The sequence below is a fragment of the Barbus barbus genome (assembly GCF_936440315.1).
Source record: "Barbus barbus genome assembly, chromosome: 13".
Lineage (NCBI taxonomy): Eukaryota > Metazoa > Chordata > Actinopteri > Cypriniformes > Cyprinidae > Barbus > Barbus barbus.
This window is the reverse complement of record NC_136741.1, coordinates 22,271,598-22,341,884: the sequence shown is the minus strand read 5'-3', so window position 1 is coordinate 22,341,884 and position 70,287 is coordinate 22,271,598. Positions and strand designations below refer to the sequence as shown.

The 70,287-nt window shown below is 36.1% G+C and overlaps 7 protein-coding genes across 11 annotated transcripts in view; 4 read left to right on the top strand and 3 right to left on the bottom strand.

Moving 5' to 3' along the window:
- LOC306878920 (protein OS-9-like) overlaps positions 1 to 9,574 on the top strand; it is a 16,044-nt gene extending 6,470 nt beyond the window's left edge. The window contains exons 7-15 of one of the 2 annotated variants that reach the window (XM_079431525.1): positions 3,009 to 3,170; positions 3,565 to 3,674; positions 3,801 to 3,843; positions 3,973 to 4,064; positions 4,314 to 4,550; positions 4,637 to 4,871; positions 5,773 to 5,985; positions 6,630 to 6,739; positions 7,819 to 9,574. In XM_079431525.1, the coding sequence (XP_079287651.1) occupies positions 3,009 to 3,170; positions 3,565 to 3,674; positions 3,801 to 3,843; positions 3,973 to 4,064; positions 4,314 to 4,550; positions 4,637 to 4,871; positions 5,773 to 5,985; positions 6,630 to 6,739; positions 7,819 to 7,956 (1,340 nt within the window). In that variant the 3' untranslated portion in view covers positions 7,957 to 9,574. The remainder of the gene's footprint in view (positions 1 to 3,008; positions 3,171 to 3,564; positions 3,675 to 3,800; positions 3,844 to 3,972; positions 4,065 to 4,313; positions 4,551 to 4,636; positions 4,872 to 5,772; positions 5,986 to 6,629; positions 6,740 to 7,818) is intronic. The other variant, XM_079431526.1, reaches the window with a different exon arrangement.
- Positions 9,575 to 18,943: 9,369 nt separating this feature from the next.
- LOC306879505 (glycoprotein-N-acetylgalactosamine 3-beta-galactosyltransferase 1-B) lies at positions 18,944 to 24,455 on the top strand. The gene is made up of 4 exons (XM_079432498.1): positions 18,944 to 19,444; positions 20,085 to 20,342; positions 22,066 to 22,730; positions 24,085 to 24,455. Exons 2-4 carry the CDS (start codon positions 20,123 to 20,125, stop codon positions 24,340 to 24,342), a joined length of 1,143 nt encoding a protein of 380 aa, XP_079288624.1. The 5' UTR covers positions 18,944 to 19,444; positions 20,085 to 20,122; the 3' UTR covers positions 24,343 to 24,455.
- A 1,859-nt stretch (positions 24,456 to 26,314) lies between these two features.
- tac3b (tachykinin precursor 3b) lies at positions 26,315 to 29,772 on the bottom strand. Its single transcript, XM_079432499.1, has 7 exons — positions 29,665 to 29,772; positions 29,467 to 29,579; positions 28,576 to 28,669; positions 28,332 to 28,364; positions 28,187 to 28,240; positions 27,834 to 27,894; positions 26,315 to 27,683 (listed from the first exon to the last, which is right to left on the bottom strand). Exons 2-7 carry the CDS (start codon positions 29,563 to 29,565, stop codon positions 27,665 to 27,667), a joined length of 360 nt encoding a protein of 119 aa, XP_079288625.1. The 5' UTR covers positions 29,566 to 29,579; positions 29,665 to 29,772; the 3' UTR covers positions 26,315 to 27,664.
- Positions 29,773 to 34,306: 4,534 nt separating this feature from the next.
- On the top strand, positions 34,307 to 38,078 carry apof (apolipoprotein F). Of its 2 annotated transcripts, none has more exons than XM_079431497.1 (2): positions 34,307 to 34,540; positions 35,553 to 38,078. In XM_079431497.1, exon 2 carries the CDS (start codon positions 35,575 to 35,577, stop codon positions 36,781 to 36,783), a length of 1,209 nt encoding a protein of 402 aa, XP_079287623.1. In that variant the 5' UTR covers positions 34,307 to 34,540; positions 35,553 to 35,574; the 3' UTR covers positions 36,784 to 38,078. The 2 variants fall into 2 exon arrangements, with proteins under 2 accessions (XP_079287623.1, XP_079287624.1); XM_079431498.1 differs by having other exon boundaries at positions 34,429 to 34,540; positions 35,559 to 38,078.
- Positions 37,890 to 49,447, top strand: stat2 (signal transducer and activator of transcription 2). Of its 2 annotated transcripts, none has more exons than XM_079431495.1 (24): positions 37,890 to 38,078; positions 39,681 to 39,812; positions 39,957 to 40,104; positions 40,449 to 40,544; positions 40,628 to 40,720; positions 40,807 to 40,885; positions 40,980 to 41,056; positions 41,173 to 41,324; positions 41,409 to 41,567; positions 41,667 to 41,756; positions 43,329 to 43,388; positions 43,585 to 43,605; positions 43,700 to 43,793; positions 44,061 to 44,108; positions 45,176 to 45,259; positions 45,363 to 45,461; positions 45,576 to 45,711; positions 45,818 to 45,870; positions 45,960 to 46,054; positions 46,143 to 46,282; positions 46,384 to 46,572; positions 46,890 to 46,944; positions 47,645 to 47,703; positions 48,820 to 49,447. In XM_079431495.1, exons 2-24 carry the CDS (start codon positions 39,682 to 39,684, stop codon positions 49,206 to 49,208), a joined length of 2,547 nt encoding a protein of 848 aa, XP_079287621.1. In that variant the 5' UTR covers positions 37,890 to 38,078; position 39,681; the 3' UTR covers positions 49,209 to 49,447. The 2 variants fall into 2 exon arrangements, with proteins under 2 accessions (XP_079287621.1, XP_079287622.1); XM_079431496.1 differs by having other exon boundaries at positions 37,933 to 38,078; positions 40,628 to 40,730.
- A 1,960-nt stretch (positions 49,448 to 51,407) lies between these two features.
- LOC306879638 (G-protein coupled receptor 84-like) lies at positions 51,408 to 55,397 on the bottom strand. The gene is made up of 2 exons (XM_079432766.1): positions 55,193 to 55,397; positions 51,408 to 53,541 (listed from the first exon to the last, which is right to left on the bottom strand). Exons 1-2 carry the CDS (start codon positions 55,213 to 55,215, stop codon positions 52,326 to 52,328), a joined length of 1,239 nt encoding a protein of 412 aa, XP_079288892.1. The 5' UTR covers positions 55,216 to 55,397; the 3' UTR covers positions 51,408 to 52,325.
- Positions 55,398 to 59,793: 4,396 nt separating this feature from the next.
- Positions 59,794 to 68,408, bottom strand: LOC306879636 (trypsin-like). Of its 2 annotated transcripts, XM_079432764.1 has the most exons (8): positions 68,265 to 68,408; positions 67,128 to 67,148; positions 66,870 to 67,038; positions 66,338 to 66,606; positions 66,099 to 66,244; positions 65,321 to 65,534; positions 65,116 to 65,229; positions 60,402 to 61,178 (listed from the first exon to the last, which is right to left on the bottom strand). In XM_079432764.1, the coding sequence occupies exons 5-8, from the start codon at positions 66,207 to 66,209 to the stop codon at positions 61,174 to 61,176; spliced, it is 444 nt and encodes a 147-aa protein (XP_079288890.1). In that variant the 5' UTR covers positions 66,210 to 66,244; positions 66,338 to 66,606; positions 66,870 to 67,038; positions 67,128 to 67,148; positions 68,265 to 68,408; the 3' UTR covers positions 60,402 to 61,173. The 2 variants fall into 2 exon arrangements, with proteins under 2 accessions (XP_079288889.1, XP_079288890.1); XM_079432763.1 differs by lacking the exon at positions 67,128 to 67,148 and having other exon boundaries at positions 59,794 to 61,178; positions 68,082 to 68,294.
- Positions 68,409 to 70,287: the final 1,879 nt, after the last annotated feature.

The window sequence follows — 70,287 nt, the reverse complement described above, 5'->3', positions numbered from 1 at the left end:
TATTTAAAAATGTTATATAAAAATGTTATTTATTGGAAAAATAACAAACAAACAACTAAATAGCATTTATTCACATAATAACAAAAAGGGCCTCCTATGTCTTTTATAACAGCTTGCATTCTTGCTGGTATTATTTATGTACTTTTTGACTGTAATTCTGTATCTGAAAAAGAAAAAAACCCACACTATAAAGCGCTTTACTTTTTTTTTCTGCTTTTCTTTCTTAGATAACAGTAATAATTATAGCATTAGAAATGGCCTACTGTTACTAAAGAGCTTATGCATATTGAAGGACTAACCAATAGAGAAAGCTAAAAAAAATGATTTTGGTAATCACCAGTATAGAGCAGCAGTGGCACAAACCTTATATAATTTGTTTAAAATCTTACATAAATTTGTTTGAATACATTTGCTAAGCACTGTATATAGGCTAGTGAATATAGCCTAGTTTAGTCGTCTTCACTGTCATTTCTTTATCCTTTAAAAGGCGCCTATGAAGCGTCTAATATTTATATTCAGACAATTACACGCAGTTATCCCTATTACAGTCCCTACTCATAAAATACGTGCACTACATGTTGACGTTTAAAGCTTAATTTAATGTACTACAACAACAGATATTTCAGCACAATGAATGTTTTTGCGCTGAGTATTAATTGTCTCCCTCTGTGTTCCATCTGAGATGAGTGCATGCGTCAACGCTCATTCAGTAAAAAAATGAAAGATTAACACAGACTGTCAGGACAGGCCTTTACGCAAAAATTGGAATGCTTGCGTGATTATGTGACCTTTACAGATAAGGATATGACCGTAAACTCAAAGTTTTTGCGCTGAGGACGCACATACATCTATTAAGCCGCATGACAGGGCAAGCCATTACGCGAATGCATTATGTTAGCTTAAATCTTAAAATAAAGAATTCTCATGTTTTGGGCAGCTGGGATTCTCCCGCAGCATCTGATTCGGTTTGCTCCACTATTTTTAGATGCATTTTGTCCATAGAAATGCATTATTCAGTGCTGTAATTTGACATGGCCGGCTGAAGTTGGATGTGGGCAAACCCGACTAATCGATAATGAGAATCGTTGTCGATGATTTTCATCATCGATAATAATCGATTTTATCGATCAGTTGTTGCAGCCCTAGACTGGTTACACAATCCTTCCTTGTTGTGCTGCGTAACTTTTTTCAAAACACACTATGTATATCTACTATATATAGGTAGGCTCTCTCTCTCTCCTCATTGTGCCAATTTGCTTAGACTCTAGATTCAGATTTAAAAGACCTTCAGAAGATTAATCAGAGTTTAGAAGACGTTTGATTTTTGACCATTGGGGCTGTCAATCTATTAAAATTGTTTACCTATTTAATTACATGATGTGTTGATTAATTCATCTAATTAATCACATATTAATCACACATCTAATTTGGCTGAGAAATTACCAACAAAATATCATTTAAAGCCATTATTGTGTTACACGAGAAAAGCATGAAATAGATATTACAAAAAGAAGCTTTAGCAAGAAATGTTTCTCTTTTTTTTATTTTATTTTCATTTTTTATTTCTGGGTGAACTGTCCCTTTAATTATTTTTTTATTGATATGGATTTTTTATTTTCACATTTTTATTAATGTGTAAATATTAAATTATTTTTTAATGAAATTATACTCTAGCTAAGAAACTAAAACTGCCAGTAGGTGGCAGTAAATGTCATGGAGTCATTTGTTCATTCATTAAATTCATTCAAATGGCTGATTCATTCAGGATTTAAGTAAATGGCTCTCTTTGGCTGCATCCGAAAACTTATGCAGCTTACTTGCTGCTTCGATGCCTTATGAGGCATTGACTTTGCAGGCAGCATTTTTGCACGAAGGCACCTCATGAAACTGATTCTGGGCAGCCTTCTGAGGCAGCGTAACGGTTTAATGATCTATAACAAAATATAACGAGTTTTAGTGATAACTAAACAAATGTTTAATTACCATAATACTGATTTCTCGCTAGAAATAACATCAAAAGTGCAAAAAGTTAGTCAGAAATATACATTTACACCCAAACTGACCACCGAACACAACTTTCAGTATCCATCTTTATACTTTTAGCTCAACCATCACACAATGGAACGCACAGGATTGTGGGATACCAAAGGCAGCGAAGGATACATCTATGTTGCCTTCAATAATCGATCAGATGAAGGTATCTTATGAGACAGGAAGTGAAGCTAACTTGGAATGCGTCCTCCGAAGGCAGTATTTTTCAGTTTTCAGATACAGCCTTTAAGAATGGGCCATGGAATCATTAGTTCACCTGATTCGTTCAAAACACGGATTCATTCAGAAATGATGCTTGGAGAAGCACAAAGGTTCTGCTGTGGCTTTAAAAAGATAATATTTGCTTTGGCAAAACTGAGCAAAAACAGACAATATTGTGTCTAAAATATAACACAATATTAAGTTCTTATGATCTTTTATCTTATCACGTTATTTTTTCCAGAACTAATTGTAACAGTTCATAGAATGGGAAGGAGGAGGCGGGAACAGGCAAACATTTAAACAAGTTTAATAATAAAAAGAAAACAAACACAAAAGTAAAGCGGCAGCCCCTCACAGACGACTGCCGCACACACAATAAAGTCCAGGCGTGGTCCTCTCTCGTCTTGCACTGTCGTCGCTCCTTTTATCCTTCCGGAGCTCCTCCGTGGTACTCGAGACCGGTGAGTGGTGCAGGTGTCCCTCATTATCATTAACTCCACCGGCCTCGCTCCGTTCCCACGGCTCTCTGCCCTGCCCCACTCCTCACACTAATTAATTAGATTGAAAGCTCTATCATTACACTATTCATGGAAAATGTCCCCACTGCGCAAGTGATGTTCTTTTAGATGAGCTCTCCAGAGATGCAGTCAGCCTACATTTAATCTCATTCTGTTCTCTAATTGATGCATTATTTTTAGCTCATTGACATTTCTCTTTCTTTCTATCTCTCTCTCTCCTTCTTTCTCTGTACTCAGCTGACACTAAACGTAAAGTGGAGCAGATCTCAGAGGAGCTCAAGAACCTGGATGAAATTCTGTCCAAGGATGACAAGAACAAAGGATTGCAGAACGACAAATCAGATGAGAACCCCGCAGTCCGTTCAGATGACCCTCCACTTTCAGAGTTAGAAACAAAAGGTTAGTATGCAGTGATTTGATTTGTTTATCCAACCACAATCTCTCTGAATCCCTAGCCTAAATCATGCAGTTACAAATTAATACATTGGGTGGCGCTGTGTAAATGTGACATTGGGGTGGTGAGAAGTGATGTCATGCTCTTTCAGGTCTTGTTTGTACTAAAATTATTACAATGTTTATTTGCAGATCCTCAATTTTAATCAAACATAGTTAATGTGAATACTTGTTTGTGCATATTTATATATGTAATATTAACATTACTGTTCATTTATATTACACACATTTGTATTTTCTCCAGGTTAGTCTTTTTTTGTCTTGGTTTTTCTTTATTTTTTTTAGATTTGCAGCTTTCAAACAGTATGGCATTTGTGTGTGCATGATTGTGTGTTAACAGAGGGTGAAGTAGCTGAGGTGGGCTCAGTGAGTGAAGAGCCTGAGGACAAGGACTTCTGGGACGGAGTTACCAAACCAGCAAGCACAGAGTCGAGCACACCTGACTCAGAGGTATAGCATCATTTAAACCACATCTTCAGTCTGTGATATAAACCATATTTCTATTGCCTTTACGCTTGTTTAATGAATCTTTTGAGGGGGCACTGATCATAACCATGGTTTACAACTGTTTTACAGAACCCTCAGGAGCCTCAGGACAGCCAATTACATGAAAATGACAGTAAGACAATTAATCAAAGTTTAAATAAACCTTAAGTCTATTTACGATTATAGCATCAATCAAGTTGTCCTAAATTAAAGCAGTGCACTTTGTTCATTTTTTCGTGTTCATCTTTCTTTTTCTCTTTAGTATTTGGAGAGGAAAAATTTAATTTTAAAATCATCACAGATCCTGCAGACCTCATGAAATTTGTACAACATCTCAGAGAGAGCAACCAGAAAGTAAGTATTTTGAGTCTGTGCACAGGCTTTGACTGAAGCTGATTTGTCAGCAACATCTTGTTGTCTGGAGAATATTGGCAAAAAACTTGGCAAAAATTACAAAATCACCTATGGTCATTGCATAATGTCTTGCAGCTTTTCAGAATATCCTGCCATAAAGTGTTTCGAAGACACCGTGTCAAGTAAAAAGCCTCTCACCCATTGAAAACATGTATCGATTGACCATTAATTTATGTGTTCTATGTTCAGAACAGGAAAGCCGAGCTGGAAAAAGAGAGCCAGCAGTCATCTCCGAAGGAGGAGGAGGACAAAAGAGAGGAGAGGGCAGCAGGAAGGGAGGTGGAGGAAGAGGTAGAGGAAGGGGATGAGGATGAAAGATTGCTGCAGGAGTTTGAGGATGAGATGGCAGATCTGTCCGTTCCCTCCTCCAAGATAGAAGAGATAAAAGAAGAGATGCAGAAAGAGTTCGACAACATCATAGAGGAAGTATGAGTTATTACTGTTACAGCCTGCTCATGTAAAAATCAGCCAGAAGACTTGGCAGTGAATATAGTCTGTGTTTTATCTCCCAGGCTCAGCAGGAGTTAGAGAACGAAGGTCTTAAGGGCGAGTTTGATCGCACTCAGGCTACGCAAACTCTAGAGAACACACTAGGGAAACTTCTGGACCGTCTTGAAGACAAGACCGGACATGAGAGTGAACCAGAAACAGAAAAAAATACAGACATGCATAAAAACACTCACTCACAGCATAAGACAGAGGGAGGCCCCTCTCCTGGCAGCCCAAACCTGGTTCCCAAAACACCAGGTAAATATACAGAATGGATGCTGAGTGAACAGGTGCATGAATGAACAGATGGCAGAATGAATGGCTCATTAAATTGCTTGTAACTTCCGTCTTTGCACCCCAGGCATTCACAGAACCTGCTTCTGAGCATATTATACTATACATATATAGTATAAATGTTTATAAATGTGTGTATGATGGATATATATGCATTATACAGTGGCCCTAAAAAGTAATAATCTGAAAACAAATTATGTTAGACCTTTTCACTCCATTTTAAACTTGAACTGCTCCCAAAGAAAAATAATTGGCTGCAAATATTTTAATCTTAATTTTTAATGATAACATTACTGTACAAAAATTCAAAATTTGTAAGATAAAAAAAAAAAATCTTTTTGAAGGAAATATTTTATGCTCACCAAGGCTAAATGTATTTGATAAAATACAGTAAAACAGTAGTGTTATGAAATATAATTTAAAAACTTTGTTTTCTATTATAATATATTCTTAAATATATTTTACACCTGTGATGGGAAAAGCCATTACTCCAGTTTTCAGTCTCACAGATCCGATTTGGTTCTCAAGAAACATTTCTAATTATTTTCAATGTTGAAAACTGTTTAACATATTTGAAATTATTTATTTTTTTTATGGTCACTTTTGACAGTTGAATATATCCTTGCGTTAAAAAAAACTGACACCAACCTTTTGAATGCTTGCATGGTCCAAATACTTTGTGGGCCCACTGTATACTTTATCTGTATACTAAATCATTGTCACCACTAACACTTATACTACACAGTGTCATACTGTTGTCCCATTTATGTTGTTAGAGAGAGACTATAATACATAAAATAGGGAGGGGGAATTTTCCGCCGTCTCTGCGGTAACCTCCCCTTCCCTCTGTCTCTCATCACTCAAGCCCAAGCGGGCAGCAGTGGCGAGCAGGTAAAAGTCAGGGTGACTAAGTATAAGGTGGGCGGAGGTGTGGCTGCAGGAGCGGTTACCGGGGGCAACGATGATGATGATGAGGGGGGTGTGAAGGTGAAGGAACTGGGCGAGGGCGACCCCCAGTGGCAGCAGATTCAGGAAGTGGTCAAAGAGCAGCTAGAGAGAGCCGGCATCAAGGCCGAAGGTAGGCCAGAACACACTAACACACACAACTAAGTATTCTTATTTCCCTGTGTGTGTGTCTTTGTGAGTGGAACGAAGACTTTATCTTTCATCCTGAGATCTTGAACTATTCTTCTGCCTGGGCTTTGCTCTGAGTAACTTATTTCCTCACATAAGCAACTTTTCTTCACTTTGGCTCTATTCCACTAAAACACATTTAGATATACGTGCTTCACGATTCTTTTAGATGCCAGTGATTTTGTTTTTCCCTTGATGCTGGCTTGCGTGGCTGCAGAGAAAGGTGGAGGAGGTCTTTTTCAGCCTTAAGAATCGATTTGAAAGAAAACAACATTGTAGGATTTGTGCACTCACATTTGTCAGTAGAGGGTGGTTGCTGTTGCTCCAGGTTTTCTGGTTTTGGAGTAGAGATGATGTTTAAGCTAACAGAATGTGAAAATTTAGGAGTATCACAGCGTTTCGTTTGTCCTTCCAACATTCCACAGCCTTTATTACCATCTCTGCGTGCATCATTTCTGTCACGACTTATTTCTAATACCAACTGTGTGTATGGGAATGAAATAATAATTTTGTCTATTGTTAGATCAACAATATAGTTATGTTAACATACTTGGGTGACGACTAAGGATTTTTGGGCCTGTTTTTCAGGAAAGATTGAGGTGAAGATTTTAACCCGTAAAACCGCAGAGGAAGCAGGAGACCAGTGGCTCACTGAAGAGGATACAAAATCATTTAGAGAGCTTCTCATCAACCTTCTGGTATAAACCTACACACACAACTATACTTTAACATGTAAAAAGCAACGCCTACCTGCAAATTCACTAAAGCGGTCATATAGAATAAAATTTTCGTCATCTTTTGAGAGTTCATTGCACTATAAAAAAGTGAAGTGACCCATACTCGGAATTCGTGCCCATTTAACCCATCCAAAGTGCACACTCACACTTGGTGCCCAGGGAACAGTTCGGTGCCTTGCTCAAGGGCACCTCAGTCTTGGTATTGAGGGTGAAGAGAGCGCTGTACATTCACTCCCCCCACCTACAATTCCTGCCGGCCCGAGACTCGAACCCGCAACCTTTTGGATTACGAGTCCGACTCTCTAACCATTAGGCCACGACTTCCCACCTGTGGGAAAAATGTGACATGCTCACAATTACCCATCAGTGAGACCTCTTCAGTATTCCTAAACTTAGCCCACCTGGTCACAGTGAGGTACTAAAGAGAAAGCTTCATAGATACTATTATTTATCATGTGATCACATTTGTGACATTTCCGTGAAATTTGGTGGGTAAGAAGGTCCATGCAGTAAATTCAGGCAATCTTTTGTGCAGATTTCTATTTAAATGACTGAATATCGCCTGTGAAATTTCACACCTGACCACACCTTAACAGTTAATAATAACAGCGAGATGTGGGAAAGTTGGTCAAACCTTATGCTGTTTTTATCTGTGTTAGCACCTGAAACTTTGCATATTTTCTGAAGAATCACAATATTACAAACTGCAGATTTCAGTACGTATTGTTTTTTGAACCATGTAATACTTACTTTTACAGAATTTTATTCTGAATCCAACAGAAACTACCTATTATTCACAAATAAATATTAGAAGGTGGCATTTAAAGGCAAAGCGGTAGAGAAAAAGAGGAAATTACCTTATGACTATTTAAGATGCAAAAAATAGCTTTATTGTGAGTTTAATTAAAATGTGTGATGTGACCCTTATAATATAAACACCCTATATACGGTACATTTCAGTGTCTGTTAAGGAAAAATGTCCTCGTTTCTTACACTGATTCAACAGGTAAATAAATTGGTGTTTACTCTCTTGTGTGCAGACGGGAGGTACGGAAGAAGTGTATAAAGAGCAAAAGAGACAGCAAGAGTTGGAGAATAACTACAAATTTGTCTGGGGAGAAAAACAGGAAGAGAGCCAGTCCACAGGAAACAGTGATTCTGATGAAGCAGACTTTTGAGCCTTTTCCTCTTCTCTCAAGCACTGTTAACCTGAAGAAGGGCAGCAAGCGTTCTCTGAACTATAAGTTTATAGCATGGTCGTCTCATGCATCACAACCAAACTGCTCTCTCAGACCGTTTAAGTCATGTGAGCCCTGTGAAGGGTTCAGTCCACTGCCGTGAATTCTGATTATCCTGTATGAGCATCTGTGAGTGGTCTTGCTTGATTTAAATCTTGGATTTTCTAAAACAAATATACAAATACACACATTTCAGTTGTGTTGCGCTTTGTCTGTGTGCGACAGGATGTGACACATCTTTCTTCTCTCTTACATGCAGACAAAACATCAGTTAGCATGCATGTCAGAGTTTGTTTTGCAAAGACAGTCTGAAATAACATTTTCTCATCCTTGGACAATCATCGATTTTGTTTGTCTTGGTGGCTCTTGAATATCAGAAAATCTGGATTCAGTGGATGCCTTTGATATCCACAGTATGGCGGTAGAGCTTGACGATGCAAATTGAATGAAAGATTAGCTAGCCAATGTAATGCAAATAGAAGCAGTGTCCTGCCACTATTTTCTTCTGGCAAAAAATTCATATGTTTTGTTTTGCAAATATTGTTTGGCCACAGGTTCACAACTTTGGGAAATGTCTAAAGCTACTTTCTCCAACAAATCCTTAGCCTGACCTTGCCCAGCAAATAATTTAGTGTACTGCTTCAGTTTTTTGACAAGTTTGTTTGTTTGTGCAGACAGCCCAGTTATAAGATGCAAATTTAGTTTAAAACTAGGAGGAAAACTGTTGCCAAACATTTGGAATCTACTGCATTTAGCCAGTGCTTTCATGTCACCAGCAGACAAGGGCTCTTTTTGTTGAAAATGTTTTGAGTGATCATCGTACTTAAGTCAGTTGTAAATAATGTTGCTACAGCATTTGATTTGTTATAATTTGTGATCAATTAAGGCATACTTTCAGTTTCTATTTTCCAATGTAAGCACACTTACCGTTTTGTGAGGGATTGAGTGGTTAAATCTGCTGTAAGCAATTTATCGAGAAAAAAAAAGATACCACTGAAATATGTCTTGATGTCATCGCACTGTCTCTGTAAGAGCCCCTGTATTTGGAAAACAGTAAAATGAAGAAAAAGAATGATGGCTGCCCATGCGTGTTAGCCAATCAGAACCTGGTGGCATACATTTGGGGCGGGACTACTTGCTTGTCTAAACTGCGGAACGCTGGGTAACTTGGTCAAATTTTCAGTGGCTTAGAAAAATTGGTTACAGTAGCTATGGGTTTTCAAAGGTCACCACGAGATGTACGTTTTGGTACTTCTAAAGAAACTTTTCTCAGAAACCTGTTAAAAATGCTTTGCGTTGGAAAGATGACTGAACAAAAAGTACGATATGCTGTGGTCTACAATAAATATAATAATTCTTAGGTTTAAACAATTTTAAGGAGCCTTGAAGGTCTCACACATTTAAATTACAAGCTCACATCTTCTGAGCGTTGACAAAACGCCTTTTCATTCTCGTCACAATTTTATTGCTTGTGTAATATAAACAGCTAGTATATTCATATAAAAGTTAACATACAATCATTAAAGTACAAAATATACCCCTGTTTCTGACAGCTTTCAAATTAAAAGTTAGATTTGTTTTTTGTTCTAGTGAGATCCATGGAGTCGAGTAAATGACTATATCAGAGACCAATTTTAAAAGAAGGAATAATTTATTAAATAAAAGTGTAAAATTAATACTATAAAGTAATTATGAAAATTGTAATAGGAAATGTTTAAACATTATTTAGATCAATAATTTATAACAAGTGCAAAGTGTTCCAAAGTATTGTATCTAATAGATGAAGTAGGGAAAGTCAAAAGAGGCTTTTCTCGTGGGCCTCAGGCTCAACACGCCCCAAGTTCCACGTGAACCCAACCTGAAGCAGGAGGTATATCTGTGGATTGCAAGAAAAGCAGAAGAAGGGAGAAGTAGTAGTAAAGAGTAAAGAAGTAAAGGAAAGTGTAAAAAAAAAAAAAAAAAAAAAAGAAGAATCAGAGTAGGTTCAAGGAATATTCAGGAAACGTACATCCTCCCAAATTGGTGTTTGTCTAAAAATTGGAGTTGTAATAAGCTGAATTTTTCAGACCACATTGCTAAAACGGCCCGGTCCTGCAGATTTGCTTTATACAACATTAGGAAGATCAGGCCCTTTCTTTCGGGAACATGCAAAACAACTTGTTCTTGTTCTGTCCAGACTGGACTATTGCAATGCTCTCTTGGCAGGTCTTCCTGCCAGTTCTATCAAACCTTTACAATTAATCCAAAATGGCGTTGCAAGATTAATCTTTAATGAGCCGAAAAGAATGCACCGTCACACCTCTGTTTCTCAATTTGCACTGGCTACCAATAGCTGCTCGCATAAAATTCAAGGCATTAATGTTTGCCTACAATACTGGCTCTGCACCCCTTTACCTAAATTCACTACTTCAGACCTATGTGCCTCTAGAAGCTTGCGTTCTCCAAGTGAACGGCACAATAATGTACCATCCCAAAGAGATTATTTATTTATTATTAATTATTATTCTATCTACTTGTTTTCTTTATTTATATATATATATATATAAAACATTAGCTACGTGTACCAAGTACACCCAAATAGAGTTATGTTGTATCAACTACAGGTCAGGTTAGGCTAGATCATTGTGACCAGTCAAATGTTGCGGTTAAAAATAGATGTGTGGTTAGACATGGATTCCACATCTTTAGAAAAAATGTTGCAAAATAAGCACTATAATAATAAATAATCATATTTTACATATTACAAAAACACAGATTCTAGTAAAAGAACATCTAGTACCATTAATTACTAGTTCTGAGAAACATTACTCAGGCAGTAGTTGAAAGATGTCCAATATCTAACAAAACACCAGTGAAGATGCAACTTTCAAACATATATCAAATTTGCATAATATACATTGGAGAATACTACAAATATTACATAAGAACATCAAACAAAATAAGATAAATTAATCACAGTATTTGAATATTAATATTATTATTTAGTCATTTAGCAGACGCTTTTATCCAAAGCGACTTACAAATGAGGACAACAGAAGCAATCAATTGTAGTATTAAAGCAACTAAAAACAGATCCAAAACTAAAAGCTAAAACTTTATAAATACTATACATATTTTAAAAATAAAGAAATTAAATAAAAATGACAAAAGCGTACAACAAAATTTCAAAACTTAACATTTAAATGAAAAAAAGCTAACAACAATTAAAAATATTAAAGAACAAAAGGTAAGAGTATAATGATTCTAACATAACACTAAGCCAAACACCAAAAAAACAACTATGTATATGTACAACCACACACACATACATAAATACATATACATACATTTATAAATTCAATATATATGTATCATTTCATTTCCATTTAGTTTTAAGTATTAAAATAACTCAAATTAAATAAAACTAAAACTTAATAAAAGACCTATACAGACATAATAAATTCAGACATTATTTAACTAAAATTAAAATGTATAAATAGAAATCACGACAGTATAGTTTATCAGTAGTCCTAAGAAATAACACTACCAAACACACATGCTAAAAACAACAACTTCAAAAGCGATACTTGTATCCTTTGCCGGTGTTATGAAATATTCGGTGTCTGAGATTTTCGGTGACGCTGGGCAGAGCATACATGAATATTCATGAGTGTCCTGTTTCGCGTTAAAGCGCCACTGAAAATATGAGTGCACTCTAGGATCATCACCGCACAGAAAGTTTTATGTAATGTAATTGTTTTATCGACAGTGGTGATCTAGCTCATTTAGCATTTTTTTTTTTCTTAGCTTTTGAAGTTTTGTTCATATGAAAAACATTTTAAATAGGGCCTTGACATCCCGGACAAATAAAATGTGCCTCCAAACTTGGCCTGTTTATGAACAAGTATAATGCAATTATTAAAAACAATTTACAGCTACTTACCTTACACACAAACACCCCACATGAAGTGGCATCTGGTTGTAGGCTGTGTGGTAACTTGACACACTTCCATGTGGCACCCTTGAAACCCTTTTTGTCCATGAATCCCCTTTTATTGAAGAAAGAACTATTTGTATACAACTTTTAAACCATTATCTGATGACTGTTCTTAATTTCTCACCTAACAGGCAGTGGTCAACTTTCCTGCTGCCTTCTCCACAGGAGTTTAAATAAATGATCTTTCCTTCCTGAGGATATATTACCTGGCAAGACATTGAATTTAACTTTCAATCTTAAAGAAAAAAAATGTTATATGGACCTGTTTTTCTCCACAGTCTTCCTCCTACTTTTCCTGCCCAGATGTCTTGTAATACTGAAAATAGTAAAAAAAAAAAAAAACGCTAATGATAATAGAATGTTGTTCTTTTTACATGGGTTTTAAAAGGTGGATACATACAATCAGTGCAAGGCACAGCTGAGGAGAGCGCAGGCTGGGGGGCACTAGAGCAGGTGGTATGAGGGACTGAAAAAGTTGTGGCAGGGAAGGATGTGGTTGTGATGGGTGAGGTGACCTTGGGAGCTTTTGGTGGAAGATCTTCTAAAAAGGTGCACCAGGTGATCAAGGTTTACTCTGGGAAATAGTTTGCCATGGCCATCCACAATGTCTATGCTTTTGCCATCAACTTTAGTGACAGTGTACGGGCCAAAGAAATCAGGATCCAGTTTACCCCCCTTTCTCTGCTGACTTCTTTTGTTTTGCCTCAGGACTCTGTCCCCAACCTGCATGACAACAGCCTCTCCTTGATCCAGTTTCCTCCTTATTTATTTTGCATCTGTGCCATATTCTCCTAAACAATGTGGTACAACCTGTCCTGCAATTTAATGCATTCAGAAATGCACTCCTCTGTAATCATTTCCTCCACACTTTCATTGATCTACAGTAAAGAGGACAATTGTGCTTACACATTGAAAAAAAATACAGTAATAGAAAAATGTCCAAATATTTAACTATAGGGCCTACCTCATAGGTGTCTGGTATCTCACATGGGTACCTAGCCTCACGACCAAATAGCAGAAAGTATGGGGGAAATTTAGTTGTTATATGCTTTTTTGTTCGCAGACCAAACATCGTGGCCTCCAAATAATCAGCCCACGAGCTTCGCCTATTCTCTACCAACTTGCTCAAACATCTGTAAAACGGAAAAATAAAATAAAAAAGATTATATTGCCATATACAAAAGGTCTCATATTTTATATATATGGACTGTGTGTTACCTCTGAATTGTGCCATTGAGTCTCTCAACCAGTCCATTTGTTTGTGGATGGTATGACACACATAGACTTCTCTTAATGCCCAGAGTTTGGCACACACCCAGATTGATCTGCGTACAGATCAACACAAATCTCATTTACAAATAAGTAGTAAGAATCAGTTATTTCCTTATTTGGAAGAACAATTAATGGAATAAAAGACAAATAAAAAGTAAAGCACTAACCTTATTTACAAATTCAGTGCCTTGATCTGTTAGGAGTCTTTTAGGGGCACCAAATTTATAGAACAATTTTACTATGCAGGCTGTTACCTCCTCTGCGCTTTTGGGTTTCAGTGGGAAAGCCTCACACCACTTTGTGAAGTAATCTACCATCACACAGATATACTGGTAGCCTTCTTTCGTTGGTGTGAGCTTTCCCACTAAATACATCCCCACAATATCCCAAGGCTGTGCCACCTAATAAACATTCATATTTACTATATAAAATTGCTGTAACACAAATATTCCTTGTGTTTTTCATAAAAACACGAATTACCACGATAGGGGTATATTCTGTTGGGTTCTTCAGAGAACATTGCTTTTTTTGACAAGCAGCACAGTGTTTGACCTAAAATATATTATGAAAATCAGTTTTGATGGAATAATATGAAAACATGACGAAGGATTCACATATTAAACTCATCAGATAAAAAAACATACCGGACATACCAGGCCAATAAAAGCGCTTGCTTATGGCATCCAGGGTTTTTTAATGCCACAGTGAGCACCTATTGGGCTGCTGTGGAGCTCTTCAAAAATTTATTGGGCACTTTTTTTCGTGCTGACCACTTTTGCCAAAGTACCTTCTTTTTTAATATAATACAAAGCTTCACCTAAAAAGTATAAAAATCATTATAAACAACCAGTGAAGCCACTAAATCCAGGTGTACGTTTTACATTACTTACTTTAAAAAATGAAGCTTTTAGCCCTTCTTAGAAATATGAATTTTTCATGTCTGGAAAGACCCTGAGGTATGTTTCAAAATCTTTTAAAGTCTGTCAGTGATTTGAATTTAGCATCATCCATCTTCAACACAACAGTGCAAAATCTAATAAATGAGTCTTATATATAATTGGCCATTACATGTAATTGTGCACCACTGGTCTCTGTCATCTAGCCATTCAGTCAATAGAATAGAATAGAATAGAATAGAAATGGGGGGTGGGAGAGTGAATAACCAACACTCTCTCCACCCTCAATACCACGACTGAGGTGAGACTCTTGAGCAAGGCACCGAACCCCCAACTGCGCCGCAGAATTGGCTGCCCACTGCTCTGGGTGTATGTTCACTACTGTGTGTACACTTGGATGGGTTAAATGCAGAGCACAAATTCTGAGTATGGGTCACCATTGGCCACACACCACTTCCCTTTTCCTTAAGAATGTTTATATTACAATTTAAATATATTACAAAAACATGAATTTATTACTAAAGTTGGGTTGATGTTATATAAGCTACCAACTGAGCAAACAATAAGAAACACCACAGAATGATCACAACTGAAGCTTTGTGTCAACAACAGCAAAGATACTTTTATATCAGTTATTAACAGTTTTAAAGATTGTCAAAATAAATTGGGTACATAAAAATGTTTGTTGGCTCAGTAAATTGGAGTGTATCCTCAGGCACATCAACAAATGAATAGCTGTAATAATTAAACATAACATACGACACAATCTATTGTGCCTAAATTAACAGTAGCCTAAATACCTGCTGAAATTCATCACACTTTGAAGCATTTCTTATTCTGAAAAGATGGCGTCGTGGAGGATAGAATCTCGCCTACGTATTTCAGAGGCATTGATCCCTGCGGATGCTGCTGCGCGTGCAAAGTTATGGCCAATTGTTAAAAAGGCAAGAGAGGAGGGTAAGAAGGCATCCTTCTCCGGGCCTTTTGCTTTCATTGATGGTCAGAAAATCGAGGCCTTATAAACTTTAGACTGAAGGTTTAGTGATGATAACCGTTCCGAGGATTTAAGGAAACTGTTTGCTAAAATCCCTCGATTTCGTTAATGCACTTTAGTGTTCTTGGTGTCTTGTAGAAGACATTACTGATTGATCACCTTCTACCCTGTTTAAGGAAGTTCAATTCAACTTCTTAGCCAAAGGACTTTTTCGTTTACCAGCCGTTCAGCTGCGTTTTGTTGCATTGCATTTAGCGTTATTGTCTTATGCATTCTTTTGAGTTTTCTTCTTTTAGTTTAGCCTCTATTATGTTAGAGGTTTAAGAGATCAGACGAAAAGGAAAGCCTTATTTCTGTATTGTAAACATAGTAATGCAGATTTTATTTTTGTTCAAGAAAGTCATGCATGTGAATCAGACTCCAATTTTTGGAAAATGCAGTGGGGAAATTCAATTTTTATGAGTCACAGATCTAACCGTTCTGCTGGTACTTTAATTTTGACGCATAAATTTAGGGGGGACATTTTAGAATTTTTTTTATCTGATGAGGGTGGATGGATCATTTTAATATGTAAAACTGAAAATGTGGTATTCATATATGTAATGTTTACGGGCACAACTCACGGAACGCCAATGTATCTATGTTCAAAGAATTGGGAGCAAAGCTTATTAGTATACAAAGTCGCTTTATTAATGCTTATTTGATTATAGCTGGAGATTTTAATGAAACTCCAGACGACGTACAAGATAGATTTCCTTCAAGAACTACTTCTAATGTGTATGATAACATTATTTTATGGTTGTGTGAAAATCTTTCAGTTGTAGATGCTTGGCGTTTCTTTAACAGTGGTTGTAGTGGCTTTACTTGGTCCAACAAATCTGGATCCCTTAAGGCTAGAATTGATCTTTTTCTTATTTCTCATGCTGTTTTGAAAGATGTAATTTCTGTTAATCATCAGTTTGCTCCATTTACTGATCATATGTTAATTTATTTGGACCTTAAACAATATAGAAAGCCAAGTAGTTTAAGAGGTTACTGGAAATTTAACAATTGTCTTTTGGAAGATGCTCTTTTCAATGATTGTTACTTATCTAGCTAAAACTACGTTTAGTAAAATTGAAGGTGACCCTTGCTCTAGTTGGGAGTTTTTTCAAATTTAAAGTTAGAGACTTTGCTGTTAATAGAAGTAAACAAATTAAAAGTGAAAAAAAATAATGAAGAATTTGAACTTATTCATAGGATAGGTGTGTTAATGCAGAAGAATAATCCCAGTAAAGAAGATGAGGTAGAATAGTCTGTCAAACGAAAATTGAAAATATGTACACAGAGATTGTTAAAGGGGCTTTCATACGTTCTAGAGCAAAATGGATTGAGAATGTTAAATCTAAAAAGAAACACTAATTATTTTTTTGCTCTAGAAGAAATCGTAAAAAATCATCTCTTTCTGCTCTAAAGATTAATGGTGATTTATGTACAGATCCAGGAATCTCAACTTTTGTATACAATTTTTACAAAGAATTGTATACTTCTCAGTTTTCTCAAGAAAAATGTGATTCTTTTCTTTTGAGTGTTTGTGATAAAGTTTCAGGTATTAATGAGGATTTTAAATTACTATGTGACTCTGACCTCTCTATTACTGAAATGGAAGAGGCACTGAAATCTATGAAAAAAGGAAAATCTCCAGGTACTGATGGCCTGTCTGTTGAATTTATAAAGGAGAGATGGCGCCCACAATGAAGCAAGGACTAATTTCTTTGATCCCCAAATCAGATAAAGATTAACATGGTGAAAATGCTTTATAATGATATTAACTCTTCAGTTTTGGTTAGCTTGCAAACTACTAAACGTTGTAATTGTGACAGAGGAGTGAGTCAAGGTTGCCCCATTTCCCCGTTTCTTTTTCTTTTGGCTGTTGAATTGTAATCACTTAATATTTTACAAAATCCCACTTTGAAAGGTATTTCTGTATTTGGTAAAGAATTTAAAGTATCTCAACTTGCTGACGATACTACCTTATTTCTTAAAGATCAAAATCAGATTCCTTTAAGTATTTATATTATCCAATCTTTCTCTGAAGCCTCAGGCTTATATTTAAATTGATCAAAGTGTGAACTATTTTGTCTCTATGATACCCAACAAGCATCAATACATCATATATCTGTTAAAGACTGTGTCAAGTACCTGGGGATTTTTCTTACTAAAGATAAATTGACTCGTCAACATCTAAATTTTTCTCCTAAACTAAAGAAAACTAGAATAATCTTTAATTCTTGGCTTCAACGAGATCGAACCATGCCAGAGTTCTTATATCTAAAGCAGAGGGATTGTCCCGTTGTGTATACCCTGCTTTATCTTTATTTGTTAGTGACAAAATTGCTGATGATATAAATAAAATGTTACTGAATTTTATTTGGAATAATAGATGCCATAAAATTAGGAAATCAGTTTTGTCTAATAGGCGTTCTGAGGGTGGCTTGGACGTTTTGGATTTTAAAGAATTAGTTAATTTAGAATTAGTTGGTTAAAAAAAATATCTCTGTAGTAATAATTCAATTTGATACTATATCCCCAATACTATATTTCATAGATTAGGTGGTCTAGATTTTTTTAAAATGTAATTTCACCCCTTCTAAATTGCCAATTTCTCTCTCTAATTTTCACCAACAAGCTTTACTTGCTTGGAAATTGTGTTATGTGCACAACTTTTCTCCCCACAAAGAAATTCTTTGGAATAACTCAAGTATTTTAATCCGTGGAAAGTCTCTTTTTATTGACTTCGTTTTGGATTTATTTAAAGATGATGGTACTATACTGGAGTATGAAGAATTTGACTCTTTATAGTTTTCCTCTGCCAGCTAGATCTTTCAGTTCTGTCATCAAAAGTTTGTATCCATGTTTTGTGCATTTATTTAAAACATGCTTATGTTTTAATGAGAGGAAAACGATTATGCCCAAAGTTTTATTGGATGGAGTTTGTTTTCTTGATAAAAAAAAATGTAACAGTAGATATATAAAGCGACTGTTACATTATTCAGTATATACATCCCCTAGTGGACCAATTGTTTTGACAGCATTAACTGGAAGAGGGCATGGTTACTTCCTGAAAAATCTCTAATAAAATCAGAGAGGTACATTTTAAGATTCTGCATAATGTTTATCCAACAAACTCCCAAATTGCTGCTTTTTTGATCTAATTTGTGTATTCTGCAAAGTTGAGGAAGAAACTTTACTCCATTTATTTTAAGTTGCTATTTATCTTCTTTTATAAAATATGACTTAAAATTTTCATTGTAAGACATATTTTAGTATTTTTCTGGTAGTGACCATGCTATCGATCTTGTTAATTTTTTTGTTTTGCATTGTACATTTTTTATTCATAAAACCAAATTTCTCAATACGTTACCTAGATTTGATGTCTTTCTTGCAGAGATTGTGCTTGTGAAATCTCTTAAACACATTGATAACAATAAGAATAACACGTTTTTATGACAATATTTTTTCTTTCCGATTTTTTTTTTTGTTTGTTTTTGTTTTGTTTTCTCCTTTATTATTGTATGCTAATGCAGTGCTGTTTTGTGTGGTTTTCTTTTTGACTTGCAATAAAAAAAAATTAAAATAAATTCTCGATGTGATGGTTTTGGCTCCCTGTCTCAGCCTGCTGGAATGTGTTCCACAGTTCAATCCATGTGGTCCAATCACAACCCGCCGTTCAGATGACATCATCGTTTATCCTAAGATTGACAGTCGATCCGTCCAATCAAATGCGCTTCCGTATGCCTTGACGCGAACAGTTCACAGTTCATACTTCACAGTTCCTCAAGCGTTTCGAGAATGGTGTAGTCGAGAAGATTTCCTTTTCTTTCTTTTTTTTTTAAATAAAAGCGACACAATTTAGTGGGATGGGTATGTTCACTGTCCACGAAACCAAGTTTAACAGGGAGTAGCTCTGAAAAGGGTCGGCTAATTATAATACGGAACTGAACCGCCCCCATATCTCTCGGCTTTTACTTGATGAACAACATTCAGTTAACATAGGAAGAATGTTGCTAGTTAGCTTGAAGTAAAGTTAAGTAAAACCTAATATTATCCCCAAGGCAAATTTGTATAGGTCAGAAAATAGCCAGGACATGACTTTGAAGCCGATGTACCTGATTAGGCTGTCAGATTTATTGGATTGAAGTTGAAAACCACAGCTATACTGTTATGCTAGCTCTGAGATGGATTGAAATGGCCTCGGTGCCGAATCCTGCAGTTTTTCTCACTTCTCTTCTGGAGGAAATAAGCTGTCTGGTAAGATTGTCAACTTGGTACCTAAAAAAGCCTAAAAGATTTGCTCTGGTAACTTACTTCTGCTGTAATCATGACAAAGCTGCCTGTTTTGAAACTTTTTGTTGTTGTTGTCAGAAATAGAAAAAAAAGTGTTCATAGATGAATATAACCTTCCATTAATTTTGTAATTCAAAAGTTGTATGTTCGTCAATAATAACAAAAGCAACAGTTGACATTTTAGTTATTTAATACAATTAGGCCCCCTTAGTTCACTACTATTGTGCTAGTAAACAAGTGTGATTTTTTTTAAATCTTGTATATTTAACTTCTCAAAATTACTAAAGAAAGACAGATTGATTATTTGATGAACGCTAATTACACGACGCCTGATAGTGTTGTCTATATTTAAACTAATTTCCCAATGTGAACAATTTAATCCAGCATAATTTTCCAGTGTAGACGTTTAGCCGTCATGCATGCTGCTCTTTATCGTTGTTGCTGCACGCGCATAGTATCGGCTTTATTTCCGGGTTTTTTTTGGGGGTGGGGGGGTTAATGAGATCTGAATCGTGAATGTAGCCTAGTGACAGGTTTGACAAACGCTGCGCCATCCTCTGCTGGCTGTAGTTAGTGCTTATGTGTTTCTGTCTCTTCTAAATAGTCACTCTGAGGTGAGAGTCTCTACATTCAGAGCTCGTGATGAAAGCTCTCGGCGCGCGCTCCGCGTTCTACGTGGGCTTTGTGGTGGGCACGTGCACCCTGTACGTACTCCTGCGACAGGTTGGGTTCACGCGGAACTTGGGGTCTGTTGAGCCCGAGGCCCACGAGAAAAGCCTGCTGGAAATGATTGAAGAAGAAAACAAGAACTGGAAGAAGGAGAGGTCGGCTCTCTTCAACCTCAATCATCCTCACCATACAGGTAAATACAATGTAGAAACGAATGCTTATAAGCTGCAAACACACTATGTTCATCGTCTTAGCACTACAAGAGAAGCTCTGTATCTATAGAGTGCCACAGTGTATATTAAATCGATCAGTTGTCCAGAAATGATCCAAACCTTTATGATTTATGAGGAACCTGAAAGAAGAAGATAGGCAGAATGGCAAAATATGAAATGTAAGTGAATAGTAGCAAATCAAGTTATACAGGTTTGGTACAACATGAGGTGAGTAAATGATGGCAGAATCTGAATATTTGGTTTTTGTCCTTAAGCATATTTAATATAAGTTAATTGCGTGTGTCGGGCTGGAATAACTTAAAAAGCATTTAAATAAAATACATTCCTTGTGCTCTGTTATTTCACCTGAAACTATAATATGGAAATATTCCCCTAAATAGTTACAAACAGTCATATTAATTTTTTTTTTAGAAATATGTTGTTTGTCATGCCTTATGATCCACAAAAAAATAAGTATTCTGTGAATGTCAATTATTGCAATACCAAAAATAAAGGCATTCCCAAAAGAGGTGTGTTAGACAGGTAGAGCCAGATGATGCATACAGTGCTTCAGCTTTTACACCCTTTTATTGATATGGTTTGTGGATATAATATCGCACCCTGGTATTACATTTGAACAAGCAGTTAACTTGTTCCAAGCTTTCTATGTGTGAGGAACTCTTTATGGGCATGTTTGCGTCAGTCTGTGTATACACCCTGGAGAGATGGACTTTGCTTTTAATTTTGGGCTCACATCTGATGTGTTGTCCTTGTTAAAGTTTACAGAAAGGTTTTATCACCAGTTGGTTATCAGTAAACGTCCCCCAAAGTAATAAACTGTGGACTATCAGATGCTGGCTCTAAATTTTCTGAATAAATATTTGACACAAATTTAAACAGACAATAGTATTCCGTACATCATAGAAATTATTTCTTAAGTGTTTATCTCAATTTTTAAAAGCCTTTTGGCTTTGCCCAATTAATTTTAAAGGGTTAATTTTGCCAAAACAAAAAAAAAAGTCATCATTTACTCACACCCTTATGTAGTTCTTCATCTTTGAAACACAAATGAAGATATTTTTAATGAAACCTGAGAGATTTTTGTCTCTCCATTAAAAGTCTCCACAACAAAAACTTCAATAAAAACATTATAAACGAGTCGAGTGTTTAATCCAAGTCTCCTAAAGAGACACATGTACTTACTTTGTAATGAAAATATTTAATTTAGGCTTTTATTCACATTCAAGCCTAAATAGTTTTTCAAATTGTTTCACATTTTATTCAGCAGTGATCATATTTGATCTGCTCTATATATATGCATTGACCAATGTTTATATGTGAATATGAATAAAATATTTACACTTCAATTTAAGAAGACTTAAACAGCACAATTAATTTGAATTACTGTTACAGTATCATCTTTTTTGATGCTATCAATGGATGGAAAAAAATCATGAGAAAACAAAAAACAATCTTAATTTATGTTACAGAAGATTGTTTTATTGCTTTGGAATGACATTAGATTGACAAAATGACAGAATTTTCATTTTTCAGTAAACTATCACTTTAAAAGGTCCTGCATTTTGACAAATGAATTTTTATTCTCAATAGCATCATTCACATTCAAAATATTTGTGTCTACTTTGTATCATGTGATTTTGGTGTGTTTTGAGTATTTTTCTGAGTAATCATTGTCTCTCGTAGGTGAGGATGGCACTCTGGCTGATGCTCTCTATAAGCATGTACGCATTTTGTGTTGGGTCATGACCGGCCCTAATAACCTTGAGAAGAAAGCTCGGCACGTGAAAGCCACGTGGAGTCGCCACTGCAATATTGTTGTCTTCATAAGCTCTGTGGACGACCCTGATTTTCCTACGGTTGGCCTAAACACCAAGGAAGGTCGGGATCAGCTGTACTGGAAAACCATTCGTGCTTTCCACTACGTCATGGAAAAGCATGGGGATGAGGCAGACTGGTTCCTCAAAGCGGATGACGACACTTACGTGATCGTCGACAACCTGCGCTGGATTCTGGCCAGCCACTCTCCAGAGGACCCGCTGTATTTTGGCCGGCGGTTTAAGCCGTACGTAAAACAGGGCTACATGAGTGGCGGCGCTGGTTATGTGCTTAGCAAAGAGGCTCTGAGGAGGTTTGTGGAGGGCTTTCGCACCAAAGTGTGCACTCACACTAGCTCCGTAGAGGACCTAGCTCTTGGTCAGTGTATGGAGAAGATAGGCGTTGTGGCAGGAGACTCCAGAGACACCTTAGAAAGAGAGACATTCCATCCTTTCGTACCAGAGTCCCATCTCACTGGCACATTTCCTAAGACCTTCTGGTATTGGAAATACTGTTATTACCCCATTGTGCAGGTGAGTCCGAATTCAGTGAAGATTGCCTGAGATCTATTGTAAAACCTAGTAAACTGCCTACCTGGACGGCATCATAGGCTCCAGTAGTCTCCTTCATCAATATTGTTGTTTTTTGCTTGGCGCATCATGTATTGAGAACAGTTTATCCATGCATACCTTTTATTTCCTCTCTTTTTTATCAAATAGTCAGTGAATAATCAAATCTTCCAGTGAAAAGAGGTTTCTCTCTGTGACATGACGGACTTCAATTCAGCTTAAACACCACTTTTTTGCAATCAACTGCAAGTTTTTATTCAGATCTGCCTCCGTCCAATCAACAACCGAGTGACCGCCCTACAGTTTTTTTGTATTTTTTTTATGATCTGTAAAACTTGGATGTACGTCACAATACAGAAGAAAATATCTGTTGCTGCTTTTGTGGTATTATGACTTTTTCAGATCAGTCACTTTTCAGTTAAGATACTACCTGTGTAGACGGTGAAGAGAGTCGTATTAAAGGTGAAATATCAGACTTTAGTCTTTCTACGTTTGCATTTAGTGCACCCTGAGGGTGTGAATCTCGCCCTTTACATACATCCTATTTAAATAAATGATGTACAAGAACATTTACTATGTACTTTTCAAGTCAAAAGCCGCTAATCCCTGTGTCACTGCAGGCCCAGTGTGCACAAGTTTGTTTTGGCACAGATCAGAGTCTACTGAGTGCATTCGTGCTGGCACTTATTACTGTAAGCACTGTTGCCTGACGAAATTAAAAATGAGAAAAGACTAGCTTATAGTTAAGAGATTTAAAAAGTAGAGAAAATTCTGTCATTATTTGCAGTGCTAATCCTTGTTTTGATTCAAAAGTGTATTTTTTTGTTTTTGCTTTGAACACAAAGGGAATTTTTTTTTTTTCATAGTTTACTCATACTGAACGTCACCAAACTCATTAGATGTTTCTGATAGTCGTTTTTTCGTTGAACACAAAAATGTTTGCATAATATGGGCTCTTTTCCATTCTGTTACACTGAAGCACCATAAAAGTAATTGATTTGAATGGTGATTTAAATTACTAGTTGGAGTCAGGAACTGACCTAAATGTAAGTCTTTTTTCACTAAAAATCTTCCAGTAAGAATCAACTCTGTGTGATTTGATGTATTTTAATTAGTCTATATTATATTTTTATTATAACTTTATGATGCTTTTTATTAATATTAAAAGATGCAGTCCACTCTCATTGGAACTGCCTGAAAAAAGAGCTATCAGTAATTCATTAAAATTAAAAACAAGACGTGGGTTTGGAACAATATGGCGAGTACGCGGTTACAGGTTATATGTATTCTTATAATATATTCTCTCTGTTTTTCTCAGGGCCCACAGTGTTGCTCAGACCTGGCTGTTTCTTTCCACTATATGGATGCATCACACATGTACCTGCTGGAATACTACACTTACCACTTGCGTGCCTTTGGCTACAAATACCGCTATCAGCCTCCTGAGCCCAGTGTCATACAAGACTTTAATGCCCCAGCCCCTGACAAAGTGGAAATCGGAGACATAGAGCAAAAGCTGGGGGCAGAAGAACGGGAAGGAGAAAAGAAATCCCATGAACATGATGAAAAGTTATAGCAGGTTTTTGCATAGGAATTTTTACAAGTAACATTTAAAATCTTTTTCCAAAAGAACTGTTTTTGGGATGGCTTTGTTTTTGGATAGTGTCTTAAAATATCTTCTATATTGTGCCACAGGAATGTGTGCATGACCGGTTCAGTTGCTATAGTTGGGAGTGTGTTCCTCTTAATAATGCAATTGTATGTGAATGTTTAAATATGAATTGTATGACATGGAGGTTTAGACTTGTAGAGCGAGTATGTGGTTCTTGGGTTATGAGTGTAGGAGCCTGCCTTAATAGTATAACAACATTTGGTAATATTTTGGGGCCAGAAGCAAGGATGCCTCTGCATTCATTATACTTTGCATTCATTTCTAATTTTTTTTCTTTATATAAAAATATGAGTTTGCTCTGCACTGTCATCATAAACACAACGCCATGTATGATTTAACAGCAATGCCATAAGAAAAAGGGGCCCTGATTTTACGTTCATTTGCTCATTCCCTTGAATTAGTACCTCTGCTCTGATCCGGGAAAATCATGCATTTCCACATGTCCCCGGACCACGTTTGTATTGAGTTTAGACAATGTTTGAGTAATGCAGCTTATGTCATAGCTTTCTATAGCTTGCAAACAAATTCAGCAAACATTCAAGCTCCAGTGGGGGTTTTTCTACACAGTCTACAATACCTTTACCAAAGCTGAACATGCACAATTTACTTTGACTAAGATTACATCGAAATAAAAAAATGAACCAGGATGTAGTTCTTCAACTGACACCAAAACGGCATATTACCCTTCTCTGAAAGGGGTTAGTTCACCCAGAAATAAAAATTGTCATACTCTTCCCAAAGTTGCTCCAAACCTGTATGAGTTTCTATGTGAAGATAATTGTGAAGAATGTAGGTAACCAAACAGTTTCTGGTAGCCATCTACTTATATAGTATGGAAAAAAAATACTATAGAGGTCAATGACTACCAGCAGTTATTTTGTTCTTCAAAATAACTTCATTTTTGTTTGAACTACCCCATTAAGAATGTTGCAAGAATACGGATTATTAAGATCCTGTTGGCTGGCCCAATAGTTCACGAGTGCCTGGGAAAGAAGTAAAGGTAGCAAGGTTGATAAGTGCAAGTATACACAGTTTTTTCTCCATGCTAATGGGAATTGCAGTCTTGTAGATGAATGGTGTGTAACACGGTGTGAAGTAATGCAGCTTTTGAGTTACTGAAACTGACTACATAATGCTTCATGTAATTGTTTGGAGTGTGACTGTGAAGGTTATTGTTTATCTGGGATTGAATGTCAGGTTTTGCTTCTGTTCACACTGCCAGTGTTGCAACTCCTACAGCAGTCTGTGTGTGAGATTGGACGTGTTGATTTTGAAGTTGATGTAGCCGCTTGTCCAGGGTGGTGAAATTGAATCAGTTTCTTGTGGTGTGTGCTTTATGTCTCAATTACTCAGTTATTTGTGTGAATGTGCTGTACTTAAAGGGATAGCGCACTCAAAAATGAAAACACTGTTATCATTTACTTACCTTCATGTCATTCCAAACCTGACTATATATCTTTTGAGAATCAAATAAAGATATGTATTCTTTTGTCGTGATTGGACACTTATATAAACAAAACATTCTTCAGCATATGTGTTTAAAAACATGAAAAGCATGTTGTGTAAATAGCAGAATTTTCATTTTTGGTTTAACTGTCCCTTTAAATTTGATGGAGTTGATAAGTTCTTTGAAATTACCCTTTTAATATAATGCACACTAAATGTGGATCATTCAAATTCACTTTTTTATCCCAGTGTGATCGGATTTGAGATCAAGTTGAGCGTTAAATCAGAGGCAGCAGTGCTCAAACTCTGTCCATCAGAGAATCATCTTTCTGGCACTTGCAGATATTTTGACTGTGCGCTATATGGTATGGCACTTACCATAATTCTGAAGGAATTCAAATAAAGTTTATTTGAATGAATAAACTTATTTGAACTTGAAATGAGTTTATTTTAATACAAACCACTTTTGTCCTTTGACCACTCCAAGCACAAAGTCACTTTTGAACTGAATGGGTTTAAAAAAACGTGACTCAGTCAAATGAGCAAATACAAATACATACAGATATACAGTTTATATTGGTAAAAGTATCCTAATTTTAGTTCCTAATCAAATTCTGTGTACATCTTGAAATTGTTAATGGAATGATTATAGCTTTGAGTAAACATGATTGCTTTACTTATCAATGAGTATTCAGTAATATAGTGTGAATTAAGCTAGGGAAATCTCTGTGAACATGCTAGAGTAATGGAAATGTTTGCAGTATTCTGTGCTGTTCTGTTCAAAGAGGAAAAGCACTCTTGAGTTTGCGCCACCCACTTTAAGTATGATCTAATATGATTTTGTGTAAATTTCCATTATTTACAAGGAGAAGCTATGAAATGTTTGAACGTGCTCATACTTTCCTAGTATGCTAATGATTTCCTTATAAAAGCTCTTTGGCTAAAATTCTTTTGTAAACATTCCCTTTACAAAGTTGACTTAAGTTTGCATATTTCAGATCCTCAACAGAGAGAAAGACATGCAAATCTTAAGAGGAGTCGAGTTTTCTCTGGAGACGTTGCATTGTTTGAGCAAAGCTTTGCCAAATTGCGCTGACTAAGAAGGCCCATAGAAATCCTGTTAAAGCGAATCTGCATTTCTGAATTCATGCATTTTATGCTCTTATCTTTAATCCAAAGGTATATGTGTTCCTTTCTCATTCTCTTTTGTCGGTAGTGTCTTTTATGTACAAAGGGAATCCTGTACAGTACTTCCACAGCAATCTTTTATTTATAAAAGAGTGTGTGAGGCAAATGTGTGACAAGAATAATTCAATGAGGAATAATAACCAGCATATTAAATAAAGACTTGTTTTACATTAAACTGTTGTTATGTGGTCTCTTCTATGAATAAATAAATAAATATTATTTTTTGCAGCACTATAAATAAGCATATGTATAATGAATAAGGTATGAGCTAGAAAATTTACGTGTACCTTATATATTCTTCGGTCTTCCTACATCTGTCTTTTTATCCCAGGATTGTTACCATTCCTGAAAACTAAGTAAATCTATCAACACATCCTTTGTCTGATTTGAGTTTGGTGCGTTCTGTATTCAGAAATCTTAATGGCGTAAATGTAAGAATTCTTATCCTACATAAAAAAGACAAAAAATATACTACAATGAAGGCACTGACAATAAACTAACTCTAGCGTAGTTATCGTATAAAGACAGATATTTTTTCTTCAGAATGACAGAATTGCACGGTGGATAAGTTCTGGACTGAAGAGGTCAGGCTTCATACACCACAGCAAAACCTTCATGAAAAAAACAACAATACAATAAAATCAATAAAATTATGTAGAAACCTCTGATAAAAATGACTTTTGTTGATCATCAGCAATTCATCAACTCTGACTTTAATGTGACAGTTCATTTGAACCCAAGCTAAATTTACAAATTCTCACCTCTGCCTTCTGTTCTTTAAGAAAATGTTGCCTCTTCTCTGTCCTCTCCAAGCAGGAATAGCTGGTAGTCAAAACAAATAATATAAGGTTTTTTTTTTTAGATATTCATTTACTACAATGCCATATAAAGGCCACTAGAGGTCAGTGTATTCACGGCAGTGTTCTGTATGTCTCTCATTCTGCAAATTTCAAACGCTAAAGCGTTGAATATAGGTTTGCTTGCGTATGGTGAGATAAATATAGACAATTAATGATAAATTAAACTCTAATTATTGCACTTTCTTGTTTCCCATTTACTCTTTAGGTTGACAAAATATATTGACCACCGTTTACATGTCCTGTCACAGACTTACCAGACACAGTGTTTCTCCGACCTAACAATCCAACAAATATGTCATTCATATTAGCTGCAAAAGACCAAAGAGAAAACTCTCATCAAGCTCTGATGTTCCTTTAATTAATAATAGGTGTATGTTAATTAATAAATCTGGAACTTACGTCTAAATTGTGGATTTGTGTCACTTTTTGTTCCTGTGGAAAAAAAATATAATAAAACCAACATAAAATACTCTTGACCTTGAAGGAATAGCTCTCAGTTCTGTCATTTATTCATCCTCAATTGTTTTAAACCTTATATGATGATATTTATCTGTGAAACAACAACATGAAGGTGAGTAAATTATGTCCCAATATTGTGCGTTTTTAATACTATTAAAAGCAAATTTCATCATTAGTTTCTCACCTGCGCTCCTCCTGCCCATCAGGCCAATAAAACTGTCATAATCAATATCATTATATCGTTTCTCATAGCGTTCAGACTGGGGGTCGCTGTTGTGCTGTACAGAAAACACAAACAGGATCGCAAATGAAAGTCTGACTCTGTGGTGATCATTAAAGTTATAAAAACAACTGAAAAAATAAAAAAAGGATCAGGGAACTGCTTTGAAAAAAAATGATTTTACAATTCAATAAAACAAGAGAATAAAGCAGTTAGTGGTATGTTGCAAAAATGGTCTTTTGGTGGGTATTCCCAGTATAAATATAACATAATATTAAATGGAAACAACATACCACAATAAACATATATTATGCTATTGTGGTGGAATGTATATATATTCATATTATATATGTAAATATTGTAATATATGTAAATATTTGAGATGATAGATAGATAGATAGATAGATAGATAGATAGATAGATAGATAGATAGATAGATAGATAGATATTCACATGTATACTACAATTTATTTATTTTTTTACCGGTTGAGGTGCAATTTAAAAATATATATATTTTTTTTTTTCCAAAACTTTACCATACATTAGGCTAGTGTGGAAAGGTTAATCTGCATTATAATGTATTCATATATGCTATTAATAATTATACGAATATATTACAGTTATATATTTTGATGAAAAACAATATATACATTTTTTATTATTATTATTACTATTTTACCGGAAGAGGTATTATTTAGAATGCAACTTTTAAGTAGGCTAACTTCAGTAACTTCAGTGTGACAACTAGCCCCAATTAGATTCTTAGGCACACAGCGCATTTTTTAATCTCAGAGCAAGTCCGTCTAACAAACCAACGATATCCTTTATTTAAAGTATCGTTTAACGTGAACTTACCGTGAATGACGGATAGTCGAGCGCAGAGCGCGAGGGTCGAGGACACGCGAGCATCAGCAGCACATGAGAGAACAGCACGAGCAACCAACCGCAGGACATCCTCAGATCCACACCTGCGCCAAACTTTATTTAGAAAATCCAACCCAAACACTTCCTTCTTATAAAGCTAGAATAATTATTTTAAAGAAGTAATGATACCTTTTAAATACACTGAGATGAGCTGGAGTTCAGGAGGATGATGTTCAGTTCTTCTGTCTTTCCAGAGCTGTAAAGGCTCGCAGGTGCGCGCGTTCCTGTATTTGTAGCGTTCGCGCGCTGCGCTCACACAAGCTCGGGCAAGCTGGCTCTCCAATACGAACCAAATAATGATGCTAACATATTCTAGTGACGCAAAGTCATTAACACATAGAGGCTTGACGTATTTGTGTGGTCAATTATATTAGTACTAAACTCACACCTCATCTCAGTCTCTTGAGTTTCACATCATGTGTCTGTGTAGATTGACCAGTGTTTTTTATTCATGTAAGATTTGTGAAGCCGTGATTAAGCAGAAAACTTGCTTTACAGTTCATTATATACAGAATCATAAATTGGCAAATGGACAAGGTTATTTGCATTGTGTTCTGTGAATAATGATTGAGGTTCCACAGATTTTTGATTCAGAAAGACATTGTGTGACAGAGGGTTCAACTATTATTCAGAGGGATTATGAGTCATCTATACTGGTCATTCCATTTACTCCATCTCATTACAGATATGTCCTTCATCTGGACAAAGCTGTAGGTGAGTTATAGAAAAGGTGCTGCCTTGATTAAGATCTGTAGGAGATTGATTGATGAATGCTTATGGCTTTTAAGCAAGGCTTAGATTTAACATTCTCTGAAACTGGAAGAAATATTCTTTGATATATTTATATACATTTTTTAAGGAAAATACATTTGACCTGTTGACCTCTTTAGTCTGTTTCTGTGTGATGATTGCCTTATATCTATAATTTTCCTATTTCCCTATTACATATTTGTGAGACCGAGATGAAATCAAGATTGACATTTGCCATCAGTCTTCTCTGTTCCAAACAGTTCAGTTGTGAATTTGTACATTTGTTTAAAAAAAAAAAAGTTGTGGGGGAGAGAGAGAGAGAGAGAGAGAGAGAGATTAAAATACTCACCATGACAACAGGAATGAGAGTTTCTTCCTGGTGTGACAACTAGCCCCCTAGATGACTTCTTTCTTTCTTTCTTTCTTTTGCTAGTGCCATTTATTGCCTTTTAACATTAGATTTTATTGTCCGCCATGTTTTATAGGGTATGAAATTCTACTAAATTAATTTGCGTAGAGCAGCCCTGAACACTGTAATTAGTTTTTCAAATTGTTCTTATTTCTTTCTTTTGATTCCTAAGCAAGCAGGAAAGCTCTTAATGATACACCGACGCACTACATTCCTCATGAAGCCGGATTTATACAAGGGATGTGGAGCTGGAAAACAGGACTTTGAAGTGATTAAGTCCAGTTGTTCGCATTGAGAACAAATGATTCCTTCAGTTCTGAACATTTCCATACCATCAAAACAAGTGATTACTTTACGATAGTCTTGTCAGTGGAAGTAAGAAGCATGCGTTCCCATAACACTGATTTGTTCCTGCGTTTGTAAGAAAGTGTTGCTTGTGTTTGCTGAAGCGGATGTGAAACATTAGAACAGTTCGGAAGTACACCCACTCACTAGTCCAGTCAGTGCTTCTCAATGGTGAATGACACCTACCATCTTTTGCTTATGCAAATAAACTCTCACACACACACACACACACACACACACAGAGAATCTCTCTCATTTTCTTTCTTACAGCCTAATTCTCTCAAATTTTTACTGTATTTCTGGTCTCATTCAGTCACAAGATATCGATTATGTGAATAACATTGTCTCTGTGTTCAGATTACAATAAAAGCCTGAAAGCAAAGAAGTTCAGTGCATGTGCAGACTTTGTTTTGCCAGCTGAAAAAAAATAATCTATCGTCATCACCATCATCTTTCTTTCTTATATTATTTGCTATATTCAAATTTGGCATATAATGGTAGTTATTTTTAGTATATTTTATTTGTTTGCACTTTATATCAATGTAATTCAGCATTCAGAGGTTGCTTCCGTTCAACCCTCGTCCACCTACACGCTCTCACACAAACACACCTTTGAGTTTTTAGATCAAGGAGAAAATAGTGGTTGAATGCTTCCTCTGTCCATGTTTTAAAAAGAAACTTTGATTGTCTGTCTCATGGTCAGCGATCATTGAAAGTACAGAACATTTATCAGACTTTGTGTCCTCATGGAAAGCTTAACCTAAAGTGACCTCATTTTCTGAAAACTTTTCAATTACTTTCAATTAAACATACACATGACATGACAAGGATCAGCAGTGAGAGATAACTTTAATTTATTTAAATTAAAGCAAGGAATTTAACACTGCCATATTGGTGTTGGATGCCTTATACCACAATTTTAAAGCTGGACTGAATTAGGGGACAATTCAAAATGAAACAAGTAAAAATAAAATAAAAATATAGCAATCTAAACACAAATTCTCCCTACCTCTGGCACAGTATTTACTTACACAAGATTATGTGTGTGAATATAAATGTGAGAGATTTGCTCATTGATTTAGTAATAATGCAGTGCTATGGATGCCCCATCCTGAGGCTACTCCAGATCATTTTGTGTAATTCAATTATAACCATCCAATTATATCCAATTATGACTAAATAAGATTGCATTGAGAGCTATCTAACACATTTTACTACTCTGTGGCATCCATAATGACAGATGTAAACTGGGGGAGAGATTTGACTTATGTTCTCACACATGAATACACACAAAAATCAATATGCTGAGTTCCCCCTTAAGGGTTTATTAACATTTGATATGGTGCTGTGTGTGTGTGCGTGATCACGGCTCACATGTGACTCAAGTGTAAGGATCCCTTTGTGTTTAGGTCCAATAAGTTGACATGTGAAAATGAGAATTGCACTTCTGCATATTTCGTCTTGTACCTCACTCCTCCCACCCGTTTCTGTGTTTCTCACTTAAGTGAGAAATGATGGCATTGACGCTAGAGCCATTAGCGAAATTTATTAGGCTCCACGTAATCAGACAACTGTGAGCTGGTCTCAGTATTTCATAAGAGCATCTCTGAACGCACAACACATTGAACCTTGAAGCAGATGGGCTAAAGCAGCAGAAGACCACAAAGTCCCACTCCTGTCAGCTAAGAAGAGGGAAAACAAGACTACAATTCACACAGGCTCACCAAAACTGGACAATAGAAGATTGGAAAAAGGCTGCCTGGTCTGGAGTCTCAATTTCTGCTGCGATATTCAGATAGCAGGGTAAGAATTTGGCGTAAAACAACATGAAAGCGTGCATCCATCCATCCTGCCTTGTATCAATAGCTCAGGCTGGTTGTGGGGGTGTAATGGTGTGGGGGATATTTTCTTGGCACTCTTTGAGCCACTCAGTAGTACCAATTGAGCATTGTTTACATGCCACAGCCTATCTGAGTATTGTTCCTCAACATGTCCATATCCTTTTATGACCACAGTGTGCCCATCTTGTCCAAACCACTGGTTTCTTGAACAAGACAATGAGCTCACTACACTCAAGTGGCCTCCAGTCACCAGATCTCAATCCAGTAGAACATTTTTGGGATGTGGTGGAATGGGAGAATGTGCAGCCAACAAATCTGCTGCAACTGCGTCATACTATCTGGTCATGATAGACCAAAGTCCCTGAGGATTGTTCCAGTACATTGTGAAATCTACGCAATGAAGAATCAAGGCAGTTCTTTGCCCAAATGTTAGTTCTTTATCACAAAAATATGTGTGGCCCATTCCAGCTCCGCACCCAAATGACTTGTTAGTTTCCTATTGCTTACATCAGTCTGCAACGTCATCTATAGAAAATGTTTATCTGGCTAAGCCTTTTGCTACACACATGCTGTGACATCTGCCTAATCTAAATCAGATTTAAATCTGGTGACTCCTGGTGAGTCTGATTATTGCACTGATTACTGAGTAAAAAAACAACAATGTTGTTGCAAATAAACAAAGACAGTTTTACTCTTCACATTTTTTATTTTATTTTTGTATTTTTTGTATTTTACAGTTTACTTATATTTCTATACTATTACAAAGGTCTCATTAGGAAATGATGGAGAAATGATTATGCTTGAATTGTGAAATGATGCAACGCCCTCTGTTGGCAATATAATATAGTAGGGTCCAAGTCCAATGCCACATAACACACACATATATATATATATATATATATATATATATATATATATATATATATATATATTTTATTATTATTATCATTTAATAAATAAATAAATAGATTGTATATCTAATTTATAAAATAGATAATTATATTAATTAAAAAATAAATTATTATGATTAAATTATTTACATAAATTAAACAGCCAGCAGAAAACTGATGTATACTTTCTTTTTCTTTTCTTTTTTTAAGTCTGATTGACTAATCATTGCAGTAATCAGACTCACCACTAGTCACCAGAATGAATTAAAATCGGATTTAGATTATGCAATCTGTCCGTGATCTCTGAGCAGCTATTGGATGTTGTATATTGATTGAAATATGTGGTCTGAGTAGAAAAATAATGTTTAACTTGACTGAACCAAGTAGATCTTTGTGTGAGGGTAATGACCTGTAAGCAAAACATGAAGTCCTCTATCTTTTTATAATCACTCACACATGCACACTCTCACACAGTCTTCCCAGGCAGGAAACGAGTATTCTGCTATTTATCTGGGTCAAACACAAAGCCCCTGCACCCCTCCATCGTCTTCAAGAGAGAAAGCAGAGACAGAATGAGAGGAAGAGCGGGGACATGATGGTAAATAAACAAAACGCCCATAGAACACATTGATCCTCTCCACGTGATATCACATTCATCACTGGTCAATAGGGCCAGTGAGAGAGAAGGGGCAAAACGAGAGAGAGGGAGATGTATATGTTTTTGTGAAGGCTGGATTCTAACAGAGAGGTACTATCAGGATTGTTAGAAGGTAAGAGCCTTATTACTCACATATTAATCTGAAGATCAATCATTTCAAAACAAGTGTAACATGCAAATGAGTTGAGAGGTAATTTCCTCTGTAATTTAGATAAAAAAAAAACTGACAAGAGTGCATGCTTGAGAAAATTATTTAGAATTATATGGTGGAACCTTATGATGTTGTTTTATTTAATTAATATTTAATTTGAAACTATTTAACAACATTCATACAGTAAATCAGAATTGGATTATACATTTGCAAATACATTTAAAAATACAATACAGTAGGGTCCACAAGTCCAAAACCACAAATATATTTTCTTCCATTTAAATATGGAAATAAACACACAATTATTTTAGATAAAAATATCAAAGTTAACATTTAACTTATTTAATTCAATAACTTAAATTTTATGTTAAATATACAGTGTATGTTTAGAGAAGAAGTGTATGTACAAAAGCAGGGGAGTCTTACAAAAAAGTGCTCATCCCTTTTCTTTCCTATCTTCCTTCCTTCCTTCCTTCCTTCTTTTTGTCCAGTTCCACTTTGAAAAAAACACGCACACAAATACACATAAATCATGTTCTCACCCCTGTGGTGTAGCTACAGCTGCAGATATTTGTGCAGATACAGTATATACATAAACAGCTTCATGGACGCTGCATGCACAAACGTAACTTAAAGTAACAGTCTACACAAAAAAATGAAAATTAAACATCATTTACTCACCCTCATGTTGTTCCAAACCTGCATGACTTGCTTTCTTCCATGGAACACAAAATGTATTTTGAAGAATGTTGGTATCCAAATGGTTTCAGGTGCCACTGATTTCCATTGCATGGACAAAAATACAAGTCACTGGGACCCAAAACTGTTTGGTTACCAACATTCTTCAAAATATCTTCTTTTGTGTTCCCCAGAAGAAAATTATATACATGGGTATGAGAAAATGATGACAAAGTGTTCATTTTTGGTTGGACAATTCCTTCAAAACATTCAACAAACCATGATTTGCTTGAAGTTGCAGGTCTCCACAATTCAACATGACTAAAAGGAACTCAAAACTCAAATGGCTACTTCTCATCCACCTCTTACTGTCTGATGAGGTCTTTGGCAGAGTTCCACTCCCTCAAAGCCACCCGAGGCCTTCAGTCACTTCAGTGTCTCAAACAGAGCAAGTAGAATCACAAGTGGTTGAAGATGATCTTGCCGCCGCCCATCAGTTGGTCTTAAACCTCTCAGCCTCTCTACAAGGTCAGCTGGATCTCCAAAGCAAAGCAAGCTGTGCAGAGCTCTCTAATGGAGGCTGGAGAGGAATGGGTTTCTCTCAGGAGCTATTAGGATTGGCAATTGTGCCAGTGCTGGTGTCAACAGGATGTTTGTTTGAAGCTCAAACGCTGGTAATGCAACTCTATGTGGTGTTGGGGCAAAATGATACATATGAATTTTTACAGGACATTCTGGAGCTGATTAAGAGAGGTAAAGAGAGAGATTCAGCACACATGGTCCATCACAGTGGATTCCAAACTGCTTCTATGCTGAACTCTGAGTCTCACCGCCACCTACAGGCTGTTATATTTAACATTCATCAGCTAGCAGAGGTGAGTGAGAAAGATGATAAGGGTAAAGTTGGGCCTAGGGTGCAATGCAATGGATGGGTGAGGGTGAAAGGCACTCGGTTTCTTGGGCAAGCTGTAGAACAGAGCAAGCCATTGTGTCTTGAAGAAGCACAGCAGGCTTGTGGAAGCTTGGGATTCCAATGTGCAGGTGTGACCCAGGATGGCGATTCAGGATATTATTGTGTTATCTTGAGGCCTGGAAGCCGCGTGGTGCCTTCATCTAACTCTGAGAGCTGGATTCAGAATTGCAAGGTGGGGTCTGTCCGGTGGCGCAGAAACGGGATCCCTCAGCATCACTGTGTAAATGAAAAAGAGGAGCGAGTGTATACGGTAGTGGAGTGGATTCCGGCAGTCTCCACGCTGTATAATCTGGGAACAGCTGTTTACTATGCTTCAGTTAGCTGCTATGACACTGCAAAAGAGAGAGCCATCTTCAGCACTGTGGATCTGGGCACAGACGCCCTAATGGCCGTAACAGGGGGAACCGCGGGGGTTGCCGGTTATGCGTTGGGGGCTGGTTTAAAAACAGGTGTGAAGGCAGGGATTAAATATCTGCTGAACAGCATGAAAGAGGAAGATGACCTGGTAATGAACCAGAACAGCTGGGAGAATGAAACTCTCACTGTCCAGTAAAAGACCAAGGAGAAACCGATGAGGAGATTCAAGAACAACAGCTGCATTGCTCCAGGGTCTCAAGACTTTTTCCACCTGTAGTAGTAGTGTTTAGAACATTCTATTTCTATATGTTCAGTCATAATAAATATGTTCAGTCATAAATACCTTAATATCAAAATGTATTTAATGACATCAGCAGGAAGTGGCATTATTTTTTGGTGGGAAATAATAACAGCCCAAACATGAGCATTCTTTTTTCTTTAGAAATCTGTATGATATTTTGATTTTTATATATTTTACTGTTATAATATAATAGAATGTATCATTGTTTCAGAAGACACCCTTTTTAAGCATCATGCTTAATTTTCTTGTCATTATGTAAATAATGCCTGAGTTTTGAGCATATTTCTTAAAGTCTGGTATTTATAGAAATTCTATTTTAATTTAGTTACAGACTTCAAAATGTACTGCATAACAGGAATGACCAGTAGCCACCTATAACGTAGATACTCCAGCGTCAGCTGAGACTTTGACTCGTGTTAAACATGGGTAATATTTAACTGTTAATGGCCATCAGTGGGAGGAGCTATTAGAACCCTACTAGAATAAAAGATAAACAGAATAGGCAGCATAAAACCAAACTTTATGACTTTATACATGTAATTGATGTATAACAGTTACAAGTAAAATCAAATAGAAATGTTTCTACCAGTATTTCAGTTTTTAACTCCTTGTGTTTTATATAAATGTATAATCGTGTTTTATATATGCATAAAGTAAAATAAAGAAAAGTATTATTAACGTATTCTCACATGTTGATCTCATAAAGAGACGGTATGGCCTTTCAAATTTCCGCGGCAGTAGGTTGTTCATCCCTCCATAACATGACTTTCACTTCGTCATTTCTTGGAACGCGAGAAGAGAGCTTTTGAGTTTCGTTTCTGCTGCTGTTCTATCAACACCCCTCCGCTGTGAGGAGTTTGATTGACGGGTGATTCTACCAATTGCGGTGATCAGTGTCCCCGTCTGCGCCAATGAACGAACGCGACGGTTTCAAGATGGGTGGGACTTAATGAGTTAGTGGGTGGGCAGAAGAGCAACGCGTTGGAAACATTGAGAAATGCACAGCGGAGGGAGTTTTATTGAAGAGCCGTCGGTTTCCTGAGAAGTGCTTGTAGTGTGTGTTTATTTACTCGTCAGCTGATGTTCGGTTCAGTGCTGTATTGTTGTCTTAACTGTATGTCTGCAAAAGGCGCTTTGCAAAATTGAGGTTTAAGGATTACGTCTTCAAAAGTGCAGACGATTTTTTTCAGGTAAGTTGGTCACTTATACGCTAATATGACAGTTATTTATCAAGAGAAGCTCATTCAATCACCACCATCAAATGTATCGGTCTAGTGTACGATTAACGTTACTGTATATAAGGTTAGTATATTATATCATTATTATGACCGTGGTGTTTAGAAACGCAGTTCTTGAGTCAGTTTTTCCGCTTGTTGTTGGTGGAGTGGGTGTGGTGTGGAGGTGGGGGTAACTTTAATTAAAACGGTCTTAAAGCACGTTTTCATCTCTTATCAGTTTAATTTACTAATACTTTAATGTGTCCAACATTCTTCTGTCATTTTTTATCATGGACATTTTCCAACACAGCTCAAATTATGTGTTTTGTCTGATAATAACATTCTATGATTGAAATGATGGCAATGCTAATGACATTTAAAAACATTTCTGGTCAAAATGGCTGACTTTGACAAGCCTTTATAAGGGGAAAAATATTCTGATGGAGCCACAAGTTATAACTTTTGGACATTTGACGTGCACTATTTTAAAAGATTGGATACATTTTTTTTTTTTTTTTTTTTTTTTATGTTTTTGCTCACCAAGACTGCATTTAAAAAAAAATCAAACTGCAGTAAAATTGTGAAATATGATTTCAAATAAAAATATTGCTTAATATTTTTGTGGAAAGTGTGAATTTTTTTTATTTTTTTTTTATGATTCTTCGATGAATGAAAAGTAGAAAAGAAAAGAAAAAAACATTTGAAATGGGAATCTTCTGAAACATAAATGGGTTTACTGTCTAAATAATTTTTTTTGAAGAATCTCTACAGTGCCTTTTCATACAAGAACAATTCTTACTGAGTTAAAAGTTTTCAATATGCCACCCCAGGTGAAAAACAAGTGCACTTCCATAATGTACTTAAAGTGCTCTATTTTCGCGCTCTAATTTTGTACTTAATACACTAAAAATGATCCTTTAGTACTCCTCAAGATAAACTTAAGATCATCTAAGTGTACTCAACTGTGCTATTTTGAGACACCATGAATATGAACTAAAATGCACTTTTAACATACTATCTTTGTATTTAAAAAATGTATTTAGCTACCACTTGTAGTACACTTGAGTGTACTAGTGTATGAAAGATGGGTTCAAGTGTACTACAAGTGGTAGCTAAATAAATTTTTTAAATACAAAGATAGTATGTTAAAAGTGCATTTTAGTTCATATTCATGGTGTCTCAAAATAGCACAGTTGAGTACACTTAGATGATCTTAAGTTTATCTTAAGGAGTACTAAAGGATCATTTTTAGTGTATTAAGTACAAAATTAGTGCGCGAAAATAGAGCACTTTAAGTACATTATGGAAGTGCACTTGTTTTTCACCTGGGACCCCTTGTGCACTTAGAATTAAAAATAGCATGTTGAAGAGTCACGTCGTACATTATTATTCTGTGCTTCAACTTCCAAACAACTCCGGGATTTCTCTCCTTGTCTTGTTTTTGAAAATGACCTCTGGAACAGGGCTCAAGTTCGGATAATCTGACTTGCAAAGCAGTGGCAGGACAGGCCTAGTCCTGACCAGTCCTTGATCTTTCGACAAATATGAAATGTTTGTTTTTTTTTTATTTTGTAGAATGACACAGTGGGAGCGATTGCAGCAGCTGGATACAGTGTATTTACAGAGGGCTTTTGATCTGTACAACAGAGATGAGTTCCCAATGGAAGTGAGACATTACTTGGCGCATTGGATCGAGGGCCAGGACTGGTGAGTGCAGTACCTGTGTGAGCAACATGTAAAACCTGTGGATTGATTGTTATAGTTCTCTATTCCAAAATATTTTAATAACCATGAATGAAGAGAAGCACTCAGCTGCTTCAAGGAGTATCAACAGGTCTGTGTGTGTTACAGGGAACGTGCTTCGCGGGACTCCTCCCAAGCCGCTTTCCTGTTTCAGGTGCTTTTGGAGAATCTGGACAACCAGTTCAGTCGTTTTGTGCAAGAGAAAGATAGTTTCCTACTGCAGCGTAATTTCAGACGCTACAAACAAAACTTTCAGGTAAGTACTTCTGTTGCCAAAGCCATCATGCCCGATGCCCTCTGGATTTCTGAGGATCTAAAAATGCTAAACATGCTAAACAAAAAGTCTACTGGTAGACTAAAGGCCTGTTTACACCAGGCACGATAAGCATAACCTCAACTGTGTTACTGTCCACACCAACTGATGATAAGGTTCTTTTTATTTCTGTGTGTGCTGTGAACATAATTCCATTTTTATTGTTCATCATCAGCTGGTAAAAAAAATTCTTTATGGTTGTAGTTATTGATATGTTCTCATTTACAGAAGTAAAGTGTTAAGCATTGACAGCTATGGGATAATGGGTTACATTTGCTTATTTGTAGAAGTATCAAGAGGAGCCCTATACTCTTGCTATGATCATCAACTGGTTCCTGATGAAGGAGAGAGAAATCTTGAATGATGCAGAGCTTGCACAGCAAGTTAGTACCTTAAAATATCATCATCATCATCATCACTCTCATTATCATCATCAGCATCTTCTGATTCTCTCTCAATGTCTCAGGTGCAGACATTGCAGGTTCAGCCAGCGGCAATGGAGTTGGAGAGCCAGAGACAAGTAGAAAAGAGTTTGAAAGACCTTAAGACCAAAGTAGAGGTGTGTGTCTGTGAGTATACGCGTATTCGTGTGTGTGTTTGTTTTTGTGTTTGTTCAAGAACATGATTCATTGTTTCATTTGACAGGTGATGGAGCACAGCATAAGGTGTTTGGAGGAGCAGCAGGATGAGTTTGATTTTAAATATCAGACACACCGAATGGACTGTGAGGCTGCACACTTTATTTTAACACTATCTTTGATTTCACTATATATGCTAGTGTTTGTTAAAGTGTGTGTGTGTATTTAATTCGCCTTTAGCTTGCACAGAAGAAGAGAAGAAAATGCAAGTAGAAGGGCTTCAGAAGATGCTCAATGCACTCGATAAATGCAGAAGGGTAGGCAACTTTGTGTGCATGTCTATTCTATTCTATTCAGGCTTATTATTGTTAACTAAACCTAATATATATATTAATTGTTTATTAACCATTCTGTTCTTGTATCATTGTCTCAGAACTTCCTGTCTGAAATTTCCACTATGTTGGACGCTGCTGATGTTCTGCGCTCAGCGCTTATAGACGAGGAACTGGTGGACTGGAAGCGGAGACAACAGAAGTCCTGCATTGGTGCTCCTGATGATACAAGTCTGGAAAACTTAGAGAAATGGTAACCGCACAGAAATGTCTCTGAGCAATGATCTGTACAAACACCATTCAGATCTGTTTTTAAGATGTTTGTGTCCTTCGGCAGGTTCACTCAAATTATAGAGTGCATGTTCCAGCTGCAGAAGTTCTTACAGAAGCTGGATGAGCTGGTAGGGAAGATGAGCTACGAAAATGACCCCATCCCAGTCCGAAAACCCCCTTTAAAGAGTAGAGTGGACACTCTACTGACCCACCTGATAAAGAGGTACACTCAAACACGTACACAACAACACACACACACACACACACACACAACTCTCTCTTTATGCATATGTGCTTCATTATTTGTTGGTGTGTTTTTCAGCTCATTTGTCGTAGAGACTCAGCCATCCATGCCACAAGGTCGAGGCTCCCTGGTGCTGCGCACAAATGTTCAGTTCTCAGTTAAAGTCAGGTCAGGCTCTAACATTATACGATGCATTACACCACCTATGAAACAGTGAAAACCAGTATTGCTCCTATTTACTATAGCAATGATTATGTTGCAAATTAGCTTAAGGGGGAATATTAGTAATTAATCATAACTCTTTATAATTATAATATTTGGATAAGTTAATAGAATTAGCTTGATAAAGCCGAATTTACAGTACAATCAATTGACCAGGTCGCCTAGTGAACGCTCAGTATTGATTATTTATGAATTCAAAGAAATCTTAATTTCCAGGGTAAGAGAAATGCCCTTTTTTTAAGGTACAGTACTACTCCGAGCATGTAACAAGATGGAAATCGTTAAATTGACTTTGTTGCAAGCAGGGAATCAGAAACAAATACTCATATGTATTGTGCACAAAGTTTTATTAACTAAATCACAAACACATAACTAGACTAAACAAACACATACATACATATATACATACACACACACACACACACTCACACATACATGGTACATGGGAAGGGTAAGTGAGACTGGATGAATGAAACCGGACAGAAACGGGAAATGCAACTCCATGAGTCCAACCATACAGGCAGCAATCGGAAGATTTAGCAGAAGAGAAAGGCGGACCTGTCCATGAGCCCTTTAAAGTCAGGGAAGAGTCACACCTTTCAGGATGGGCTTGACCAATGAGAAAGGCTGAATTTCCAAGCAGGAGGCTAGAAATATTGGGGGGTTTTATGACCCTTTGTCTGAAAGCATGGTTCAAAAGGCTTTGGCAGTCTATACTTTGATTGAATTACACACACACCTGGCATTCTATGAGAAGGTGGTGTACACCAAAGTGTGCGTCCTAAATGAGCAATAATTTGGTAGGAGACACGATATAGGTGGGGTTACATTAACTAGTACTTCACTCATAAAGCATGCATAAAACAAAATACAATGCAAGAGACACTATACAAGATAGTTAAAATCATACACACAATGTCCTGGGATGCATGTTTATCTGTAGAAAGGTTTGTCTATGAGTGACAAGGAGGAAAGTTTTGTTTGTATGGGCATTGCGTGGGTTTCAGAAGGGTCCGTTCTTACGGCATGTCACATCTCGCATACTTTAGAGCAATAAAACAGTCTTATCAGATGGTTGCCCTGGTAACGGAGCCCTTTAGGGTACTCTTTCGGGGGGAAGGGTCCATAGACCCTCACAGATTGTTTGTTGAATGAGAGGGTTTTCTGGATTATTCATTAAATATAACGAATAAATGTGTGTCTGATTGGTCCAAATGCTACAATTATTATTATGCTTTGTTTTCATACAGTATATTGCTTGTCACACAGGTATATACTTTCAAACATTAGAAAACTGAGAATGTTAATTCATTTTAGTGTACTGTCCTGTATATGACCCCTATTAAGTACTTAATATTTGTGAACGTTACCTACTTCCCTTAAATATCAGTACTGCTTTCGTCTGCTTATTTATTAAATGTAAAAGTTTAGTTCATGTTGCTGAGATGGAAATAGAGAAGAGAAGAAAAAAAAAGTTTCCCCTCAGGCGTGAAATGACCATAACTCTCCTCTTTACAGATTGCTATATAAAGTTTCTGAACTGAACCATGTTATGAAGGTGACTGTTTCTGTTAACAAGTAAGATCACTGTCTCTCTTTCTTTCCTCATTTTCTATGATTTTTATTTCTGAGACTGTACAATCTGAGAGTCATTCTTGTTAGATTTATCTTTTGATATGGTTTCAAATTAGTCAGTTGGTGGTTAAGAATCCTTAATCCATAATTTAAGAATCCTTAATTTAAAGAATCTCTTTCCTCCATTTTTTTTGTTTAGTGCTGCTTCACAACTAAAAGGGTGAGTGTTCACTTACACAGATTTTTATCACCCCACAAATTCATGACTGTTATTCTAAATGCCATGTTTGTATTCATATGTGTTTGTATTGTAGGTTTCGGAAATTTAATGTGCTGGGTACCTTAAGTAAAGCTCTTAACATGGCTGAGAGTATGAATGGGGGCATGGTCGCTGATTTTAGACATTTGGTGAGTCCTTCCAGTGTGAGTTTGAATGTATTGCCAAACAAAGTAACATTATATCATTACATACTATAAACTTGTTAATTTTTAATGTTCAGATAATATTAAGAGACGGCACAAAACATCTGAGATAATATACCGTGGTAGACAATTTGGCAGTGGACCATGTTCAATTTTTTTAACCAAATTATGGTTATAAAGATAAAAAGATAAATGGTTGTGTATGAATTGTGTGTTAATGATAAATCATTGTGTATATGTGCTTTTTCACAGACTTTGAAAGATCAGAAAGTTGGTGGTGGAGGAAAAGGGATCAATGATGTGAGTTTTCTAAGGATCTTATGTATAATAAATGCTATTAATTAAATTGTTGCACGTAACATGCATAAATCCAGCTGATAGTCAACAACAGAAACAAGACTGGATTCTAGAGTCAATGCAGATTAAGGGCATTTCCACATCTGTAGATCGTTTACTTTGTTCCAGAACAGGGGCTTAAATTATTGCATTGCATTTTCTCCTTGGTTTGATTTGCTTTCACAAGTAAACATTTCAAAGCACACCCAAAATGTGATTAAATTTACATTTAGTCATTTAGCAGACACTTTTATCCAAAGCGACTTACAAATGAGGACAATGGAAGCAATCAAAATCAACAAAAGAGCAATTATGTGCAAGTGCTATAACAAGTCTCAGTTAGCTTAACGCAGTACATGAAGCAAGGTTTTTTTAAATTCTATAAGAAAACAGATAGAATAGAAAAATAATAGAGAAAGCTAACGTTAGATGCCTTTTTGCTTTTGATAATTGTATAATAAATAAAAAGAAAAGGAATAGAAAAAGAATAGAGAAGCTAGTGTTAGTTTTTTTTTTATAAAGAAAATAAGCAGTTAGTAAATGAATAGTGCAAAGGGGCAAGGTATTTTTAAAGAATAGAATTAGAATATTGATTATTAATTTCTTATTGTAATAATAATAATATCACTACTTGTGTATATGTATACAGTATAAGCCTTGATTGCCTCTCTAACTTGTAAAGTTATGATACAGCTAAGTTCATTGGTCTGTTGAGTTGGATTGCTTTCTCGCCACAAACGAACCACTCCACAGTTTTTTTTAATTTGGGCCAAGACCATCTCATTTAGTCGATCTCAAGCCAATATTTTTGGTACGGATCTGATTGCAATTTTTGAAATAAACCCAAACTAATGAATAAAACATGCCAGGTTATGAAACAAACACTCCAAATGAGTGTGAAAGCACAATAAGAGGCACTTCTAATGAAACGCATTGAATTACAGTACTGGCGATATTTAGAAGTTGTAATAAAAATAATCAATTCGGAGTTCATGTTCATGTTTCTAAATCCGGTTTTGTGTTTTGTGCAGCTCTCATTGAGTGTGGCTGAAGAACTGCACAGAATAACCTTTCAAACCCAGTTTGACTATCAAGGCCTGTCTGTCTCTTTGGAGGTGAAACATCTTTTCCTCATTCAAAACATCCTCAGTAATGTTTAAACATTCCATAGATTTGGCAGTCCAGTTTTTATGACCATACTTCCTTTTTCCATCCCAGACCTTTTCCCTTCCTGTTGTGGTGATTTCCAACTCCAGTCAGCAGCAGAGTGCTTGGGCATCTGTTCTGTGGTTTAACATGCTCTGTTCAGATCCCAAGGTCTGGAGAAAGAGTTGCTTTTGGTTCATGAAAAGCTTGAATCATCATAATAGAATGGTTTTTTTTTTTTATTATTTGCATCACTACAATTCACTTTTTTGTGTGTGCATCTAGAACATCAAGTTCTTTGAAACCTCTCCTGCAGCCACTTGGCCACAGTTTGGGGAAATGCTAAGTTGGCAGTTTCTCTCCTGTGGGAAACGTGGTCTAGACAATGACCAGTTGGAGACCCTCGCCATCAAGCTCTTTGGTATGCACTTGACACACCTTTCATTCTTTAATAGATAACTAAATATAAAGTAAAACAAGTCATAAAGTTATCTTGTATTTGTTAATAATGTATTATTTGTTATTAGGTAAGCAACAGAGCTATGACAACTGTAAGATATCCTGGACCAAGTTCAGTAAGGTAAATACAAGTTATGCGAGTCTTTGTGAAATGCGTGATATGGATGTATGAGTGTTTTGTTTACTCATGGTTGTCTGTGTGTGGTTTAGGAGAACCTCCCTGATACAAACTTCACCTTGTGGGTGTGGCTGGATGGCATTCTAACCCTGGTTAAACTCTACCTATCAGACCTGTGGAGTGATGGGTATGCATGCCATATATAGATGATAAACAGATTAAAAAATCATCAGGAAGTGTGTGTGTTTTCAACACTAGTGTGATTGTTACTGTAGGTCTATAATGGGCTTTGTCAGTAAGGGGAAGGAGAGACTTCTATTAAAGAAGAAGCAGAATGGCACTTTCCTATTGCGTTTTAGCGAAAGCATCAAAGATGGAGGAATCACGTTCAGTTGGGTGCAGTACGCTAATGATGGTAAACCACGTCATATATACTTCTTTCAGACATAGTTCAGTATTTGGCCACATAGGATCCAGTGAATGTGAATACACATTATTTTTATTTATTTTTGTTAGGCACTCCGAGTGTGCAAACAGTGAAACCATTCACCAGTACTGACCTAAAGCAGATTGCTTTACCTGATATCCTCTGCAACTTTCGGATCATGGTAGCAGAAAATATTCCAGTTAACCCACTGTGTTACCTTTACCCAAACACTCCCAAAGACCAGGCCTTTGGCAAATACTACAGTGAAAAGACTGGAGGCAAGTTGTTTATGTTGAATCTGGTGAATTTCAGGCTTTGTAACAACATTATAAATAAGTAAATTAAAAAAATGTTGACGTTTTCCCTTAAGACTGCTTTTATAAATATTACACTTTGACCAATTATTTTGGAATCCATATTAATATTTAAAAAGCTACCACAAGTAATATTTACTTATTAATTAGAACTTTCTTTTCTTTATGCTTTAATTTAGTATAAATATAACATTTGTTTGAACTAACCTATTTAATGTAACAAGTACTAAATTGTTTCACCAAAAAATTATTTTCTTTGTCTTGTGATGTTTTTGTTTCAGAGGAGAATCCTTACCTGAAGTACCTCAAAACCAAACTGGTTTTTGTCTCTAAAGAGTAAGTCTGTTTGTTCATTGGTTTACATTTGCGTGTTGTGTGTTTGCATAATTTGCATAATTAAGTAACATTTATGACAGTGCACATGTGCTGTCTCTGGTCTGGTGTTTACTGTTTTGCTGTTTAAAAAGCAGCCTTTCAGTGATTTATTTATTTATTTTTTTCATAATTTGAACCAAGCAGCCATTGTAGCCAAATAGATTTCAATGTTTCATCATAAACAATTAAGAATATTTAATCAGCTTAATTTATATACAAAAGATATCATACATAAATGGCACTATTTTATTTTTTTTTTCTCCTAAAGTTTTAATCATCTTATTATCTCGGTTTATACTTGTGAAGAAATAATAGTCAATAGTCAGTAATAGTCAATAATTATAGCGGATTTGCAAGGCAAATTGTCTGCGAAAAGGAGCGGAAGATGGAAAATGGAGTATATCTGGGCTTTAGAAACAAGATGTACTTTACCATACTTTTTATTGCTGCCTGTGTAGAGGTTATACAGGTTATCACTAGATGTTATTATGTGATGTGAGGGTCGTATTGTGAGATAACAGCATTCTAGACGTAACAGCAATATTATTTGAGGATAAGTGTGATGATGTCGTAAGACAGGCCGTAAGACTCTGGAATTAGTAGACACTGAGAATGGCTGTTCTGCTGGTTTACTGGAGTGATCTGTGCTTGATTGCTGCAGGAATGGCTGCTCTGGCGTCAGAGAGGGGCCAGAATCTGACCTGTCCACACAGGACAGAGGTGAGTCCCGTCTCCACGGCCCCTCCAAATCCAATCAGCTCAACCCTAACCTGTATCTGATTTGCTGGATGATCACCAAATGTGTTGTGATTGCAAAAGGCTTTCTGATAAATATAGATGCTACCTTTATGGGATGCTTCTCTGTCATTCTGTGGCCTAGTCATTTTGTTTAGATTCTTCCTTTCTTTCTTTCCCCACCCAAGTGCATTTGGTTCACTCTGCACAAAGAGACCTTGTGTTTGTGTGGTGGGCCGTGACTGTGGCGTTGCTGTTTTTCTATAACACAACACAAATCTAACCATAACAGTAACACTGATGTAAAAATGTTTGTGTGGTGGGCTTTGACTGTGGTGTTGCTGTTTTTCTATAACGCAACACAAATCTAACCATAAAAGTAACGCTGATGTAAAAATGTTTGTGGAAGCTTGAGGATGCATGCCACACGCAGAATATAGGGATGCACCGATATCGATAAGCTGAAGTTATGGCCGATTTTGAAATTCTGCACTGTTTTGATTAAATAAATTAATAATAGAAGTCAAACACTAAAATGAGTGGTTTTACATGTTTATATTTACGAACACTATGAGAAATGAATATTCATTTTGAGATTTGCTAAAGATTTCATTATAACAGGGTTATTAGATTTTTAGCGTTTTTTATAGATTAACTTTGAGCATTAGATGACAGCAATGGTTATATAAATGTTTGACTGGGCAAAATGAGCAATCTCTAAAACCGGCTGATAACTGATATGGTACCGATATATTGTGCATCTCTAAAGCTGACCCAACACTCTTAAGAATAAAGTTTTTTTTTTATTGGGATTTATGGTTCCGTGAAGAACCTTTTACATCCTTTGGACCTTTCCACTGCACAAAAGGTTCTTTTATAGTGTAAAAAGGTTTATTAGGTTATTAAAATGTTCCTCAGACTAAAAAAAGTTTTTTTTTTTACTGAAAGAGACTTTGGGGATCTAAATATGGTTCTTCTATGTGAAAACCTCCTTTTGGAACCTTTATTTTTAAAAAGTGAAGCTAAAGATGTTATTATTGTAATGATGCTATTGGGTTTATAACATCGCTCTTGCTTTCTCATCTCCTTCATGTTTAAAAGACCCTCCTTCTTTTCCTGACGGTGATGATGACTTGTTACTCCAAGCGTTTGAGAAGTCTCCAATGTTCTCCAGCTCTACCATTGATGAAGATATGCTTAACAGTATTTTGGACAGTGATAGCGAGTGCACTGTTCCAGATGCATTTTCTCCAACTGCCCCCCACACTTCACCATCATGCCTCCAACACCACTTTTCAGAGAGCGCTTTGGATATCCTTGCAGACGCACTCTCTCCAGACACTGATGTTAACACATTGCATGAGTTTAGAAACTGTCCAAACATCCTAAATGGCATAAACCTTCAAATGGTGCCAGAGGAGTCAGATGACTTTGTCCTTGATTCTGGTTTTCAGGACCTTGGCTATCCCATAATGCCGCTGACCCCCTGAATTTAATCTATTTAACACAAAACCATGATCCATGTGGTTGGCTAAATCTCAAGCCGTATAATGATTTCCGTAACTCTGATTTGTTGTAAATAAGTATCAAGTAGACAGGCAAAATACAGCGCATCTTATTTTCAGTACTGATTTCATTATTACTTTATCCATTTAGTGTTTATATCTGAATGTCTACACATCCAGTCATGTTACTTATGTCTATTCCTTTATTAGAGTAAAGCCTTTGAAAAGGCTTAGAGGTAAAAAAAAAAAAAAAAAAAAGAACCTTTAGGATGAGGTCTTGTGACTTCACTATTCGTAAGCTGCTAGCAAATATTCGTCCCTATAAATATAAGCTGGAAAAAAAAGTTTTATTGAAATTTATTCAAACAATATCAGAGCACACTATTTATGAAAAAAATACATATTCCATTTGACCCAAGTAAAAATCATGGTTTTATGCAGGTCGAAAGAACAGTTTGTATTCTTTTATTCTAATTAACTGGGCCTTATTGGAAAGATAATTTGATAGTGAAAGCAATAAACTTTATTAATGTGTTAAGCACCTTTAGTAATGTGAATCGGGCATTAGCTTTGAGCTAATGGTTTAAAAAGACTCAACAGCAAAGACATTTTTGTGCGTGCATTTATGACTATAGAACAAATTCTCTATGCACACAAAGTTCAAAAGTGAAAAATGTCTTTGCAATAGCAACAATGCATTTAAAGCACCTTAAAATAGCGCTTGGTTTAAATGTTATCACTTATTTTGACATTTAAAGGCACCAATGTTGATGATGCTTTTATAGTACTCTTTAACTCTTGAATTTGAGGCACCTTCACTTTTTTGTCTTTTATGATCAATTTGTATTTTGTATAACCACTATTAAGATTGTAGAAAAGCCCTGAATGCTTTGCTTTTTGATTTGATGGCTTTCACTAAACTGCCCAACTTGAAGCCAATCGAAATACTTCATTATCCTGTGTTTGGTACTGGATAGTCGAGTAATCAGTTACAGAGTTATGATTAGGCAGATACTATTTGAAAATGTAAATTATTATTTTGAGACTGCTCTATTATTTTTAAAGTTGAAATATGTTCTGTTATCCCAGTTGAAGGCAGATTATTCAGCTTTATATCCCTGGTGAAAATACTTGATAATGTTTGTTTTAGATGTTAATATCTTTTAAACAAAATGAATTTTTGAATTAGACTGATTGTATGATTACTCTGAGAGTAACACTGTGATTTCTGATGGCAGAAAAATGCACTTGAGTGGAAATGTGTAAGAACAGAATGCTTCTGATTTCTTGGTAAGTGAAATGATTTGTTTTGTAACAATGTTTACAGATAAAGTGGATGTGTTCCTCTAACTGAATCTGTTGGGTCCTGTAGGAGATTGGACAGTCTCTGAAATCTTTTAGAGAGAAAAAAGGCCCAAGTAGTCCCCCCCCCCCCCCATATTTCCTTCTTTTTTTTCTCTGAAATAAAATACCATATCAGTTGTTTGATCACTTTCTTGCAGAATCATTTTGTAACCCCATGAGCACTTCTTTTTGAATTTGTAGACTTTGTTTCAAATGCATGTAACCAAGTTTTGCATCGTGTCCACTGTCAACCTTGCTGTTATGTGTTTGGTATCTGTGAACAAGACATTGTAGAGTTGAAATACCAGTGTTAACAATGGTACAATATTCTCCAATAAAACATCTAACGAGAGAAAAGTCTGTCATGATGTCCTTCTAATTGAAAACCAAGATACTTACCTGATCAAGCAAAATGTTAAGTTGTTAAAACCAGTTAGGTTACCATCTGTTCCCTTACACTGGGACAAAATTGGATTTGTCCAGTGTTCACACACGCATTTCATATATAGACTTGCAAACTGGATTTGGAATTGGTGTGAGTTATTAAACATTGATTTCACAAATAACATAATAGCTGACTCTTGTGGCCATTGTAAGATCCATGAGCATGATACCCGGGATTTTGTTTGATGAATACAATGAGACCTTATCTTTGACGTCATTTGTGATATGGCTCTTCCTTTGTTGCAATGTTAAGAAATTACGCAGTCAGGAACACTTGTCTGGACTTGCGAAATGCTTGGTTTTGTGTCCAGCTCTAAAAGATCTGGATGCTGACTTGAGATGGTAATATAAAAATGCATAATAAAATTCAAATAGATAATAAAAATGGGATCTGGACAGATTCAAACAAACTTTACTCTGCATTATAACAGAAGCAAGTGCATATATGTTCTGTGCCACAACTTAGACAGGAAAAACATTTTTGCTGACTTTATATTTTATTTGTTACTTTATTTTAAAAGAAGCAATTGAGAAAGAAATTATAATATACATTTCGATGAATTGTGCAAATAATCCTTAGTAAAAAAATTAAATCATAAAAGTTATCTCATATTCTGGAGGTCCTGCTTAAACAGTAGATACATCAAAATGGAAACAACACAGCAAGCAAAAGAGGACTTAAAAAAACTCTTGTGGTTTACTATGTGACGTAATAAAGCAGTGAGGCTTGTCTGTTCTTGTTTTCTCCATCGCCCAGCTTCAAACTTCCATGTTCATTTGTGCATATGGTTAAAAATGTTCTCAATGTCATTATGAATCATTCCTGTGGTGGCACGCATGATTACTATATATGTGCAATCAGAAAAATGAGGAAATGAAACAGAGAAAGTTTGTGCGTTTGCAGTGAACAGCCACATGACACATTTTCTTTTTGATCTTTGATGGAACTGGAAAATCCCACCACTTGAGAAACTAGTGAACATTATAGTCAAAGAACATTATACAGAACATTATAGTCAAAGATGAGCTAAATAAAGAAGTTCAAGCTATTTGACACTATAGAAAGTGAATGGAAAACAAAAAATGTATATGGCATGTAATTTTGAGTTAGATTTGGTTGTATTGCTTTAATTGTGCTTTATATGCAGCTGATGGAGGTGAATAAAGATAAAATTGAGAACTGTGATGTTCTCCACAGAATGAATGGAGTGCAGCTCCGTGTTTAATTATGCATAATATGTGAAGTCACTGAACATCTACAGCACAAGATCACTTTCAGATTAAAATGACTTGGATAACATGCTTCATTATCGCTTATTTTATTGTGAACCTACGGGTTCTCCATATCCAGGTTAATGGATGTACAGCTTTGCGTAGTAGGTCTTTGTAGGCCTGGTTAAACTGCCGATTCATGGCTGCATACAACAAAGGGTTAATGCAACTATTTAACCAAGTGAGGTTTGCACAAAACATATGAATGACCTGTGGTGCACGGTTCGCCTTATCAGCGACATTCAGCAGCAGAAATGGCGCAAAACAGCCAAGAAAACACAAGAAAACTGTAAAGCACATTCGAGTTACACGCTTAAATTCATTGTCCTCTCCTGAGTTGGCAGCTGGAGTGGTCTGGATTGTTACCGGAGTTGGTTTAGAATTTGTTTCTGTGTCTTTTGAGGCATCTTGAATGGAGTTTGTGCTTGTGTGGCCCTCAGATTTCTCTTGCGCTTTGTTCTTATTCTCCTCCGCTCCTGCCTCATCGTGACTGATCTCACAGCTTTGAGTTGTTGAAGTTCCAGCACTGATCCCGCTGTCATCCGTCGTCGCTTCGCCTTCAGCCTTCTTGCGTTTGGATGAGCGACTGGGCCTGTACTTCAGAAAAGCCTTAGAGGCTACACGCACCTTACGATAGACCAGAAAGTAAAAAAGGCCCACACAACCCAGGCCCAAGAAGAAGTACAGGAAGAGCAGCACGGTGGTGTAAGGCCGCCCTTTAGTGCGGTGAAAACTGCAGGTGCACACTTGTGGGGCAAATACATAGACGGGCCAAAGTGGGGCGAAACTGGCTACCCCCAGTAGCCAGGATGAGATGAGGAGCATCGCCACTCCACGGTGGGACAGGAGCAGACGGGCACAGCGAGAAGTGCGATGCGCAACAACCAAGTAACGGCTCATAGCGATGAGGCATAATGTAATAATGGACACACTGTTGGACAGGAACAGGAGGAATCCAAACATCCGGCACCACGTGGCTCCACCTCTCCATTGCAGGTGCAGGTATGAGTCAACGCTGACCGGTTGGAGGATCGTGCAGTAAAGAAGGTCAGCGAGGGCAAGGTTTACGATGAGAACATTGAAACGTGTCCTCAGGCTGGCATCAGTAGCAAAGGCGAGGACGGTCAGAATATTCCCTATGGTTCCTACTATGGTCACAGCCGATCCCAAGAGGACGCCGAAGTAACGGTAGCCCTCCACAGACGGGGACGCACAAGAAAAGCTATCATTTCTTAGAAGATCTGTGTCGTTCCATATCCTGAGAAGACAAAACAGTAAGCTCATCAAAGTCAGTGTAACGTCCTTGTGTTCCTTATAAATAGGCTTGGTCATGCCTTTTTATTTTATTTTACTTTATTTTTTTTGTACTTATATATAAGCACAAATATGCGGTGAACGTGTTTCATTGTCCATATGTCACTTTAAGAGTTACTGGTTTCATTTTTCTGAAACTGAATGCCACAGTATAGGTCACTACAAACCACATCCTCTTAAGACATCTCTAAATTTCTCACCTTTGTTTTTTTTTCCCATAACAGTGTGAGCAATACTGACAACAAGCATTATGGACATTTTAAGATGGTCTTTTCTTCTTAATACAAACCGAGATCACACATAATTAGGCCTACATTTTAAACTATTTAAAAAAAAGATCTACAATTTATAGCCGATTTATAAAATAATTTACAATTTTTGTATTTATTTTTACTTGCTTATTATTATTATTAACAAACAAACAATTCTTTACTGACAATAGAGTGCATTTTGTTAGACTGATTCAAATAACAAAAGTTATAGTTGTTGAATTTGTTACACCAGTAGGTGACAAGTGACAAATCTTCAGTATTAACTCTTCAATGACTCCTTCAACCGATTCACTCAGGAACAAAACTCAACAATCATGTGTTGCTTGGAGATGCGCGACTAATTCTGCGCCGGCTTCGTTTGGAAAAAATAGCCTAGATCTTGTTTAAAATGTATGTTACTCAATTTAACGTCTTTTCTAGCGAGCTGCAATATCCAACTTATTTTTCAACGCGGAAGCCGTTCTGTGTATGTGCAAGATTTACGATTCATTAGCCGCTGTAGGGTAATAGCGAGAAGAATAAAAGTTCAGTAGACTGTAAAACTGTTTGCACTACAAACCACTTTGTTCATAATTAAGATAATACATTCAAATAATACGGTAAGATAGCCTACACCAGTTTGCAATAGCAAGCTGCAAAGCGAGCTGTTTTCTACATATACATCTATATCTATGGTTTTGTACATTTAGCTGAAAGCAGATGAGACCAGAAGCCTCGCACATAAAATTTACTCTGTGATTACAAATCTTTCTAGTGTGGTACTGCTTAATAGCTACATTGTACAGTAATTTATCCTTTAGTTATATATCATTAAATGGAAGTGCATTAAATTATTTTTTTATTAATTTAATTCATTTCATAATGAATTAAAGGGATAGTTCCCCCTCAAATGAAAATTCTCATCATTTACTTCCCTCATTTTACTCCAAACCTGTGTGACTTCCATTTACACAAAAGAAGATATGATGAACCACACAGGTTTGGTTACCACTGACTTCCACTGTATAGACAAACACCTAGACATTTCTCACAAAATATTTTTCTTGTTCCACAGAAGAAAGAAAATAGTTTAGAACGACTTTAAATGGTGAAGGGTTTTTCAACTATCCCTTTAAGCTGTCCGTCAGCACATTTGCAAAATATAATTAACACAGGGCTGTTTTATGCTACATGTATTTGAGGGCAATTTTCACCAGCAATTATCTATAACATGAAGTATAATATAGTTTAGTAAAAAAAAATGTACAACACAGTTAAACTCATACAGCACAGAAATAATTCATTAGTCAAAGAAAAAGATATTTCTGGCTGTCAGTGGCTTACCTTGCAACAGCTGTGGTGTCCATCCTTTACTCTATTCTCTAGTTCTGTTTCCTCCTTGATTTTTATAGCTATATCTACTTTGTTCCCCTTTTAGTACAATTCGTCTCTGCGTGCATATGTCTCATTTCTGTTTTGTCAAATATACCATCCAGCCACGCCTCCACAGTCTCCTTTAACCTCGTAACTGGTACTGATGTTTTACCACAACACGTTATGTGTGCGTGTGCTTAAGATGTCTGCGATCAAATGTGAGGTCACTGTGAGCCAACTCTGTTGCACCATCCTGGAAGAAACTTACACAGTAACGGTATTTTGCCAGTAGATATGGAGAAAGAAAGACAAGTTTGCCAATGTCTTGCTGTTCTTTTACTTTGCTGATTAAGTTGTCAATAATTAGGTTTTTGTCACTTGTGGAAAGCAGCTTGACTAATCAAATTCTAAATTTATAACATCCTTTAAATCACTGATTGTTCCGTATGTACATCTTTTTTTATATAACAAGTCATAAAGATTATAAATAAACAATTATAACAACCACCACCTTCGCTGAAACATAACTGTCAGTTTGTTTTTTAAATGAAGGTTTATGACAGCAGCACAATATCCCTAGACAAAGAACAAAGTGTTTACACAGTAGACACCAAAATATACAAGCAGCTTGACTGATAAATTGTACATATTGAATCACAGCAATATTGCCTGTTTATTAGTGTATAAAGTTTCTTATATGAATTAAGCAGATCAGTGGCAGGAAAGCCTGACATTCTGAACTTTCAAGTGAAGCTGTACAGATATTAAATCTCTAAATCATGATGGCACAGCTGTATTTGCTCAAGATCAGCTCCAGATAAGCATGAATTACAACTAAATCAGCCTAACTGAGATAAATAGGCAGACATTTAAATTTGAGCATTTAGCAGACGCTTTTATTCAAAGCGATTTACAACAGAGAAGCAAAAGTAATTCATCAAAGTATGTTCTAAGAATGTTTTGCTGACATTTAAGTTATGAAAACATTATTTCTAAATGTTCTATGACGTCCTGTTTTTGAAATGTTTTAAAATAGTACAGAATAGTACAGCTAAAAATTGATTCAGCTTGTAATTCTGATAATTCCAAAATGACATGAACACATTTGTGACTGGTGTTTTGTGAGTTACACCAGAGGCGGTTTTGTGCAAAAAAAGACTTTTTATGCTTGAGAAGCATGTTATTGGGCTGACATGGCAAATTTGTTCAGTTCACAAAGTCATCTTACAAAGACCCATTTATTGCCTATTACTTTGGACAGAAATCTAAATCTGCAATGTTTTAAAGGAAATTAATTTTGTAAATCATTCACGGAGACTAGACATGCTGTGCTATTTGGGATGCCAGTTATTATTTGTGTTATCATTGAGTCAGGATTTACCTGCCTCTAATAATCAATAATATAATAAACTCAACCCTTACCTGCTCAAACAGACTATCCTGCCTCCAAGACAAATGAAAATGGATTTTAAAGAGGAAATAGAATAGACTATTAAAAATGTATTGGTTTTGAGCATTAATATTAAAATAATATAGTAACATTTTAGTTAAGTACCGTCTGTTTCACAAAGTCACATTTTGATTGATGCATGTTTGTCACATTAACTTACATTATGGGCTACACTGAAAAATAATAGAAAATGTACTGGTAATTTTCAGCCAGTTAAACATTATCCTTTAATTTTAAGTTAGTGCGAAATTCAAAATAAGGCAAGACACCTGTTAAAATAAATCAATACGGAACATTCCTTCATATCAATACTGTAAAGTATGATTTTTTTAAGAGTAGCCTATATATAATTGGTCATAGTTAGTGATTATTTCACTCTGTTGTTATTGTTTGTCACTGGTTACAGTGCAGGCACTAAATAAGCGTGCTATAAAGCAGATACATTATATTTAGTGGCGGTATCATGGTAACTTGTCTGGATTCATTGTAAACCTGTTGGAATTTTGTATCTAAGACATGTTCATGATCTAAAACGTGTTAATATCATGAATATTGAGCCAAATGTGCAAATATGTTGGTCTAGGCACATTTTTGTTTTATGTAAGATTATTACTCAATGCTCTACAAGGCGCAACGAGTAAAGACAGGGTTGCTCATGCCCGACAAATGCATAAATGGATCACTTCAACATAGGAAGTGGATACTAGGATATATTATAATGCTTTGCGTTGCATCACCCCCCCCCCCCCCCTTCATTATTTCAGATGCCCCTCTTCAGTGTCGCACTGCCGACTCTGACTAGACTTTATGCTAACAGACTATGGCAAGCCATTTTAACATTTAGTCTATTAGTATAATCTAGTATCTAATTTAATGCTATAGTACTTTATTTTTTAGATACTAGTATCTTTTCCATTAAGTACTAGTACTTATTCATTAGATACTAGTTCTTATTTATTAGATACTAGTACTTATTCCAATAGTGACTAGTATTTACTTATACTCTTCTTGTTAAGACAAAATAGAACTAGTTCTTATTTTTTAGTTACTAGTAACTTTTTAGACCAGAGATATCCTGAACTTAATACTTAATACTAGTACTTTTAAAATTAGCATTTCTGCCCAGTATGCTAATCGTATGTTGCATATTAATGAACCAGCAACATATAGGAGAGAGATTAGACAAGAAACGGAAAGGAGATGAATGTACTTTTTTGTAGAAACCACATAGAAAGGAAACAATCATTTGCACACAAGCACATAGAAAACCTATTTTGTCAGTTTTGTAAACACTTTAATTACATAAACATAGTAGTCTAATGTGTTTGTTGGTCATCGAGTGACCTCTAGTGGCAGGATGGACATAAGATACCAATTTTATTAACTGTTATTTTCCTCTTTTTCCTCTAGTAAAAACAATAAATATCATATCAGGACTGTACGTTAATGTTTTTGCATATAGCACTGGTGCTACAGACACTGAATGTTTTTACATTAATGTTCTGTACAGGGCACACAAAATCTGAACCTTATGGTTTTCAGACAAACATTTTCTTTATTTGGAAAAAAGGCCAAACTTTATTAATAATAATAATTAAAAAAACAAAACAGGTTTTCTGTATGTGTAGGGCTGCACGATTTGGTCAAAACAAATGTTTTTATATACCAATAAATAAAAACATTAAACAAAATAAGGAATATTACTTTTGTAATAACACTATTTCACTATAATATATAAAACTGAGTATTTAACAATAAATATAATAATAAATATAACTGCAAGAAAAGGGAAAACAAAATCACACTTAGCTACAGGATTTGCAAATGTTTACCTCAAAGTTCTTAATTATTTTTGCTATTTTTACTCGTCATTTTGTGAGCAATAACGAATACTCAATTCATGTAATTTCTTCTCATTCATACTCTTCGCCGGAGGGCTCCCTCACGAAACTCCACTAGTGAGACTCACTTCCAGGAAATCCCCCATATGGACAAAGACATTCAGCTTTCATTGTTTATGTAGCCTAGTAGCTACATAACATGCAGATAGACGTTTTAATGATGAAGCATAAAGAAAATAAACAATGATTGTGACAATATATGGTTTTATCTATGTTCTTCAAGCCATCTCGGGTATTTTTATAAGAATAAAGTATATTTAAAATGCAATGCTAATTGACATAGCCTTTATCGCTGTAATAATATAAAGTGACATGATTTCTGCCTCATTCTGTTTAATGAAACCATGTCAGATCACAAAAAGAACTTATTTCAAACGCTCGACTGATGTTATGATGTGAATTTGTAGTAAAACATGTCAATATACTTTTGTTGGACAACAGGTTTGTAATCTTTTCTTTGTGTTTTTATGGTAACCAATTAGCAAGGTAGGCTAACATACAAAGCCATTTAGCCCTACTTAACAATCAAATTAATTTAGCATATTAATGTATTGTATTACCATGTGGACTCTGATTGGACGGTTGAGAGGTACTCATGTTAATGTAATGACTTGTTTGAATTAAGATATCTCCAAATACATTCTTACTAGTTCTTTATGAGGTTGAAGATATCTCCAAATGAACAGGTAGTGGTAGTTATTCTGTTTGTGATATCATCTTGTAATTTCTGTCTAGTAAGTATTGCAATAGTGACTAGTATATATTTAAATATTACTAGTAAGCATTCTAATACATACATAGTATACATACAATACATAGTAAGATACTAGTACTTATGTTTTAGATACTGGTACCTATTTGATAGATACTAGTAGTTATTCATTAGGTACTAGTACTTATTTATTATACACTAGTATCTTTTGTGATTACTACTAGTAATAATTCTTATCTTACTAGTCAGATATGCTTTTTTACTCGTCTTATGTTATGACTATTCCAAATGGCTACAGTAGAGTTCAATTACAAAATTTACTAGTAAAATAAAAAATCTTACTAGTAACATTTCGAATAAGTACTAGTATCTAATAAATGTGTACTAGTATCTATTGAATAAGTACTAGTATCTAATGAATAAGTACTAGTACCTAATGGATAAGTACTAGTGTCTGTACATTTTTGTATATTTGTACATTATTTATTTTATTTTAATTTTTTATTATCTGTGTCCTGTCCTGTTGCTGTCATTCTGCCGTACTGTGGGGCTACTGTCACTAAAACAAATTCCTCGTATGTGCAAACATACCTGGCAATAAAGCTAATTCTGATTCTGATTCTATTTAATAGGTACTAGTATCTAATGAATAAGTACTAGTACCTAATAAATAAGTACTAGTATCTAATGAATAAGTACTAGTACCTAATAAATAAGCATTAGTATCTAAAGAAAACATACTAGTATCTACTGATTAAGTACTAGTATCTAATGAATAAGTACTAGTAACTTTATAAAAGACATTAGTACCTAAAGAATAAGCACTAGTACTTAATGAAAAAGATACTAGTATTTAAAAAAAGTACCAGTAACGTTAATTTAGATACTAGTGGCTTATAGATTAAATGTTAATACGGCTTGCCATACTAGTACGGTTTATAGATTAAATGTTAAAACGGCTTGCCATAAACAGACTTTACGCTGAAGTCCTGCTGCATTACTATCAGTGTCTTATTAGTGCCAGTGAAGTGTGTGGTTTACGTTATGTACTCATTACACGCTTTACGTGTGCTCACATCGCCCCCTGTTGGAGAGATTTGTTACAGAAAAAGCCATAAAAGAACAGTGTTTTGATTTAATTATTCTGATAAAAGCCATGGCATATCATTACACTTACATGACACAATACACAAACTACATATAGCCAAGAATTGTGTGACATAAAAATAAAGTTAAATTTAAAGAAATCAATTCGTCATCAGAAATGACACACCACTTCCACCAATCACCCCACACTCTTAAGCCTATGCACTTACACACACACACACACACACACACACACACAATCTCTGTATACTTCTATTCTCTGGTTTCCTAATCTAGTTGTCTAATAAATCTACCATTGTGTACTACAACGATTGTTGGATTGTTGCTTTGTTCCTCGTGTAAGTTGCTTTGGATAAAAGCATCTGCTTAATGTGTAAATGCAAATGTAAGGTGATCACAAAGAAAGAAATCAGTTGAAATTTTCAAGTAATTATGGTATATAACTTTTTTTTTAAAGAAATGTGCAACTGCTAAATGAAAAAAAAAAAAAAGAAAATTTGCCTGGGCCAACATTTATTCTTGCTGTTAACATGCTGATTTAGAAAGAGAAAAACAAAAGGATTCTACTAATGGACTGAGCTAAGTGCTTTGTTAACAAATGTTAAACATAATATTTACACCCCTGAGTGAAGTCAGTGCAGCAGTTCTTTGACTGTGTTTGCATTGATGCTCATTTCTGACTGTGCAGCGCATCCAAAGCAGCAATGAAGTAAAATCTCCGAACAAGCAGGGAAAGATTATGCTGCCTGTTTTTCATATGATCCATGGAATATGACATACCTCACACTGCAGAGACACAAAAACAAAAATATAGTTGTGAGATTAAACAAGAAAGGGTTACTTTTTACTTTACTTTTTATATATGCAAAGTGTGTTTAATGCATTTTATGGTGTGCAGTAATAAAAATATGACTTATTTTTGGTTATGTAAAATGTATGCAGATTTGTATATCTGTATTATGTATCAAAATATCTGAGCAAGTGGCATTTATTTTTTAAAACAAGTAAACCCTTTTCCAAGACATTTAATTAAATGAACTGGTAACACTTTACACAGTACCACCGCTCCCTATAAGCAGAGTACGCAGTTTGCGTAGGGCACAAACTCCCAGGGGGGCACCATCCCAGTCAGGGCCGTCATGCACTCATGATTTTTGAGGGGGCACATGGGGGGAGGGGGCCATGCTTGCCATGTGACACACAGCAGCCACGATAGCACTGTATAACTGATATTGTAACGGGGCGAACGAGACGAGAGACGTGCGGATCCATTTGCAAGCTTTATTATACAAAGACGTGGTCAAAACACAGGCAGGGTCAAAACACCAGCAAACATCAGCAATAGTCCAAGTGAAGCACAAACAGAGTCAGAATGGCGAGACAACGGTAGATCCAGGAAACAGACTAGAAAATCAGAAACAGGTTCCTTATCGCAGCTAAAACTAGGAGAGTAATAAACGCAGAAGAACAATACTGGAACTAAACAGAAACACAGAATGGCTCGGTAAGGCAGCTAACACTAGGAGAGTGCTATACGCAGAACAATACTCGGCGATCTGTGAAAGGAAGTCCATGGTTTATGTAGGGTGTGTAATTGTGTGATAGATCTCAGGTGTGAGTGCGTGATTAGTAAAATGGCTGCTGGGAAATGTAGTATGGGGTAAATGTGAAACAGTCTGTGCAATCTGAGAATCAATGTGATGAAGGAGTGACCTCTGGTGGCGAGCGAATGGAAGTCCATGGACCTGATTCATGACAGATATAGGCTTATGTTTCATTTATTTTTTTAATTTTATTAAAAATATTTCCAAACGTGTTAACTATATCAGGAAATATCTTGATTCTCAAATATGTGTAAGTAAATGCGTTTTGCACCTTTAGAGATTGTTATTTGATCAATAAATGGTGATGGGCAAAGTAGACTATATAGTGTAATCTATTCACTACACATAAAAACCCCACTTTTTACTTAAGTACCAGATATGGGTGTCATGCCATAAAATATTTTTTAATACGACTGACTTTGTATTTAATGTGAATTTAATAACAATATTGTAAGTTACTAATTATAACACTTTCATTTTACAGAGAGCAAAGAACATTTACATTATCAAAGAACATTTTCATTCAGTCTAACCGGAGTTCAGGCACTCTCAAAAACTCCCATTAAAATCACTGAAGATGTTTACACTGTGAAATTAATATCTTAACTTACATTCATTAGCACATCTGCACTTTGTTGTTTCTGATGGGAGAATTCGCAAGATAATTCAGTCAGCCAGCAAGTGAACAAAACACAGCGTTTCAGCAATGACTCATCTGAACGTCTCTGATTGGCCATTGTATTCATAAGCTCAACAGAATCGTGTGTGATTGGTTATGATGCAGCACTGAACAAACGCGTCTGACTCTGGCTCAGCACCAGCCAGCGAATGCAGATTTGAATTTAGCAGCTGATGCTGTGCCGCACTGAACGATCTAATCACACCGTTATGTGATTGTATCAAATATAAAAAATATTATTTGTCCATTTTTTGTCTTTTGGAAATTGCATTCAAAATCCACTTGGCTCAGAAATCTGAGGGGACACAGGCCCTATCACTTTGAATGGGCATGACGCCTATGATCCCTGTTGCTCAAAAAAATAAAAACGTAATGAGCTATTCCCGCATCCGCGTGACCGCTTGCACACCTCATGTCAGGTGTGGGTGAAGGGATAGAGCGAGGACTCAATTGCAGGAGGCAAAAGGGCTTTATTAATACAAAAAAAACCAACAAAAAGTACCCCGTAGGCAGCAAGACAAGACAAGGCAACAAACAGGGTAACATCGACGACGAACCGGCACAGGATTGCAAACACAAGGAGATTATAAAGGGAGCAAATGAGGAGGGTAACAGGTGGGGCAAATTAACCAATAATCAGGATACGAGGTGGGTGGGGTCAAGACAATTGACATGACACACAAAACAAAAACACAAGCACATGGCCAGCAACAAGAAAAAGCATGCGGCCGAAACTGAACCGCGTGCCGAACAAAACACACATACACAGAGGACAGAGGAGCGCACGGCCCGAGCGAACTCGAAATCGCACGCTCCCACAGCAAGAACAAACCTGGAGCATGAGTGTCCGAACCCCGACACGAAACCAGAACTGAGCCTGAACAAGACAGGAGTGCCGGGATCCGAACACCACGCCCCAACATGAAACAGAGCGAAGTGACAGAACCCTGACACCTTATGTTTGCGGCTGAATGCAAATGATCATAATTGATAGTCAACTATGTCCGTGAAAAGACATCAGCAATCCGGTGCCAAGAAAAGAAGAAGAAGAAGAAAAAAAAAAGATGAAAATGAAGCCCGTACATCATTTTCAGGTAGGCTACATTTATAATCCTGTGAAACTTTTTTGGGTGTTGAGGTTAATAACGTGTTTTAATGTCGTTATATTTCACCACCACCAATGCAGCTAATATTCTCTCCAAGTTTCCATGTTCCCATGCGAAAGTTAGCCATGGTTTTAACACGAATAAAACCCACAATTTCATGGTCCTTGTAGCCATGGTAAACGCAAATTAACCATGGTTTTGTTACTTCAAATAATAATATACAAAGTATGAAGATAATATTTTTTGTGGTTATAAAAACAAACCTAAGCCAACAACATTAAATGACTTAAAATGCATAATATAAAAATGAGGCAACCCTGCTGAAAAAACAATAGAATATCACAGAAAAATCTAATACCATCACAAATAAATCACAAATACCATTACAAACATTACAAACCATCAACTTTTACAAAAAATGGTTTTCTGTAGTGTGTTTTGGGACATATTCCATTAGGATTTATTGGTTTTAACAAGCCACCAATAGAAGGTGATCAATTACCAGTAGAGACCCACAGGGTCCATTACAGTTTCCATTAAAACCAATGCAAGTCCCGTTATAACCAATAAAACTATTACAAATTTTGTGATGGTGTCTATTGTTTTTTTAACATTACATGTTATTACAAAGGCCTGGTCATTGCTGCTGTTACACTTACAGGACGATCATATCCTTGTTTAATAGGCTATTGACCAAACATTTAATTCAAATATCCACTTAATCTTCCATTTTTGGCCACCTTTTTGCTATAGATGACACAACCTCTATAATTTCTTCAACAAAAAACATGTGGACATCACAACCCTTACAAAAATTAACCATGGTTTTCATAGTAAAACTGCTTAATTTTCTTTCAAATCAAATCAATCAGACAACTGTATTACTGCCATAGGTAACTGTCTAGAGCTACAATTGTAATTTATAAATAATACAATTTAATTACCATTTATTTATTTATTTACTTTTATATTTTATTAAAGTTCTATTTTGACTCCTATAGTAGTTTTTTATTTTTATTTCCATAATATTTGAGGGAGGGGGCTCAACAATACAATCCTGCTTAGGGCACCCATTTGGCCAATAGCGGCCCTGACTTTACAACAAGGCTGTATTAGTTATTGTACAACTGTCCATTAAATCCATTAGATCCATTAAATTATATTAACAGATAAATGTTCACAAATGGAATCTTATTGTAAAGTGTTATTATCTTGAAAATAAAAACTTTATACACCCATTAACAATCACCGTCAATTAAAGGTGTGAAATAAGTTTTCTAAAAGTGCATTTGTATTTTTTTGTTTTTTACTGAAATGAATGTGTTTGAACTTACTGCTACAACGCTGTCTGTAATCTTTGCAGCAGTTTAAAATGCAGTTAGTATTGCAGTTGCAGCGAAAGCGACTGTTGTACTTCTCATTGCATCTCCCCCTACAGGAGGTTGAGGCTGCACATACAAATCATTTTGCGTTAGTCAAACAAGTATGCTCTATTAAGTGGGTATAGACTGTGTTAGGTGTTTGAGAGAGATTTTTTACTTAAGCTTGCAGAAGAGCATGAGGTCGGGGGGTTGAAGGCAACAAATCCTGGCAGGTTCTGACCAATTCTGTTGGTGATCCAAATCTGATATCGAGACACCCGGGTGTAAACACCAGGAGAGTTGGGATCAGCACAGCCATAACCCCAGCTGGTGATACCAGACTGAACCCACACTGAACACTGCCTGTTCACCATTGGACCACCAGAATCCCCCTACAGAGAGGGACAAGAGGAAAGAGAAATGAGATTCTTCTTCTTCTTATCAAGACAGCTCTCTCTACTCCAGCCTTTGCCCCACAGAATCAATACAGCCCATGAGTTTCATGTACAGAAAAGGAGTGTAATTTTAACAGTAAAAGGCTTTTAAAAAATGCTACAGTAAAAACCTGTATACAGTAAAAATTAAAATTACAGTTTTGTAAGGAAAAAATAAGTGCTCCAGAAGTGATGTCCAGAATTCCCTGTGTGACACTTTCTCTGTTTTTTTCGTTGAAATAACTGTTTCGTCTTTGTTTTTGTTGTACATCAGGGTTTCATTTTACATCTTATGTTGTTAAATAAATATTTATTGCAGTATTTTCGAGTTACCTTAATGGTGTTTTGTATTTCACCTGTGGTGTTTTGGTGGTTGTCAGTGTGTTATAAAGGTACAAAACAAATTTTAGTTCTTTTTTGGTAACAGTGTGTATGTTTACACTACTGGAGCTACTTAATTTTAAGCATTTATCCTAAATAGACAATGTGAATGCAAAAAATTATAAAATATAATTGTTGTACCTGGCAGGTGTCTTTGCCTCCCTGTGTTAAACCAGCACACATCATGTTGCTGGTAACAGATCCAGAACCCAGCAAAACATTACATTGGACATTGTCCACCACTGGAACCATAGTTTCCTGCAGGATCCCAGGGGAAGGTAAACTCTCTGAACACCAAAGCACACACACAACCTTCTATTAGTGATGTTAGGAGTAGATATATACTTAAATGAATGGGTTGGGTTTGTATGTGTTTGCACCTCCAGCTTGAACGTCTCCCCAGCCTGTGATCCAGCTGCTGGTGCCAGAAATGAAGGCACTGTTCTGGGCCGCCAGACACACAGGTTTAATATAGTCATTAAAGGTGACTGTGGCAGACAGTCGGAGCAGAGCGATGTCATTGTTGTTTGTGTTGCTGTCATAAGAGGGGTGAACGATTATCGTTCTCACATTTCTACTGATTTCATGGGTATTGACTCCTTGCTGTGTCCTCCTTCCCAAATACACAAGCAGACTGGATGTGCTGACACTGAAAACAATCAGAGAATGTGAACATGAGAAAAGGAAGGAAATAGAAACAACAAAACACAACTAACAACAAAAGACAGCTAAGTACTTTGTTTTTTTAACAAATTGAAACCTAAATGTCTTTGAATGCCAAAGGTTTTCACATCGCATTCACATGTCAAACATAGCAAAATATCTTAAGACATCACGACAACCTTTCTTTCTTTCATTCTTTTTACCTTTCAAAACAAAATAGGTGCATATGTGTGTTTAGATGAATCTTACTCAGGTAAACAATGAGCTGCTGTCAGCACCCATTCATTGTTGATAAGGGAGCCTCCACAAAAATGACCTCCATAGAGACTGCTGTGCAGACTGACCTGCCACGGCCACGACCCATCGGGTGCATTCACGCCACCCACAATACGAGTGTTTAGAGGAGCCTGTCCACAAACTATGAGAAAGAGAGATTGTTCACAGAAGTATTTCTACATAAACTATTTGACTTGATGCTGATGTCTTTAGAATGAGAGGAGCTCTTACCATTCAACTGAGAAAGTGAACCTGCAAGGGCAGAAATAAAGTGCACATTAGAACAATTTCATCTTCGTGTTTGCCTTAATAATGACCCTGCCAGAGTTCACTACATTGATAATGGTAGATTTGTTGTACCATTAACTTGTGGGACTGAAAATGTGGAAAACATTTCTGGGCAAACCGGTTTAATTACGACGCACAATTTGCAAAACTAGCAGCTTTCTTTTCCCTAAACATTCAACTATGACATTGGCCCCATTTCCTGCAAGTACATTCCACATGACTAGCAGGTGTGACTCACAATGTAAAACATTTATAGGCTTCTGTAACAGTAAAAAGAATGTGATCTAGAAAGATTATTTACATAGATTATCTCACAGGATCATTACAATTCAGAAATCTGTGTGTTATGTAAGAATAGTTCTTGTGAACCTGGATGTATATGTAATTTAACTATTTATTTAAACAGTGGTTTCAATCTGTTAAATTCAGTTAACAAGTTTGTTGGTGGGTGTTTTTCATCAATGCAGCGTTGGTGAGCATTAGGCTTTTTTCAAAAGATTAAAAATCTTAATTGTTCCAAACTTTTGACCAGTAATGTATTTCAGACATCAGACAGGCTATCACAGCAATGTTTCTTCACATGCATCATGCAGATACAAGAACCGACTCAAAAGAGTAATTTATTTGTGAATCGGATTACACAGCAACCTGTTTAGTCTGATTGATAAACAAAGACTCACTAACCCAGGAGTTACCCGTCAACTTAATCATTCATATGAATCTACATATCAACTCCAAGTTTTATATCAATGCGTTATTATTTTAACAAAGCCCTTAGACTGCTCTTATGCGCTGTGCCACAAAAAAAAAAAAAAAAAATATATATATATATATATATATTCTCTCTTGTCTATATAATGTCTTTGTTCCTGGTTATCCACTCTTTAAAAGATGTACCATGAGAACTTACCTTTAGTACACATGAGCAGGGTCAAAGTGACACACGTTAATCTCCACATCTTCACACAGTCTAATGCTAGCAGAATGGATGCTGCTGGTAATCTGGTTCACTGTGCCTCTTAAAATCCCTTTTATATAGTTTAAAAGCTTCTCATGTTGCTCTTCTCGTCAGTCACTCACCTGCTAACCTCTTTTCTCTTTATGCTCCTCCTCCATTTTTTTGTTATCCATTTTCATTCTTCGCATATTCTTTAGTAAGCACAGCTGTCAAACACGTATCCACTACACTAAGAACATGTTTTCACAATTTGTGCTTCTTGTTATGGTTTGGTAATGAATCGCTGGAATATTTGTGCAGTCATGATAAATGCAAATATCTGAGGTCATTGTCAAAAAAGTCAGAGACATTTTTTTGTAATATATTAAACTGATAACTTTGTGCTTATTTGATATTATTTTGTATTTGGTCATTTTAATTTATTTATTTATTTTTAGAAGAATTTCAAACTGGCCCAACGAGTTAATTTTGAAGATTTTTTTTTTTTTTTTTTTGCGTTTAGCGTTTTGCCTTTATTTAGAAAGGACAGCGTAATGACAGGAAGTGAACTGGGGGGGTCGGGAATGGCAGATGAAATTTAAACTTAAATGATGTCTTTTCACAGTGCATTGGGATTCAAGCAAATATCTTAAGATATCATGACAACACTTTCTATTTTTCTTTTAGTTTGTCTGTCTTCTTTGCTTGATTTATTTCTTGTAATGAATAAAGGAAAAACATTACACATAAAAGGTATGACGATAATAATACCCTTTACACACAAAGACAGACAATGGACCGTGGAGATGATGATTAGGTATGACAACTTATTGTTGTCATATCAGCAACAACCACAGGGGGAGTCGTCATGTGACAGACAGCAGCCACAACAGCATATGTTTTATTTATTTTTCCTTTTAAATCGAAATGCATGAACTATATCATGAAATATCTTGATTCTCAGATTTATAGATTATATTAGTTGATCTAGTGGGCGATGGTCAAAGTAACCTAATAATGTAATCTATTAACTATGAATAAAAACCTGTTTACTTAATTAACAGATATGGGTATCATGCCATAACATATTTTAATACGACTGCCTTTATATTTAATGTGAATTTAACAATGAAAGTTAATGTGAATATAAACATTGTAAATTAAGCTACTAATCATAACACTTTCATTGCACAGAAAGAGAGCAAAGAACATTTTCACTGACGGTCTAGAGTTCAAGCACTCTCAAAAATTAAAATTACTGAAGCTGTTTACACTATGAAATTAATATCTTACATATTCGTACACACATTTGCACTTTGTTGTTTCTGATGAGAGAATTCGCCAGAAAGAGTTATTCAGTCAAGGAGCGAGTGAAGAAAACACCGGCATTTCAGCGATGACTCATCTGAGCGCCTCTGATTGGTCGTTGCATTCTTAAGCTCAACAGCATCGTGTGTCATACTGTCTGTGTATCTATCTGCGAAAGCAGATTTGAATTTAGCAGCTGATGATATGACATGCTGAATGATCTAATCACGCCGGTGTGATTGTATTAAATATAGAAAAAAATACTCGGCTATTTTTTTGTCTTTTGGAAGCTGCATTCAAAATCCACTTGGCTCAAAAATGACTTTGAATAGTCATGACGCCTCTGGCCACAATTATAAATTCCATACACAGGACAGGTGAGTCAGTGTGTGTGTGTTTTTCTTACTTGAACAAATAATAAAATATCAAGTTGGCTTCTATACTGCCAATCTCATTTATAATAATAATATAATTTAAGTCAGCCAAAGAAACTTAAGATGTAAATCTTGCAATGTTTCTTTAACACAGGGACATCAATTTTGTGCTTAAGAATATTTGACAGATTTATATTGTTCATATGTTTGACCTTTACAGTGTCTAGGATCTATTTGATGTGATTGTTTAGTGGCTGTGTAGGCGTGATGGCTCTTAGGCTTCGCTCCACTTCTCTCACCTCTAATGTCGCAACATCACAGATCTAAAGATCCGGCAAAATAAAGAATACAGAAACCTGAAAGTTGGCCTTAGAATACGCGTTTTGTCAGCCTAACATCTTTAAATTTGCTCATTAATCAGAGACCAGAAGGCGTCAAAGCCGACTAGAACACTAAATATAGGACACACCAAACAGAGAATTAC

Coding starts and splice junctions, on each gene's coding strand:
- LOC306879505 (XM_079432498.1), top strand. CDS start 20,123: ATGAAAGCTCTCGGCGCGCGCTCCGCGTTCTACGTGGGCTTTGTGGTG. Junction 20,343..22,065: donor CAATCATCCTCACCATACAG/GTAAATACAATG, acceptor TGTCTCTCGTAG/GTGAGGATGGCACTCTGGCT. Junction 22,731..24,084: donor GTTATTACCCCATTGTGCAG/GTGAGTCCGAAT, acceptor TGTTTTTCTCAG/GGCCCACAGTGTTGCTCAGA.
- tac3b (XM_079432499.1), bottom strand. CDS start 29,565: ATGTCCTGCGGTTGGTTGCTCGTGCTGTTCTCTCATGTGCTGCTGATG. Junction 28,241..28,331: donor CACAAATCCACAATTTAGAC/GTAAGTTCCAGA, acceptor GGTCTTTTGCAG/CTAATATGAATGACATATTT. Junction 27,895..28,186: donor TCGGAGAAACACTGTGTCTG/GTAAGTCTGTGA, acceptor TTTGACTACCAG/CTATTCCTGCTTGGAGAGGA.
- apof (XM_079431497.1), top strand. CDS start 35,575: ATGACTAAAAGGAACTCAAAACTCAAATGGCTACTTCTCATCCACCTC.
- stat2 (XM_079431495.1), top strand. CDS start 39,682: ATGACACAGTGGGAGCGATTGCAGCAGCTGGATACAGTGTATTTACAG. Junction 41,057..41,172: donor CACTCGATAAATGCAGAAGG/GTAGGCAACTTT, acceptor TCATTGTCTCAG/AACTTCCTGTCTGAAATTTC. Junction 46,055..46,142: donor TCAGACCTGTGGAGTGATGG/GTATGCATGCCA, acceptor TTGTTACTGTAG/GTCTATAATGGGCTTTGTCA.
- LOC306879638 (XM_079432766.1), bottom strand. CDS start 55,215: ATGGACACCACAGCTGTTGCAAG. Junction 53,542..55,192: donor GACACCACAGCTGTTGCAAG/GTAAGCCACTGA, acceptor TTGTCTTCTCAG/GATATGGAACGACACAGATC.
- LOC306879636 (XM_079432764.1), bottom strand. CDS start 66,209: ATGGTTCCAGTGGTGGACAATGTCCAATGTAATGTTTTGCTGGGTTCT. Junction 65,535..66,098: donor GAGGCAAAGACACCTGCCAG/GTACAACAATTA, acceptor CCCTCTCTGTAG/GGGGATTCTGGTGGTCCAAT. Junction 65,230..65,320: donor ATGCTCTTCTGCAAGCTTAA/GTAAAAAATCTC, acceptor TTGTATGTGCAG/CCTCAACCTCCTGTAGGGGG.